General features: G+C 44.6%; 1 protein-coding gene, 1 long non-coding RNA gene and 2 pseudogenes across 51 annotated transcripts; 2 read left to right on the plus strand and 2 right to left on the minus strand.

Moving 5' to 3' along the window:
* Positions 1 to 3: 3 nt before the first annotated feature.
* On the minus strand, positions 4 to 16,905 carry LOC118377967 (gastrula zinc finger protein XlCGF57.1-like; annotated as a pseudogene).
* A 129-nt stretch (positions 16,906 to 17,034) lies between these two features.
* LOC127923805 (oocyte zinc finger protein XlCOF22-like) lies at positions 17,035 to 35,750 on the minus strand (annotated as a pseudogene).
* Positions 35,751 to 47,979: 12,229 nt separating this feature from the next.
* Positions 47,980 to 61,597, plus strand: LOC118376490 (zinc finger protein 329-like). Its single transcript, XM_035763205.2, has 3 exons — positions 47,980 to 48,268; positions 49,645 to 50,091; positions 59,782 to 61,597. Exons 1-3 carry the CDS (start codon positions 48,103 to 48,105, stop codon positions 61,089 to 61,091), a joined length of 1,923 nt encoding a protein of 640 aa, XP_035619098.1. The 5' UTR covers positions 47,980 to 48,102; the 3' UTR covers positions 61,092 to 61,597.
* A 1,361-nt stretch (positions 61,598 to 62,958) lies between these two features.
* Positions 62,959 to 67,268, plus strand: LOC127923806 (uncharacterized). 50 transcript variants are annotated; one of them, XR_008115436.1, is made up of 10 exons: positions 62,959 to 63,389; positions 63,466 to 63,730; positions 63,855 to 64,579; positions 64,730 to 64,929; positions 65,253 to 65,327; positions 65,603 to 65,802; positions 66,123 to 66,172; positions 66,223 to 66,307; positions 66,496 to 66,585; positions 66,636 to 67,268. It is a non-coding gene; the product is annotated as an uncharacterized LOC127923806 (long non-coding RNA). The 50 variants fall into 50 exon arrangements; XR_008115416.1 differs by lacking the exons at positions 64,730 to 64,929; positions 65,603 to 65,802 and adding an exon at positions 65,029 to 65,128 and having other exon boundaries at positions 63,855 to 64,604; positions 65,178 to 65,402; positions 66,048 to 66,307; XR_008115410.1 differs by lacking the exons at positions 64,730 to 64,929; positions 65,603 to 65,802 and adding an exon at positions 65,029 to 65,088 and having other exon boundaries at positions 63,855 to 64,604; positions 65,138 to 65,402; positions 66,048 to 66,307.
* Positions 67,269 to 72,089: the final 4,821 nt, after the last annotated feature.

Consider the following 72,089-nt stretch of genomic DNA (forward strand, 5'->3'; position numbering starts at 1 on the left):
CCACATGCCTCAGCAGATTCGTCTTCTGAGTGAATCTTTTACCACAGACTGAGCAGCCATGTTGTTTCTCTCCTGTGTGAATTAGTTTGTGCCTCCTTAGGTCCCCTTTCTGATTGAAGCTTTTCCCACAGTCACCACAGCTAAATGCTTTCTCTCCTGTGTGAGTCACTTTGTGCATGGTTAGGTGCCCCTTCCGATTGAAGCTTTTCCCACAGTCACCACAGGTAAATGGTTTCTCTCCTGTGTGAGTCAGATTGTGCATGGTTAAGTGCCCCTTCCGATTGAAGCTTTTCCCGCAGTCATCACAGGTAAAAGGTTTCTCTCCTGTGTGAATCAGTTTGTGCATGGTTAGGTGCCCCTTTCGATTGAAGCTTTTCCCGCAGTCAATACAGCTAAATGGTTTCTCTCCTGTGTGAGTCACTTTGTGCATGTTTAGGTGCCCCATCCGATTGAAGCTTTTCCCGCAGTCACCACAGCTAAATGGTTTCTCTCCTGTGTGAGTCAGTTTATGTTCAGTTAGGCTCATCTTCCGATTGAAGCTTTTCCCACAGTCAACGCAGCTAAATGGTTTCTCTCCTGTGTGAATCCTCATGTGATTGGAAAGGGCCTCCTTTTTTGTTTGAAGGTCATTCCACAAACAGGGCAGATACAGGGTTTACCACTGTGACAGAGTCGGACATGGGCCTTCAGTTTACAGGTGGAGTTGAAACTTTTCTTGCAGAACCGACATTCACTGGGTCTGTTCTTGGTGAGAGTCACATGTCTCTTCAGGTCAGCTTTTTTAGCAAATGTTTCACCACAGTCACGACAGCTGTGACTTTTTCTAGATGTGGTGCTGGGTTTAGAACAGTGTTCCCCCATTGGTGGGTTGGGATCCAATGGTGGGCTGCTGTCAAGTCTTACTGTGTAGCTGCTTACGGCTGAGCAGCGGCTGGAGGCATTGTTTTGATTATCTGGAGGGTCACAGGGAATGTTGAGACCCTTAATGTGGTTCACAGTGACAAAAGGTTTGAGATCCACTGGTTTAGAGTCACTCTCTCTGTTCTCCACAGTCTGGGTTTGGTCCTCCTGATCACATTCACTTTTCACACAGGAAGGAGTGAATATGAACTTCATGATATCAGGCTCTAGACCTTGAAGCTGCTCTTCCTCCTGACTGGTCCTGACTTCCTCCTGTTCCTCTTTAATCTGTTTGGTCTCTGGGTTCTTCTGCCCCAGACTGGGGCTCCACTCCTGCTCACAGTGCTGCTGCTCAGAGGGAACCTCCTCTTCAGAGACAGAGAGCTGCAGGGAGTCTGGAGGGAAGGAGAGGAGGAGCAGAGGTTACCTATACAGCCTGGATACAGAGGTCACCTATACAGCCTGGATACAGAGGTTACCCTGCTATACAGCCTGGTTAGCTATACAGTCTTGATACTAGGGCTGGGCTATATCGAGTTTTTCAAATATATTTTAGGGTGATATGTAACATGCCTGTATCGCAAGAATCGACGTTCTGTTGTAACGTTTTGCAAATGCAGCATCTCACGGTCTCTTTGTCAGCCCAATCATGTCCCAATTGCATGACAAGACGTGCACAGAGGTTATCCACCAATCACAACCCGATACAGCCTTTCACAAATTGTAACCACGCCGGAGCGATAAAATCATCCCTCAAAAGGGCAACAATGTTTTTTCAGTAATATGGAAGTGGTTCGGGTTTAAGAGGTCTGATGTTCAGCAAACGAATGTCCTGTGTAAAAATGTATCGAAAGACGACGAAAAGCAGCAGCACAACCAACCCCTTCAACTGAAACACTCGGTGGAATGGGAGGAATGACCTCCAGGCGCCCGATTCCCAAAACGTCTGATAAAAGACAAACTACCAGCCGCATCCTTTTGAAATGTTATCTCTTCTGAGAAGAAAGGTTTGAGTTGGAAGAAGATAACGGATGCCGTGACCTATTACTACGCAAAATATATCTTTACAGCAGAAAAGACAGGCTTTAAAAAGCTACTAGGTAACACAGTTGACCACAAATATCAGCTGCCAAGCCGCAAGTATTTCACTGAAGAAGCCCTGCTGTGATTATACACTGCTACCCGCGAAAGAGTGACAGAGAAGCTGGCTAGTGTTTCTTATTTTTCCACCTCAGCCGATCTACGGTCGAGCAGAACGTCAGAAACTCTGTACCTAAGTTTGACAGTCCACTACATAAATGACTACTGGAAATGTCAACATGTCTGCCTCCAGACGTCTTTCTTCCCCGATGATCATACGGGTGAAGTAATAGCCCCGGGTCTCAAAGACTCTCTGGCATCGTGGAAGATGAGCCTGACAGCGGGAGCAACGTGATAAAAGCAAATAGTGATACTAGGCCAGCTGTAGGCTAATGTGTTAGTAGCAACAAATAGTGATGTTCAAAAGCAAATGCCAATCCAATAACAAATAGTGATGTAACAAATAGTCAGTGCCAGCTAGTGATGTTCAGGCCAGGTAGGCTAATGTGTTAGTAGTTGTGTCGTTCTGCCAATCCAATAACAAATAGTGATGTTCAGGCCAGCTGTAGGCTAATGTGTTAGTAGTTGTCGTTCTGCCAATCCAATAGCAAATAGTGATGTTCAGGCCAGCTGTAGGCTAATGTGTTAGTAGTTGTGTCGTTCTGCCAATCCAATAACAAATAGTGATGTTCAGGCCAGCTGTAGGCTAATGTGTTAGTAGTTGTGTCGTTCTGCCAATCCAATAACAAATAGTGATGTTCAGGCCAACTGTAGGCTAATGTGTTAGTAGTTGTGTCGTTCTGCCAATCCAATAACAAATAGTGATGTTCAGGCCAGCTGTAGGCTGATGTTCAAGCTGTAGGCTAATGTGTTAGTAGTTGTGTCGTTCTGCCAATCCAATAACAAATAGTGATGTTCAGGCCAGCTGTAGGCTAATGTGTTAGTAGTTGTATAGCAAAGAACCACAGGCAATCCAATTAACAAATTAATGATTTTCAATCAAAATGATTATATATAAACTACACATTCAAACAGCTAGTGGTCAAACATTCATAAACAATAGAATAAACGTGATGGGTTTGTTCATTTGTTTTACACAAATAGGACTTGAGTTGTGTCATTTTAATTTTAATAAAGACAATTCCATGAAGAATGTCTTGACCTTTTTATTTGTTTGGAGAATAAAATGTATTTTTGCCAATGCCCAATAACGAATAGTGATGCCAGGCCAGCTGTTAGGACTGGAATGAGGATGTATTGTATGTTGAGGTCCCTGTTCTGTATCCAGGCTGTTAGGACTGAATGAGGATGTATTGTATGTTGAGGTCCCTGGTAAAAACCTCTGTTATCCAGGCTGTTAGGACTGAATGAGGATGTATTGTATGTTGAGGTCCCTGGTAAAAACCTGTATCCAGGCTGTTATAACTGAATTAATGTAAATTAATATTTTCAATCAAAATGATTATATATAAACCACTGTCAAACAGCTGTTCAAACTGAATAAACAATAGAATGTATGTTGAGGTCCCTTGTAAAAACATTTGTTATCCAGGCTGTTAGGACTGAATGAGGATTTTATTTTAATAAAGAGGTCCCTGGAAAAATGTCTGTATCCTTTTTTTATTTGTTTGGAGAATAAAATGTATTTTTTGAGGTCCCAGGTAAAACCCTGATGCCCAGCAGCTGTTAGACTGAATGAGGATGTATTGTATGTTGAGGTCCCTGGTAAAAACCTCTGTATCCAGGCTGTTAGGACTGAATGAGGATGTATTGTATGTTGAGGTCCCTGGTAAAAACCTCTGTATCCAGGCTGTTAGGACTGAATGAGGATGTATTGTATGTTGAGGTCCCTGGTAAAAACCTCTGTATCCAGGCTGTTAGGACTGAATGAGGATGTATTGTATGTTGAGGTCCCTGGTAAAAACCTCTGTATCCAGGCTGTTAGGACTGAATGAGGATGTATTGTATGTTGAGGTCCCTGGTAAAAACCTCTGTATCCAGGCTGTTAGGACTGAATGAGGATGTATTGTATGTTGAGGTCCCTGGTAAAAACCTCTGTATCCAGGCTGTTAGGACTGAATGAGGATGTATTGTATGTTGAGGTCCCTGGTAAAAACCTCTGTATCCAGGCTGTTAGGACTGAATGAGGATGTATTGTATGTTGAGGTCCCTGGTAAAAACCTCTGTATCCAGGCTGTTAGGACTGAATGAGGATGTATTGTATGTTGAGGTCCCTGGTAAAAACCTCTGTATCCAGGCTGTTAGGACTGAATGAGGATGTATTGTATGTTGAGGTCCCTGGTAAAAACCTCTGTATCCAGGCTGTTAGGACTGAATGAGGATGTATTGTATGTTGAGGTCCCTGGTAAAAACCTATGTATCCAGGCTGTTAGGACTGAATGAGGATGTATTGTATGGTGAAGTCCCTGGTAAAAACCTCTGTATCCAGGCTGTTAGGACTGAATGAGGATGTATTGTATGTTGAGGTCCCTGGTAAAAACCTCTGTATCCAGGCTGTTAGGACTGAATGAGGATGTATTGTATGTTGAGGTCCCTGGTAAAAACCTCTGTATCCAGGCTGTTAGGACTGAATGAGGATGTATTGTATGGTGAGGTCCCTGGTAAAAACCTCTGTATCCAGGCTGTTAGGACTGAATGAGGATGTATTGTATGTTGAGGTCCCTGGTAAAAACCTCTGTATCCAGGCTGTTAGGACTGAATGAGGATGTATTGTATGTTGAGGTCCCTGGTAAAACCTCTGTATCCAGGCTGTTAGGACTGAATGAGGATGTATTGTATGTTGAGGTCCCTGGTAAACACCTCTGTATCCAGGCTGTTAGGACTGAATGAGGATGTATTGTATGTTGAGGTCCCTGGTAAAAACCTCTGTATCCAGGCTGTTAGGACTGAATGAGGATGTATTGTATGTTGAGGTCCCTGGTAAAAACCTCGGTATCCAGGCTGTTAGGACTGAATGAGGATGTATTGTATGTTGAGGTCCCTGGTAAAAACCTCTGTATCCAGGCTGTTAGGACTGAATGAGGATGTATTGTATGTTGAGGTCCCTGGTCTGGAACAGAGGTTGTGTTAAGGACGTGGTCACATGACATGTGATTTCCATCCTACACTGTGTTTGTGACAACATGTACATGGGCCAGACATCCAGATGCTTGAAACCGAGCTGAAGCAAGGATGAAAATAACCTTGTTGCTCGTCTCTTTGTCCGGTGCTCTAACAGCGTGTCTTCTCTTCAATTCCAGGTGGAAGTGTCACCAAGACGACAACCCTTCTGGATATATACTTTACGCCTCCAACTCAATCATCAAGTCTGCAGACGACACAGCGGCCTGATTACCAACAACGACGAGACAGACTACAGGGAGGAGGTGAGGCCCCTGGTGGAGGAGGTGAGGCCCCTGGTGGAGGAGGTGAGGCCCCTGGTGGAGGAGGTGAGGCCCCTGGTGGAGGAGGTGAGGCCCCTGGTGGAGGAGGTGAGGCCCCTGGTGGAGGAGGTGAGGGCCCTGGTGGAGGAGGTGAGGCCCCTGGTGGAGAGGTGTCAGGAAAATAACCTTCCCTCAACATCAACAAAACGAAGCTGATCGTGGACTTCAGGAAACAGCAGAGGGAGCCCCAATCCACATCGACGGGACAGTAGTGGAGAAGGTGGAAAGCTTCAAGTTCCTCGGCGTACACACCACTGACAATCTGAAATGGTCCACCCACACAGACAGTGTGGTGAAGAAGGCGCAATGGGGGACTTGGCCCCTAAGACCCTCTGCACCGCCCACAACCGCAGGGCTCTCCAGAGGGTGAACGGTCCCGGGGCACAATGCCTGCCCTCCAGGACACCTACAGCACCCGATGTCACAGGAAGATGATCAGGACAACAGCCACCCGAGCCACTGCCTGTTCTCCCGCTATCATCCAGAAGGCGAGGTCAGTACAGGTGCATCAAAGCTGGGACCGAGAGACTGAAAAACAGCTTCTATCTCAAGGCCTTCAGACTGTTAAATAGCCACCACTAGCACATAGAGAGGCTGTTGCCAACATACAGAATCAATCTCTAGCCTGTTTAATAATTAATAATATCAATTTAATAAATATCACTACCCAGCTACAACCCAATTATTTAAAAACTATATATAAATAATGTTCCTTTATCAGGACTCTGTCTTTCAAAGGTAATTGATAAAAATCCAAATAACAGATCTTGATTGTAAAGGGTTTAAATACGGTTTCTCAATGAACCATGAACAATTAATGAACATGAACCTGTGGAACGGTCATTAAGACACTAACAGCTTACAGACGGTAGGTAATTAAGGTAACAGTTATGAAAACTTAGGACACTAAAGAGGCATTCCTACTGACTCTGGAAAACACCAAAATAAAGATGCTCTGGGTCCCTGCTCATCTGCGTGAACGTGCCTTAGGCATGCTGCAAGGAGGCATGAGGACTGCAGATGTGGCCAGGGCAATAAATTGCAATGTCTGTACTGTGAGACGCCTAAGACAGCTTACAGGGAGACAGGACGGACAGCTGATTGTCCTCGCAGTGGCAGACCACGTGTAACAACAACTGCACAGGATCGGTACAATCCAAACATCACACCTGTGGGACAGGTACAGGATGGCAACAACAACAGTCAGAGTTACACCAGGAACGCACAATCCCTCCATCAGTGTTCAGACTGTCCGCAACAGGCTGAGAGAGACTGGACTGAGGGCTTGTAGGCCTGTTGTAAGGCAGGTCCTCACCAGACATCACCGTCGCCTATGGGCACAAACCCACCGTCGCTGGACCAGACAGGACTGGCAAAAAGTGCTCAACACTGACAAGTCGCGGTTTTGTCTCACCAGGGTGATGCTCGGATTCACGTTTATCGTCACTCGGGAGTTACTCAACAAAACATCTTCTATCTCAAAGCCAGCAGACTGTTAAACAGCCATCACTAGCCGGCTACCACCCAGTTACTCAACAAATCATCTTCTATCTCAAAGCCAGCAGACTGTTAACTAGCCATCACTAGCCGGCTACCACCCAGTTACTCAACAAAACATCTTCTATCTCAAAGCCATCAGACTGTTAAACAGCCATCACTAGCCAGCTACCACCCAGTTACTCAACCCTGCACCTTAGAGGATGCTGCCCTATGTACATAGACATGGAATCATACTGCCTTACTGGTCACTTTAATAGTGTGTATATATGTGTATATACTGTATTTTAGTCAATGCCACTAACATCGCTCGTCATAATATTTATATATTTCTTCATTCCATTCTTTTACTTTTAGATTTGTGTACTGCTGTGAATTTTTAGACACTACTGCACAGTTGGAGCTCAGAACACAAGCATTTCAATACACTCGCAATAACATCTGCTAAATGTGTATGTGACCAATGTGATTTGAAGTACAGTGAGATCCTTGATGAAAACCTGCTCCAGAGCGCTCAGAACCTCAGAAAGGGGGCGAAGGTTTTAACAGGACTACAACCCTAAGCACACAGCCAAGACAACGCAGGAGTGGCTTCGGGACAAGTCTCTGAATGTCCTTGAGTGGCCCAGCCAGAGCCCGGACTTGAACCCGATCTAACATCTCTGGAGAGACCTGAAAATACCTGTGCAGCAACGCTCCCATCTAACCAGACAGGGCTTGAGAGGATCTGCAGAGAAGAATGGGAGAAACTCCCCAAATACCAGTGTGACAAGCTCATTATGGGGTATTGTGATGTCATTATGGGGTATTGTGATGTCATTATGGGGTATTGTGATGTCATTATGGGGTATTGTGATGTCATTATGGGGTATTGTGATGTCATTATGGGGTATTGTGTGTAGATTGATGAGGAAAAAACGATTTAAATGCATTTTAGAAAAAAGGCTGTAACGTAACAAAATGTGGAAAAAGTCAAGCGGTCTGAATATTTCCTGAAACCACTGAGGTGTTGTGTGTTTACCTCGTCTTTCATTTTGTTGCAGATTGTCGTCTGTATTGTTCTGTCTGAGATTATGGGTTCCTGATACAAACACCTCATTTTGTATTTGTGGAACTACATCTCTATGTTCTGTTCTATCTGACATAACATCAAGTGGCCCTTTGGGTTGGGGGCATAAACACAGCCTTAGTGGCCTCATCTGTCCCACTGTTTGGGGAGATTTGAACGACCGAAAGATAAATTGTAAGATGTACATACGAACCTATTCTACATAGTTTTATCTCCGGTGTGATCCGCAGCAGTCTCCGTAGCAGATCATTCTCTTCCTGGTACTCTCCTACTGCTTTCGCAAATGCCCGGAAATCTCCACAGCAGCAAACGCCGTTAAACGCTCATTTAAAAACTCTTGAAACGACTGTAGTTTAGACATTTTCAGGAGAGTTGGGTGTTCAGCAAGTATGGGATCTTGACGTGGGTCCTCCTGATCACATTCACTTTTCACACAAGGAGGAGTAAATATGAACTCTATGATATCAGGCTCCACCCCTTGAAGCTGCTCTTCCTCCTGACTGGTCCTGACTTCCTCCTGTTCCTCTTTAATCTGTTTGGTCTCTGGGTCCTTCTGCCCCAGACTGGGACTCCACTCCTGCTCACAGTGCTGCTGCTCAGGGGGAACCCCCTCTTCAGAGACAGAGAGCTGCACGGGTTCTGGAGGGACAGAGAAGAGGAGCAGAGGTTACCACAGTCCCCAAATCCAGAACAAATTCAAGAAAGCGATCAGTATTATGAAGAGCCATTGTTGCATCGGACTCCGTTCCATCTGAAATTTCTCAAGTGAACAGAAAACCTGTTTAAAAAACAGATAAAGCAACACCTCTCAACGCGTCTCCCCTATTTGACCTAGATAGTTTTGTGTGTATGTATTGATATATTTATGTAGGCTACGTGTGCCTTTTTAAAATGTTTTCTGTAGTTCTGTCCTTGAGCTGTCCTTGTCTATTAATGTTCTGGATGATGTTATGTTTCGTGTGGACCCCAGGAAGAGTAGCTGCTGCTTTTCCAACAGATAATGGGAATCCTAATAAAATACCAAATTACCACAGTATAAGTCATAACCATAAAACGGTCAAACAGGGAAATGGGTCTAATCTTTTTTCAACCATTTCCCATAGGGGATTTTACAATGACTTTAAATAAGGAGTCTTACCCTGGAATGACGTTTTGATAAACGTGTAAATCTCTCTAGGACAAGATGACTTTTATCAATATATTTGCCTATATTTACCCCCCCCCCCCAAAAATGAAATCCTAATTAGCTGCTAATGTGGCTATCAAAAAGAACTACAAATGCCATGATGATCTACATGAGACTGCAGAATCAAGTAAGAATGTCTGGATTAACTATCGAATGTTATCTAAAATGTAGTAATGAAATAAATAATGAATAAATTGGCTACATTTCCTTAAATTGAACATTCTGTGAACGGTCTTGTGCAAATGTTTAATTGACAAAATACCTGTTAGCAAAGGTGTCTGATAGAGATGATGAGCAGGCGCTGCAGGGATTTGTAGTTTCCAATGATGTCTTATTTTGATGCTAATTAGCATTTTCGAATCAGAGTAAATAAAGACAAAAATCAGTGGAAGGGGAGGCCCATCCTCCACAGTGATTTAAAAAAAAAAAAGTTATCCTTAGATAAAACTATACTAAATATATTCACGTCACCAAATAATTGATTAAAACACACTGTTTTGCAATGAAGGTCTCCAGTAGCCTCAGCAGCACTCTGTAGGATAGCACCATGGTGTAGCTGGAGGACAGCTAGCTTCCATCCTCCTCCGAGTACATTGACTTCAATACAAAACATAGGAGGCTCATGGTTCTCCCCCTCCCCCCCTTCTATAGACTTACACAGTAATTATGAAAACTTCGAGACGACATCATCCAACCTATCAGAGCTCTTGCAGCATGAACTGACATGTTGTCCACCCAATCATAGGATCAGAGAATTTAAACTAGTACTAAAAGCATAAGCTACAGCTAGCTAGCACTGCATAACATGCATGTGGTGAGTAGTTGACTTAAAGAGAGAAAGACAATAGTTGATCACTTTTGAACAAATTAATTTCTTAAATGAAGAGCGAGCCATATTTCACTTCCACTTTGGTGTACAATATCATTCATAGGCTGTTGTAGCGGCCACATGATGGGTATAGGGAAAATGTGAGTATCATGTAGTAACCTAAACCTATCGATATGTTGTAGCGGCCACATGATGGGTATAGGGAAAATGTGAGTATCATGTAGTAACCTAAACCTATCGATATGTTGTAGCGGCCACATGATGGGTATAGGAAAATGTGAGTATCATGTAGTAACCTAAACCTATCGATATGTTGTAGCGACCTCATGATGGGTATAGGGAAAATGTGAGTATCATGTAGTAACCTAAACCTATCGATATGTTGTAGCGACCTCATGATGGGTATAGGGAAAATGTGAGTATCATGTAGTAACCTAAACCTATCGATATGTTGTAGCGACCTCATGATGGGTATAGGGAAAATGTGAGTATCATGTAGTAACCTAAACCTATCGATATGTTGTAGCGACCTCATGATGGGTATAGGGAAAATGTGAGTATCATGTAGTAACCTAAACCTATCGATATGTTGTAGCGACCTCATGATGGGTATAGGGAAAATGTGGTATCATGTAGTAACCTAAACCTATCGATATGTTGTAGCGACCTCATGATGGGTATAGGGAAAATGTGAGTATCATGTAGTAACCTAAACCTATCGATATGTTGTAGCGACCTCATGATGGGTATAGGGAAAATGTGAGTATCATGTAGTAACCTAAACCTATCGATATGTTGTAGCGGCCACATGATGGGTATAGGGAAAATGTGAGTATCATGTAGTAACCTAAACCTATCGATATGTTGTAGCGACCTCATGATGGGTATAGGGAAAATGTGAGTATCATGTAGTAACCTAAACCTATCGATATGTTGTAGCGGCCACATGATGGGTATAGGGAAAATGTGAGTATCATGTAGTAACCTAAACCTATCGATATGTTGTAGCGGCCACATGATGGGTATAGGGAAAATGTGAGTATCATGTAGTAACCTAAACCTATCGATGTTACATTGAGCTGGGCGAATGGAATATGAATGACAGTCATCCAATATGCTAATAGAAATAAGGCCAGTGCTCATAAAAAACCAGCCCCGACCGCCACTGAAGAAAACATTGCTAAAAGTCACCTTGTCTGAGAGAGATATACATGGTTATCAAACCGTCACACCGGGGTAAGCCAACATGAAACGCAGTACAAATGTTAAGTGTTCTAAAATCCCCTATGGGAAAAATGAATGGTGGGAAAACGATTGGAACCCTGTTTGAGCGCAAGGTTTTATGGGTATTATTACACCCCCACTGTGGGACTCTATACAGGCTTTAGACATCAGGGTTGTGGTCTATTATTTCAATTTAAGACAGTAAATTCAAGACTAGGTTAACTATAATGCCAATTCAATCATTAAAAACTAGAATCCATTTTCAATTACTTCTCAGTAATTGGAGCGAAGCTATAATTTTTTTATTTATAAATTAAAACCCACTTCCTGTTTTTATGACAATGTTTTTATTCATGCACGGTAGGTTTAAAAACAACTTCTTAAACGTGTATGAAGTGGTGATCAGTTAACAGTTTATCAATAAAGTATAACTATAGCTAGCTATCAGTATCTACATACGAACCTATTCTACATAGTTGTATCTCTGGTGTCCTCCGCAGCAGTCTCCGTAGCCGATCATTCTCCTCCTGGTACTCCACTACCGTTTTCTCAACTGCACCAAAAATATCCACAGCAGCCTCCGATAAACGCTCATTTAAAAACACACACAAACTCTGTAGTTTAGACATTTTAATAAAATTAGAGATGGGTAGCCTGTTTAGTTTAGTAAGTATGTCTTTCTTTACTGCAGACAAGGAACAATAACAACTCGTTTCCAATCCTACTTCCCGGTTCTAGTCAAGGAATCTTGGGACGTTCTTTGTTCTAGTTGGTGACGAACCCAGAAACACAACAGCGCCACCAGCTGGATGGGAGTTTACTGTGCAAGGCAGCCTGCAGACCAGTAATAAAGGAAAACGACGACTACATGCAGACAAATAGTGGTTATCATAAGTATTGGAAGATTTGGGAGAATCAATTCTTCCTCAGGAGTCAACAGTTTATCATTACTCCATACAAGATTAAATCAACATGATGAATGAGCAGCATTAGGTCAGAATTTATGAGAAATACTCTTGGAAATACTCTTGGATAAATGCAAGGATACCTTTTCTGGAATTGTTTTCCATTTCATGTATCAATTACATCAGCCTGACCTAAATCAAATGACCAGATATTGCTGTTTCTAATTAAGGGAAAAATTAAACAGACGTTGAACAGCAGAACTGTGAATTTCCTAAAATACTCTGTACTGTTTGATCATTTCCTCGTCATTCAAATCAAATCAAACTTTATTTACATACGTTGTTTTACAACATTAAGTCCATGGTACAGTATATGTATTTATCTGAGACCCACAGTATGAATGGTCTGGAGTTTACTCTCCTTTCCTAAGAGTGTTGTTCACATTGTCTTTTTATTCTTCTGACTGAAGGTGATATTTCTGTGGTCTGTTTTTCTCTCTTTGTGGATATTATCTATACTGTATGCTCAGGGTTGGGTGGGTTCCTTTCTAAATGTAATCTGTTACAGTTACTAGTTACCTGTACAAAATTGTAATCAGTAGTGTAACTTTTGGATTACCCCAAACTCAGTAACGTAATCTGATTACATTTAGTTACTTTTAGATTACTTCCCCCTTAAGAGGCATTAGAATAATACAAAAACATGTATGTTACCAATTGAATGACATTTATTGCAGAATAAATCAATGTTAAAGTTTACATAGCAGGTGGATTGTATTTATCATCATTAGTCATTTAGGTCAACATTGGATCATTCAGAGATCCTCACTGAACTTCTGGAGAGAGTTTGCTGCACTGAAAGTAAAGGGGCTAAATCATTTTGCACGCCCAATTTTTCAGTTTTTGACTTGTTAAAAAAGTTTGAAATATCCAATAAATGTCGTTCCACTTCATGATTGTGTCCCACTTGTTGTTGATTCTTCACAAAAAAAATACAGTTTTATATCTTTATGTTTGAAGCCTGAAATGTGGCAAAAGGTCGCAAAGTTCAAGGAGGCCGAATACTTTCGCAAGGCACTGTATATATATATATATATGGATGTTAAATTTTACTGTATGGGTTGGTTATATAGGCTTCCTCTAGCCCATTACTTTCTACTAGATATAATAATATGATTCAATTATATATTTATATTAAAAACCAAAGTCTATCAGAATTCCAGTCATTCCTATAAATGTTATACCCCTTGATCTTCAAGAACAGGACTTGGAAATATGGAAGAATATATTATCCAAATGGTTTTAACCTGAGCATAACCCCCACAACTAAGGACTTATTAGCCAGCCTTACTCTGTTGTTTATGATTTTGTTGTCACGGAGGACTGATTGGGCTCGTTGATTCGAGTTGAAGAAGAAAATGCTGCCCTCATGGAATGGCAGGCTTTGAGCACCACTGAAAAGTGCTATTTACATGTGAAAAATGAATGCCATGTGCTGCATTTGTTATAGGCCTATTGTTTACCTTTTTGTAGTGGACACTTTAATATCTTGATAATATGCAGCTGTTTAAAGCCCCCCCCCCCCCACAGACGATCCCACAGGAAGGTCCGGGGCTGGCATGGTCACACGTTGTTCTGAGGCCGGTTGCACTCATTGCCATAATCTTCAAAAACAACGCTGGAGGCAGCTCAACTTTTAATTATCTGGCAAAAATTGAGATATCTGTGGCATTGTTCTTTGTGTGACAAAACTTCATATTTTAAAGTGGCGTTTTTGTCCCCGGCACAAGGTGCACCTGTGTAATGATCGTGCTGTTTTATTCAGCTTCTTGATAGGCCACACCTATCAGGTGGATGGATTATATTGACAAAGGAGAAATGCTCACTAACAGGGATGTAAACAAATTTGTGCACAACATTTGAGAGAAATAAGCTTTTTGTGCATATGGAACATTTCTGGGATATTTTATTTCAGTGCATGAAACAACACTGAATTTATATTTTTGTTCAGTATATATGGCTGTGGTCCAGTGCTTTATTTTCTACAATACTGTCCATCAACAGGCGGGAGGTAGCTTAGGTAGCTTAGCGTTTTAGAGGCAAACGGAGGGTTCCAATCCCAAGAAGTGAGAGGTTGCTGCTATCAAATCCGAGATGCCATACCTGCTGTCCTGCCCTTAACCCCCCCACAACAACTGCTTCACAGGAGTCATAGTATGGCAGCCCCCTGCTCCAACCTCCTATATACAACGCATTCAGAAATTATTCAGAACCCTCGTCTTTTCCACATTGTGACGTTACAGCATTATTCTAAAGTGAATTAAATATGTTTTCCCCTTCATCAATCTACACACAATACCCCATGGTGACATCACAATACTCCATGATGACATCACAATACCCCATGATGACATCGCAATACCCCAGATGACATCACAATACCCCATAATAAAAAAGCAAAAACAGGTTTTTAGACATTTTAGCAAATTGATTACAAGTAAATGGAAATATCACATTTACATAAGTATTCAGACCCTTTACTCAGTACTTTGTTGAAGCACCTTTGGCAGCGATTACAGCCTTGAGTCTTCTTGGATATATAGGTACAAGCTTTGCACACCTGTATTTTGGGAGTTTATCCCATTCTTCTCTGAAGATCCTCTCAAGCTCTGTCAGGTTGGATGGGACCGTCGCTGCACAGCTATTTTCAGGTCTCTCCAGAGATGTTAGATCGGGTTCAAGTCTAGGCTTTGGCTGGGCCACTCAAGGACATTTGGAGACTTGTCCCGAAGCCACTCCTGCGTTATCTTGGCTGAGTGCTTAGGGTCGTTGTCCTGTTGGAAGGTGAACCTTCGCCCCAGTCTGAGATTGTGAGCGTTCTGGATTAAGTTTTCATTAAGGATCTCTGTATTTTGCTCCGTTCATCTTTCCCTTGATCCTTGATCCCAGTCACTGCCTCTGCAAAACATCCCCACAGCATGATGCTGCCACCACCATGCTTCACCGTAGCGATGGTTCCAGATTTCCTCCAGACGTGACGCTTGACATTCATGCCGAAGATATCAATATCTGTTTCATCAGACCAGAGAATCTTGTTTCTCATGGTTTGAGAGTCCTTTAGGTGCCTTTTGGCAAACTCCAAACGGGCCGTCATGTGCCTTTTACTGAGGAGTGGCTTCCATCTGGCCACTCTACCATAAAGGCCTGATTGGTGGAGTGCTGCAGAGATGGTTGTCCTTCTGAAAGGTTCTCTCATCTCCACAAAGGAACTCTGGAACTCTGTCAGACACAAAGGAACTCTGGAACTCTGTCAGAGTGACCATCGGGTTCTTGGTCACCTCGCTGACCAAGGTCCTTCTCCCCCGATTGGTCAGTCTGGCCAGGGGTCCAGCTCTAGGAAGAGTCTTGGTGGTTCCAAACTTATTCCATTTAAGAATGATGGAGGCCACTGTGTTCTTGGGGAGCTTCAATGCTGCTACTTGTTTTTGTACCCTTCCCCAGATCTGTGCCTCGACACAATCCTTTCTCGGAGCTCTACGGACAATTCCTTCGACCTCATGGCTTGGTTTTTGCTCTGACATGCACTGTCATCTGTGGGACCTTAAATAGACAGGTGTGTGCCTTTCCAAATCATGTCCAATCAATTGAATTTACCACAGGTGGACTCCAGTCAAAGTTGTAGTAACATCTCAAGGATGATCAATTGAAACAGGATGCACCTGAGCTCAATTTCGAGTCTCCTCATAGCAAAGGGTCTGAATACTTACGTAAATACGGTATCTGTTTTTTATTTTTAATGAATTTAAAAAAATAATAATAATATTTAAGTTAAAAAAAATATATATATATATTGTTTTGCTTTGTCATTATGGGGTATCGTGTGTAGGGGAGATTGATAAGTAAAAGGTTAAGGGGTCTGAATACTTTCTGAATGCGTCTCTTTAGGAGGGGTTGAAGCAGGAGTTGAATTTGGAACTGCACAATTGGACAATAAAGGAATCTTAATCTGTAGGGTTTGATCATCATTCAAACCAAAGAAATGTGTTTTACAAAAGTAAATCCAAGGCCGGCTCCTGCCTTTTGGGGCCCTGAGAGATTTGGTTGGGGTGCCCCCCACCTCGCGGTAAAACATGACTACCCCTCTGATGGTGAAGAGAAATGTATGTTTTAAAAATAATTTCCTGCTATTCTACACATTTTGTCATTTTTTATTTAACCTTTATTTAAGGTTAGTCGGTTAAGAACAAATTCTTATTTGCAATTACGGCCTAGGAACAGTGGGTTAACTGCCTTGTCAGCTCAGGGATTCGATCTAGCAACCTTTCGGTTACTGGCCCAAGGCTACCTGCCACCCCCCTGCCGTAATGACTTATTCCATGTTAATATGGGCCCCTGGGCACATTCCCTGCCTGGTCGGTATTCAGCAGTGATTACTAGATAGTCTAGCCAGCTAACTTCCAATCTAAAATTGCTAATTGAGTGACTGTCAGTGACAAACAACCTGCTGATCCAAATGTCTAAATTGGACCTGGTGTATTCTACTATTCTGAGTCTTAATAGTAAGTTGAGACCCAAACTGAGCTCCTAAGATATTGTCAAACCACGTCAAGAGGCAGTTAATGAACTGGGAGTATCTGGAGATGGACTTGACCTCCAGGCAAGCAACCAGAGCCATGTCATCTGCATATTTGATGAGGGCCATATCGCTGTTGCTTCCTAACAAACAATCTCTTTGTCCTAATGTTCTTTCCTCTTTCAGTTTCTGTCCTATTTTCTTCCTTTGTGGATTTTATCCACATGCCTCAGCAGATGAGACTTCTGAGTGAATCCTTTACCACAGACGGAGCAGCCATGTGGTTTCTCTCCTGTGTGAGTCAGTATATGCCTCCTTAGGTCGGCCTTCTGAATGAAGCTTTTCCCACAGTCACCACACCTGTACGGTTTCTCTCCTGTGTGAGTCCGTATATGTTCAGTTAGGTGCCCCTTCTCATTGAAGCTTTGCCCACAGTCACCACATCGAAATGAATTATCTCTGGTGTGAGTTTGTATATGTGTGGTTAAGTTCCCTCTCTGATTGAAGGTTTTCCCATTCTCCACAGCAAAATGAATTATCTCTGGTGTGAGTCCGTATATGCATGTTAAGGTTACCCCTTTGATTGAAGCTTTTCCCACAGTCACCACAGCTAAATGGTTTCTCTCCTGTGTGAGACAATATATGTATCTTAAGGGACCCTTTATGCCTGAAGCTCCTCCCACAGTCACCACAGATAAATGGTTTCTCTCCTGTGTGAGTCCGTATATGCATGGTTAAGACCTCCTTGCGATTAAAGCTTTTCCCACAGTCTCCACAGCTAAATGGTTTCTCTCCTGTGTGAGTCAGTTTATGCATGGTTAGGTGTCGCTTGAGCCCAAAGCTTTTCCCGCATTCTCCACAGGTAAAAGGTTTCTCTCCTATGTGAGTCAGTTTATGAATGCTTAGATTCCCCTTCTGACTGAAGCTTTTCCCACAGTCACCACAGCTAAAGGTTTCTCTCCTGTGTGAGTCAGTTGATGCACGGAAAGGTGTCCCTTCTTATTGAAGCTTTTCCCACAGTCACCACAGCTGAAAGGTTTCTCTCCTGTGTGAGTTCGTATATGATCCGTTAGTGTCTTCTTGAGACTGAAGCTTTTCCCACAGTCACCACAGCTAAATGGTTTCTCTCCTGTGTGAGTCAGTACATGTTCGGTTAGGTTCCCCTTCTGAGTGAAGCTTTTCCCACAGTCACCACAGTTGAATGGTTTCTCTCCTGTGTGAATCCTTAAGTGCTTGGAAAGATAGCCTTTGTATTTGAAGGTCTTGCCACAAACTGGGCATGTGCAGTGTTTCCCACTGTGACAGAGTCGGACATGGGCCTTCAGTTTACAGGTGGAGTTGTAGCATTTTCTGCAGAATCTACATTCACTGAGTCTCTTCTTGGTGAGAGTCACATGCCTCTGCAGGTCAGCTTTCAGAGCAAATGTTTCTCCACAGTCACGGCAGTGGTGAGTTCTTCTAGACGTGGTGCTGAGTTTGGAACAGTGTTTCTCCAATGGGCTGGGATCCAGTGGTGGGCTGCTGTCAAGTCCCACTGTGTCGTTGCTTACGGCTGTACTGTGGCTTGAGGTATTGCTGTCATTATCTGGAAGGTCAAGACCATTTAAGTGGGTCACATGGACAAAAGATTTGAGATCCACTGGTTTAGAGTCACTCTCTCTGTTCTCCACAGTCTGTGTTTGGGGAAGAGTCAAGGACCAAAGTGGGTTCTCCTGATCACATTCACTTTTCACACAGGAAGGAGTGAAATTGAACTCTATGATATCAGGCCCCAGCTCTTGAAGCTGCTCTTCCTCCTGACTGGTCCTGACTTCCTCTTGTTCCTCTTTAATCTGTTTGGTCTCTGGGTCCTCCTGTCCCAGACTGGGGCTCCACTCCTGCTCACAGTGCTGCTGCTCAGGGGGAACCTCCTCTTCAGAGACAGAGAGCTGCAGGGAGTCTGGGGGGAAGGAGAGGAGGAACAGATGTTATTTATAACAGAATTTGGAATCAATCATGAATTATAGATCTCTATGACTTTTAATTTCATGTCTGATCAGAACAGGGATGAGGTGGATGTCCTGGTTGAGGGGTGTTTAATGGGAAGAGATGTCCAGGTTACGGGGGTTTAATTAAAGGAAACGGCTAACATTGCTAACCAGCGTGCTAACTGCCAATTCATTCTTAATACAAATGTTAACGCTAACGGGAGTGTGTGAGCTAGCTAACGCTTTAGATCCACTATAAGCATCGCGTTCTACCAGCGACACAGAGCGTGTTGTTTTGAGAACAAGGGACGAAAACGTTGCTATTCTAATTCCCTCTACTGTACCATAATCATCCGTTATGTGTCAGTACAATAGCTTTGGTCCAGTTTTTAGCAAGTACTCTTATATTGTTGCTAGTGGTTGTACTAAATCAGGGTTCACGAACTGGCAGCCCACTGTGTCGAATTTGGTGGTTTTATTCCCCCCTCCCCAAGTTTTTGTGTAAATTATTTGTTGGACATTGAAGACTGTAAAAAAAACAGGAAATCAGCTCCAAGTGATTCAAATCTGTTCCCAAGTCTGTCCAACTCATAACGGAAAGACAGGTGATCATATACAAATGTAAGCTAAGTCTGAAATGATTTATGTTTTAAGTCAAATATTATATCTGTTTGGGGTTATTATTTGCAATTACGTTCCGGCTCCCATCTGCTCAAAAAAAATATCAGCCCGCGGATTAATCTAGTTGATGATCCCTGTACTAAATAATCCTCGAATTACACGTTTCTTTTGTTTACATTGTGAAAATTGTCAACGTAACCTAGAGTTTCTACTAGTTAGTATCTTCTTGACTTCCATCAAGTTTAGTCAAATAGCCAGTGGTGTCTAGTGGAGACCATAATGCAACCAAACTTATTTCTTTATTCTTTATTTCTCATTATTTCAATTTACAAGATAGAATGAAGGTGCCTGTCAGCCTTCCAAAATGGGAACCTCGTCGATTCTTCCGTTTGGACGCTGACTCAACATTATCTTTCATCATCATCTTTCATTGAGGGGTTTGATTAATCCTGCCCGGGCGCCCGTGTAGGCGTGTTTTTCTTCGGCAGAAAGTTGAACGCATTCGATTTGGATCCGGGTTTCCTCCTTGGGTTGAGCCAGGTTCCCTGTTCAAATTCCATGGCTAAATTGGCTCAAAACAAAAATGATATAATTAAGCACGTGTAGTAATTAGCAGGATTCTGTGTTTTCCCATGCAGAAGGGATTGGTTTTTGATTAAAAACGCTTTAACTTTCTTCAAAAATGGGAAAATACTAAAACAATTCAAAACATTTATTTTATGGTAAAAAAAAATGTTGTATGTTTCTGGACGATACACCATGCTACCTTGTTGACATCATGACCAAGCAGCACAAATGACTGTTCCGTTTGAGAAGGGCTCTCCTCCCTCCCCGCTTTCGAACCAAGACATGTGGGCCTTTGACCGATACCCCACGGCTCAGCATAATCCTCAAGCATTCCCTCAATGTCTGTAGTGTAGCAGGGCCACAACGAGCGCAACACAGTATAATTATTTACAACAGACGCTCCTTGGCTCCAAACCCACAAGACGACGAAATATCTATTGGAACTGAAGTTAAGCTGCTTAAAAAAACAACAGCAGAGGTATGTGACATCAGAAGGACAAGTAGTAGCAGGAGAGGGAACATGTAGTCGCCGACAGGAGAGAAATAGAAAGGGGAAACCACAGTTCAGTTGAATGCATTTAGTTGTACATCTGACGAGGTCTCCCTCCCTTTCCAGAAAGCACATTTCTCATATCTGCACTGCTCAAAGATAATTCTAACTAACTAACTAACTAACCCTAAAATAGTTCACCTGTGTCGTTTACAGTGGGAGCTAGTGATGTTACGGTTGATGCCGGAGTCAAACGCCCTCGATCACACCGACAGCTTTATTGCCGTTTTGGTACACCAGATGTACATTAATTTCCACTGAAACGCTGCGTTTGCCTTGCAGCATTGCGTTGAAGAGGCAGTTGCAGTGCGCTCTGAACACGTTGGATTTATCGAACACATCCATCAAATAGTGTGCCGTAGATGGCTTGACAGAAATGGCAGCAGAAGGTGAATGTTGAACTTTTTTGCTGCATACATATCCAGATGATGCTGCGTAACATTTCGCGCGATGACGCTGTCGGTGTGATTGAGACATAAGCCGCGTACAAGTGCTTGTATCACTTTATCAGAAGCACGTGATCAATGACGTCTGAAGCTTCGTTTCATCGAACAACTACCTGATTGGTTTGGTAGAAGAAAAAAAAGGCTACGCAGCGAACACCTTACGGGGACCTCATAGATAATTGGCTGCTCAGGCCTCCCGAGTGGCACAGTGGCCCAGCATCACCCGGGTTTGACGCTGCATCGCAGTGCTAGCTGTGTCACCAGAGATCCTGGTTCAAGTCCGGGCTCTGTCGCAGCAGACCGCGACCGGGAGATCCATGGGGCAGTGCACAATTGGCCCAGCATCACCCGGGTTTGGCCAGCAGGGATGTCCTTGTCCCATCGCGCACTCCTGTGGCGGGCCGGGCGCAGTGCACACTGACACAGTAGTGAGACTTGATTGGGTTGTGTTTCGGAGGACGCACGGCTTTCGACGGCTTTCGACCTTCGCCTCTACCAAGTTGCAGCGATGGCGATGGGACAAGACCAATTGGATACCGTGAAAAAGGGGTAACATTTTTTTTAAATATAATTTGGCTGCTCTAAAAAAAATCGTCAGCAGGTGCCACTAGGTTGATCAAAGCCTCGAGTAATTTACCTATTTTCGGCACAATTAGCTGGAAAACCTTAAGGTTAGTTTCCTCATCACTAGTGGGAGCAAATTAAGCATAGGGTCAGAACAAGCAAGCAGGGGGGGGCAGAGCCAAGCACGAGCGAGCGAGATCCTATTGACGCGTTGTAGAATGTATTTGCATATTTCCGTTAGGGAACGCCTCCTCTGTGAAGTCAATCAATCAAATGTATTGTTAAAGCCCTTTTTACATCAGCAGATATCACAAAGTGCTGTACAGAAAACAGCCTAAAACCACAAACAGCATGCAGCTGTAGTAGCACAGTGGCTAGGAAAAATTCCCTAAAAAAGGCAGGAACCTAGGAAGAAATCTAGAGAGGAACCAGGCTCTGAGGGGAGGCCAGTCCTCTTCTGACTGTGCCGGGTAGAGAGGAACCAGGCTCTGAGGGGAGGCCAGTCCTCTTCTGACTGTGCCGGGTAGAGAGGAACCAGGTTCTGAGGGGAGGCCAGTCCTCTTCTGGCTGTGCCGGGTAGAGAGGAACCAGCCTCTGAGGGGAGGCCAGTCCTCTTCTGGCTGTGCCGGGTAGAGAGGAACCAGGCTCTGAGGGGAGGCCAGTCCTCTTCTGGCTGTGCCGGGTAGAGAGGAACCAGGCTCTGAGGGGAGGCCAGTCCTCTTCTGGCTGTGCCGGGTAGAGAGGAACCAGGCTCTGAGGGGAGGCCAGTCCTCTTCTGGCTGTGCCGGGTAGAGAGGAACCAGCCTCTGAGGGAGGCCAGTCCTCTTCTGGCTGTGCCGGGTAGAGGAACCAGCCTCTGAGGGGAGGCCAGTCCTCTTCTGGCTGTGCCGGGTAGAGAGGAACCAGCCTCTGAGGGAGGCCAGTCCTCTTCTGGCTGTGCCGGGTAGAGAGGAACCAGGCTCTGAGGAGGCCAGTCCTCTTCTGGCTGTGCCGGGTAGAGAGGAACCAGGCTCTGAGGGAGGCCAGTCCTCTTCTGGCTGTGCCGGGTAGAGAGGAACCAGGCTCTGAGGGGAGGCCAGTCCTCTTCTGGCTGTGCCGGGTAGAGAGGAACCAGGCTCTGAGGGAGGCCAGTCCTCTTCTGGCTGTGCCGGGTAGAGAGGAACCAGGCTCTGAGGGGAGGCCAGTCCTCTACTGGCTGTGCCGGGTGGAGAGGAACCAGGCTCTGAGGGGAGGCCAGTCCTCTACTGGCTGTGCCGGGTGGAGAGGAACCAGGCTCTGAGGGGAGGCCAGTCCTCTACTGGCTGTGCCGGGTGGAGAGGAACCAGGCTCTGAGGGGAGGCCAGTCCTCTACTGGCTGTGCCGGGTGGAGAGGAACCAGGCTCTGAGGGGAGGCCAGTCCTCTTCTGGCTGTGCCGGGTAGAGAGGAACCAGCCTCTGAGGGGAGGCCAGTCCTCTTCTGACTGTGCCGGGTGGAGATTATAAGAATACAGTGACAGTCGAAAACAGCACGTCTGGGACAAGGTAGCACATCCGGTGAACAGGTCAGGGTTCCCTAGCCACAGGCAGAAAAATTGAAACTGGAGCAGCAGCACGACCAGGTGAACTGGGACATCCAGGAGTCATCAGGTCAGGTAGTCCTGAGGCAAGACCCAAGGGCTCAGGTCCTCCGGGAGGGAAAGGGAGAGAGAATTAGAGGGAGCATATTTAAATTCACACAGGATACCAGATAAGACAGGAGAATTACACCAGATATAACAGTCTGACCCTAGCCCCCTAGGCACATAGACTATTTTAGCATAGATACTGGAGAATGAGACAGGGCTGGGTCGGGGGACACTGTGGCCCCGTCCAACGATACCCCCGGACAGGCCCAACGACTAGTCTGGGTTTCTCTTTCTGTCTGTGATATGCTCACAGAGTTTCTAAACCCAGAGACGCAACATCACAAGACTTCTGGGAACGCTTGCAAAACAAACCAAGCAGGGGTTTGAGAAGTCAATGAGAGAAGTGAAAAATTCTTCCTTAGCTGTTAATTTTCTTGAAATCTAAAGGCACAACCTAGATTTGAGCCAATGTCTTAAGTAGCTGAACATGTTATTACTCCAACCTCATGAAAGTGACGAACTGACACGTTTTAATTTTCGTCAAAAACAACTTTATATCGAAGGAGTGCCTTTTGATTTGCCGGCCTACACAGTTCGTCACGAGATGACTGTTTAAAACACGCCATTGAGTCTACGCATGAGCTTAGCTAGCCAACGTCCCCTACGCATGAGCTTAGCTAGCCAACGTCCCCTACGCATGGGCTTAGCTAGCCAACGTCCCCTACGCATGAGCTTAGCTAGCCAACGTCCCCTATGCATGAGCTTAGCTAGCCAACGTCCCCTACGCATGAGCTTAGCTAGCCAACGTCCCCTACGCATGAGCTTAGCTAGCCAACGTCCCCTACGCATGAGCTTAGCTAGCCAACGTCCCCTACGCATGAGCTTAGCTAGCCAACGTCCCCTACGCATGAGCTTAGCTAGCCAACGTCCCCTACGCATGAGCTTAGCTAGCCAACGTCCCCTACGCATGAGCTTAGCTAGCCAACGTCCCCTACGCATGAGCTTAGCTAGCCAACGTCCCCTATGCATGAGCTTAGCTAGCCAACGTCCCCTACGCATGAGCTTGGCTAGCCAACGTCCCCTACGCATGAGCTTAGCTAGCCAACGTCCCTATGCATGAGCTTAGCTAGCCAACGTCCCCTATGCATGAGCTTAGCTAGCCAACGTCCCCTACGCATGAGCTTAGCTAGCCAACGTCCCCTACGCATGAGCTTAGCTAGCCAACGTCCCCTACGCATGAGCTTAGCTAGCCAACGTCCCCTACGCATGAGCTTAGCTAGCCAACGTCCCCTACGCATGAGCTTAGCTAGCCAACGTCCCCTATGCATGAGCTTAGCTAGCCAACGTCCCCTACGCATGAGCTTAGCTAGCCAACGTCCCCTACGCATGAGCTTAGCTAGCCAACGTCCCCTACGCATGAGCTTAGCTAGCCAACGTCCCCTACGCATGAGCTTAGCTAGCCAACGTCCCCTACGCATGAGCTTAGCTAGCCAACGTCCCCTACGCATGAGCTTAGCTAGCCAACGTCCCCTACGCATGAGCTTAGCTAGCCAACGTCCCCTACGCATGAGCTTCCTTCTGTAGCTCAGTTGGTAGAGCATGGCGCTTGTAACGCCAGGGTAGTGGGTTCGATTCCCGGGACCACCCATACGTAGAATGTATGCACACATGACTGTAAGTCGCTTTGGATAAAAGCGTCTGCTAAATGGCATATATTATATTATTATTATATTATTACGCATGAGCTTAGCTAGCCAACGTCCCCTACGCATGAGCTTAGCTAGCCAACGTCCCCTACGCATGAGCTTAGCTAGCCAACGTCCCCTACGCATGAGTTTAGCTAGCCAACGTCCCCTACGCATGAGCTTAGCTAGCCAACGTCCCCTACGCATGAGCTTAGCTAGCCAACGTCCCCTACGCATGAGCTTAGCTAGCCAACGTCCCCTACGCATGAGCTTAGCTAGCCAACGTCCCCTACGCATGAGCTTAGCTAGCCAACGTCCCCTACGCATGAGCTTAGCTAGCCAACGTCCCCTACATATGAGCTTAGCTAGCCAACGTCCCCTTCATATGAGCTTAGCTAGCCAACGTCCCCTACGCATGAGCTTAGCTAGCCAACGTCCCCTACGCATGAGCTTAGCTAGCCAACGTCCCCTTCATATGAGCTCAGCTAGCCAACGTCCCCTACGCATGAGCTTAGCTAGCCAACGTCCCCTTCATATGAGCTTAGCTAGCCAACGTCCCCTATGCATGAGCTTAGCTAGCCAACGTCCCTTACGCATGAGCTTAGCTAGCCAACGTCCCCTATGCATGAGCTTAGCTAGCCAACGTCCCCTACGCATGAGCTTAGCTAGCCAACGTCCCCTATGCATGAGCTCAGCTAGCCAACGTCCCCTACGCATGAGCTTAGCTAGCCAACGTCCTCTATGCATGAGCTTAGCTAGCCAACGTCCCCTACGCATGAGCTCAGCTAGCCAACGTCCCCTATGCATGAGCTCAGCTAGCCAACGTCCCCTACGCATGAGCTCAGCTAGCCAACGTCCCCTACGCATGAGCTTAGCTAGCCAACGTCCCCTATGCATGAGCTTAGCTAGCCAACGTCCCCTATGCATGAGCTTAGCTAGCCAACGTCCCCTACGCATGAGCTTAGCTAGCCAACGTCCCCTACGCATGAGCTTAGCTAGCCAACGTCCCCTATGCATGAGCTTAGCTAGCCAACGTCCCCTATGCATGAGCTTAGCTAGCCAACGTCCCCTACGCATGAGCTTAGCTAGCCAACGTCCCCTTCGCATGAGCTTAGCTAGCCAACGTCCCCTACGCATGATCGTAGCTAGCCAACATCACCTACAAGTGTGATCGGGGATTTCTATTGGAGAAGCAGTTTCTGCCTATCTTCATACTGTACTGTTTTTGGTATGCTCTTGCTGGGGTTCTACAATGAACATCCTGGGAATATTGACTGCTGATAGGCTTACATAATACTGACTGGTGTGACCTTGACCAATAAGACTTAATGAAATTGGTGGTCTTCTTAAGGGAGACTAACATGCTGACCACACTGCCCACGTTCTGTGCACATACATGTTATTCAATCATTTCATCCAAACTGCTCTTGCGCATTTGCGTAGCCAGGCGCTACAATATAACTTGGTTCTATTTTTACGCTTCACGCACTCCAAGTCCCGCCTCTCCCATCTCCTCGTTGGTTTTTAAGAGCATATACCCACGTCGGAGATTGAAAGATGAATTGAGGTCCACATTCCAGTCCAGTTGGTGATGGTTGCCAACCGCCAAAAGTACACAGACGAAGAAGAGATTTGCCTGAAGGAGGAGAGTACTAGAAGCCTGAAGGAGGAGAGATTACTAGAAGCCTGAAGGAGGAGAGATTACTAGAAGCCTGAAGGAGGAGAGATTTGTTTTTATTTTATTTTACCTTTATTTAACCAGGCAAGTCAGTTAAGAACAAATTCTTATTTTCAATGACGGCCTGGGAACAGTGGGTTTAACTGCCTGTTCAGGGGCAGAACGACAGATTTGTACCTTGTCAGCTCGGGGTTTTGAACTCGCAACCGTCCGGTTACTAGTCCAACGCTCTAACCACTAGGCTACCCTGACGCCCCAGATTACTAGAAGCCTGAAGGAGGAGAGATTACTAGAAGCCTGAAGGAGGAGAGAAACTAGAAACTAATTAGCTTTCCCCTTTTATCTGTGGATTCATTGTCGGAGTCGAGAAACACACGATTTTGTGTGACTCAAAATGGGTCAAAATTCTACAAAGATCCAGAAAAAAAGGACCTTGTGCATTTCAGGTAAAATAACAACCCGATGTTAGCTAGAAACAGTAAGCTAGCTAAATAGGACAAATTAGCTAGAAACAGTAAGCTAGCTAAATAGGACAAATTAGCTAGAAACAGTAAGCTAGCTAAATAGGACAAATTAGCTAGAAACAGTAAGCTAGCTAAATAGGACAAATTAGCTAGAAACAGTAAGCTAGCTAAATAGGACAAATTAGCTAGAAACAGTAAGCTAGCTAAATAGGACAAATTAGCTAGAAACAGTAAGCTAGCTAAATAGGACAAATTAGCTAGAAACAGTAAGCTAGCTAAATAGGACAAATTAGCTAGAAACAGTAAGCTAGCTAAATAGGACAAATTAGCTAGAAACCGTAAGCTAGCTAAATAGGACAAATTAGCTAGAAACCGTAAGCTAGCTAGCTAGCTAAATGTCCATGAATGTTTCATGTGTTTCGACCTGTTCCCAAATTAATACAGTTGGTTCAGAGTTAATTTTTATATTTCAACCTGCAAGTCCTGATCGTGTCTGATGTGGATAGACAAAAATCAACATGGTGCACTAGGACACACGTGCGCGCCCGGGCTCGTCAGCTGCTTGACTAGAACTAACCAGAAGGAATAACTAGAATCAGCTGACTGAAACTGGCTGTTTTTAACAACAACTATTTTGAAAACCTTAGAAACTTTACTTTCATATCACCGTACCACAGGAGGCTGCTGAGGGAGGACGGCTCATAATAATGTCCGGAACAGAGCAAATGGAACGGCATCAAACACCTGGAAACCATGGAAACCATGGAAACCATGATTTATTTGATATTGCACTAATTCCCCTTCAGCCATTACCATCCTCCCCAATTAAGGTGCCACCATCCTCCTGTGCACCGCAAAATAATTGGACAAATATAACACATTACCAGAGAGGTGTTTTGAGTTGCACGTTACCCTGAATTATGACACTTCCTGCGCTAATGGAAACTCGGGAGAGAATACAAAGAAGAAACTCTGTGGATTTTTTTTTTTATTTATTTTTAAACAGTGAACAGTAAGTGTATATTTTGCAATTTGTAAAGTTATTTTTGGATGATAATTAAGTTGAGTGTTCAAGGTTTACAAAACTGAAAAAATCAAGGATCAACTTGTTTGTCGATTAAAATAGTTTAACACTTAACCAAATCATCCTCCTCAGATATCAAAAGGGATGTTGAATATCTCCCATGGAGCACTGCAGTTAGAAATGAAATAATACAAATATTTAATTAAAATAAGCAAAATAAAGACCAACTTTCAGGGAAAGTTCAAATATAATTTTACTCAACATTCGTGACACTCAGGGGGAGGGGACATATAGGTTTTGTAATTGGAAAAATTGGAAGCTGCTGTCTAAGTTGGAGGAAAACTCGCCTCCCTGCGGACCTGGCAACCTTTCACTCCCTCCTCTCTACATTTTCCTCCTCTGTCTCTGCTGCTAAAGCCACTTTCTACCATTCTAAATTCCAAGCATCTGCCTCTAACCCTAGGAAGCTCTTTGCCACCTTCTCCTCCCTCCTGAATCCCCCCTCCTCCTCTCTGCAGATGACTTCGTCAACCATTTTGAAAAGAAGGTCAATGACATCCGATCCTCGTTTGCTAAGTCAAACGACACCGCTGGTTCTGCTCACACTGCCCTACCCTATGCTCTGACCTCTTTCTCCCCTCTCTCTCCAGATGAAATCTCGCGTCTTGTGACGGCCGGCCGCCCAACAACCTGCCCGCTTGACCCTATCCCTCCTCTCTTCTCCAGACCATTTCCGGAGACCTTCTCCCTTACCTCACCTCGCTCATCAACTCATCCCTGACCGCTGGCTACGTCCCTCCCGTCTTCAAGAGAGCGAGAGTTGCACCCCTTCTGAAAAAACCTACACTCGATCCCTCCGATGTCAACAACTACAGACCAGTATCCCTTCTCTCTTTTCTCTCCAAAACTCTTGAGCGTGCCGTCCTTGGCCAGCTCTACCGCTATCTCTCTCAGAATGACCTTCTTGATCCAAATCAGTCAGGTTTCAAGACTAGTCATTCAACTGAGACTGCTCTTCTCTGTATCACGGAGGCGCTCCGCACTGCTAAAGCTAACTCTCTCTCCTCTGCTCTCATCCTTCTAGACCTATCGGCTGCCTTCGATACTGTGAACCATCAGATCCTCCTCTCCACCCTCTCCGAGTTGGGCATCTCCGGCGCGGCCCACGCTTGGATTGCGTCCTACCTGACAGGTCGCTCCTACCAGGTGGCGTGGCGAGAATCTGTCTCCTCACCACGCGCTCTCACCACTGGTGTCCCCCAGGGCTCTGTTCTAGGCCCTCTCCTATTCTCGCTATACACCAAGTCACTTGGCTCTGTCATAACCTCACATGGTCTCTCCTATCATTGCTATGCAGACGACACACAATTAATCTTCTCCTTTCCCCCTTCTGATGACCAGGTGGCGAATCGCATCTCTGCATGTCTGGCAGACATATCAGTGTGGATGACGGATCACCACCTCAAGCTGAACCTCAGCAAGACGGAGCTCCTCTTCCTCCCGGGGAAGGACTGCCTGTTCCATGATCTCGCCATCACGGTTGACAACTCCATTGTGTCCTCCTCCCAGAGCGCTAAGAACCTTGGCGTGATCCTGGACAACACCCTGACGTTCTCAACTAACATCAAGGCGGTGTCCCGTTCCTGTAGGTTCATGCTCTACAACATCCGCAGAGTACGACCCTGCCTCACACAGGAAGCGGCGCAGGTCCTAATCCAGGCACTTGTCATCTCCGTCTTGACTACTGCAACTCGCTATTGGCTGGGCTCCCTGCCTGTGCCATTAAACCCCTACAACTCATCCAGAACGCCGCAGCCCGTCTGGTGTTCAACCTTCCCAAGTTCTCTCACGTCACCCCGCTCCTCCGCTCTCTCCACTGGCTTCCAGTTGAAGCTCGCATCCGCTACAAGACCATGGTGCTCGCCTACGGAGCTGTGAGGGGAACGGCACCTCAGTACCTCCAGGCCCTGATCAGGCCCTACACCCAAACAAGGGCACTGCGTTCATCCACCTCTGGCCGGCTCGCCTCCCTACCACTGAGGAAGTACAGTTCCCGCTCAGCCCAGTCAAAACTGTTCGCTGCTCTGGCCCCCCAATGGTGGAACAAACTCCCTCACGACGCCAGGACAGCGGAGTCAATCACCACCTTCCGGAGACACCTGAAACCCCACCTCTTCAAGGAATACCTAGGATAGGGTAAGTAAGGGTAAGTAATCCTTCTCACCCCCCTTCTCTCCCCCCCAACAAGATTTAGATGCAAGTGGCTGTTCCACTGGTTGTCATAGGTGTTTGCACCAATTTGTAAGTCGCTCTGGATAAGAGCGTCTGCTAAATGACTTAAATGTAAATGTAAATGTAAGTTCCCCTAAACCTGGACATATCTTTCCATTAAACCCCCTCTAAACCTGGACATATCTTTCCATTAAACCCCCTAAACCTGGACATATCTTTCCATTAAACCCCCCTTAACCTGGATATATCTTTCCATTAAACCCCCTAAACCTGGACATATCTTTCCATTAAACCCCCCTAAACCTGGACATATCTTTCCATTAAACCCCCTAAACCTGGACATATCTTTCCATTAAACCCCACCTAAACCTGGACATATCTTTCCATTAAACCCCCTAAACCTGGACATATCTTTCCATTAAACCCCCTAAACCTGGACATATCTTTCCATTAAACCCCCTAAACCTGGACATATCTTTCCATTAAGCCCCCCTAAACCTGAACATATCTTTCCATTAAACCCCCCTTAACCTGGACATATCTTTCCATTAAACCCCCTCTAAACCTGGACATATCTTTCCATTAAACCCCCTAAACCTGGACATATCTTTCCATTAAACCCCCTAAACCTGGACATATCTTTCCATTAAACCCCCTAAACCTGGACATATCTTTCCATTAAACCCCCTTAACCTGGACATATCTTTCCATTAAACCCCCCCTAAACCTGGACATATCTTTCCATTAAACCCTAGGTTGTCCAAGCATTGACATGTCGTGGCTATTATCATCCATTCAACGTAAAAAATAAAAAATAAATTAAAATGCTTACATTTTTATAAAATGGTGATCAAAGCCCAAACAGTTTATTAATTGACTATAACTATTGCTAACTATCAGTAGATCTATGTACAAACCTGTTTTACATAGTTGTATCTCTGGTGTCCTCCGCAGCAGTCTCCGTAGCCGATCATTCTCCTCCTGGTACTCTGCTACTGTTTCCTCAATCGCACGAAAAATCTCCACAGCAGCAGATGCCGTTAAACATTCATTTAAAAACACACTCAACAACTGTAGTTTAGACGTTTTCAGTGGACTGAGAGTTGGGTGTTCAGCGAGTACGGCTTCTTGACATGGGTTCTCCAGATCACATTCACTTTTCACACAAGAAGTAGTGAATATGGAGTCTTTGGTATCAAAGAGCCCTTGAAGCTGCTCTTCCTCCTGACTGGTCCTGACTTCCTCCTGTTCCTCTTTAATCTGTTTGGTCTCTGGGTTCTTCTGTCCCAGACTGGGGCTCCACTCCTGCTCACAGTGCTGCTGCTCAGGGGGAACCTCCTCTTCAGAGACAGAGAGCTGCAGGGAGTCTGGAGGGAAGGAGAGGAGGAGCAGAGTTTACCTATATACAGCCTTTAGACATGCTTGAGTGCACAACGCCATTTCAAAATGCTTTTGTTGACTCAGACATTTTTTATATACAGTGGGGCAAAAAAGTATTTAGTCAGCCACCAATTGTGCAAGTTCTGCCACTTAAAAAGATGAGAGAGGCCTGTAATTTTCATTATAGGTACACTTCAACTATGGCAGACAAAATGAGAAAAAAAATCCAGAAAATCACATTGTAGGATTTTTTATGAATTTATTTGCAAATTATGGTGGAAAATAAGTATTTGGTCACCTACAAACAAGCAAGATTTCTGGCTCTCACATATACACAGGGTACCAGTATAGCTATATACACAGGGTACCAGTATGGCTATATACACAGGGTACCAGTATGGCTGTATACACAGGGTACCAGTATAGCTATATACACAGGGTACCAGTATAGCTATATACACAGGGTACCAGTATGGCTGTATACACAGGGTACCAGTATAGCTATATACACAGGGTACCAGTATAGCTATATACACAGGGTACCAGTATAGCTATATACACAGGGTACCAGTATGGCTGTATACACAGGGTACCAGTATAGCTATATACACAGGGTACCAGTATAGCTATATACACAGTGTACCAGTATGGCTGTATACACAGGGTACCAGTATAGCTCTATACACAGGGTACCAGTATAGCTCTATACACAGGGTACCAGTATAGCTCTATACACAGGGTACCAGTATAGCTATATACACAGGGTACCAGTATGGCTATATACACAGGGTACCAGTATAGCTATATACACAGGGTACCAGTATAGCTATATACACAGGGTACCAGTATAGCTATATACACAGGGTACCAGTATGGCTCTATACACAGGGTACCAGTATAGCTATATACACAGGGTACCAGTATAGCTATATACACAGGGTACCAGTATGGCTGTATACACAGGGTACCAGTATAGCTATATACACAGGGTACCAGTATAGCTCTATACACAGGGTACCAGTATAGCTCTATACACAGGGTACCAGTATAGCTCTATACACAGGGTACCAGTATGGCTATATACACAGGGTACCAGTATAGCTATATACACAGGGTACCAGTATAGCTATATACACAGGGTACCAGTATGGCTCTATACACAGGGTACCAGTATGGCTATATACACAGGGTACCAGTATAGCTATATACACAGGGTACCAGTATAGCTATATACACAGGGTACCAGTATAGCTATATACACAGGGTACCAGTATAGCTATATACACAGGGTACCAGTATGGCTCTATACACAGGGTACCAGTATGGCTCTATACACAGGGTACCAGTATAGCTATATACACAGGGTACCAGTATAGCTCTATACACAGGGTACCAGTATAGCTATATACACAGGGTACCAGTATGGCTCTATACACAGGGTACCAGTATAGCTATATACACAGGGTACCAGTATGGCTCTATACACAGGGTACCAGTATAGCTATATACACAGGGTACCAGTATAGCTATATACACAGGGTACCAGTATGGCTCTATACACAGGGTACCAGTATAGCTATATACACGGGGTACCAGTATAGCTAAATACACAGGGTACCAGTATAGCTATATACACGGGGTACCAGTATAGCTAAATACACAGGGTACCAGTATAGCTATATACACAGGGTACCAGTATGGCTCTATACACAGGGTACCAGTATGGCTCTATACACAGGGTACCAGTATGGCTCTATACACAGGGTACCAGTATAGCTATATACACAGGGTACCAGTATAGCTATATACACAGGGTACCAGTATGGCTCTATACACAGGGTACCAGTATAGCTATATACACAGGGTACCAGTATGGCTCTATACACAGGGTACCAGTATAGCTATATACACAGGGTACCAGTATAGCTATATACACAGGGTACCAGTATGGCTCTATACACAGGGTACCAGTATAGCTATATACACGGGGTACCAGTATAGCTAAATACACAGGGTACCAGTATAGCTATATACACAGGGTACCAGTATGGCTCTATACACAGGGTACCAGTATAGCTATATACACGGGGTACCAGTATAGCTATATACACAGGGTACCAGTATAGCTATATACACAGGGTACCAGTATAGCTATATACACATGCCCCCCCCAGGACCCACATAATGTTATCAGGTATATGCTGAATGCCCCCCAGGACCCACATAATGTTATCAGGTATATGCTGAATGCCCCCCCCAGGACCCACATAATGTTATCAGGTATATGCTGAATGCCCCCCAGGACCCACATAATGTTATCAGGTATATGCTGAATGCCCCCCAGGACCCACATAATGTTATCAGGTACATGCTGAATGCCCCCAGGACCCACATAATGTTATCAGGTATATGCTGAATGTCCCCCCTAGGACCAACATAGGGGTACAGGGGATCCGGGAGGTGGGCTTGTTGCCCAGGACCCACATAGGGGTACAGGGGATCCGGGAGGTGGGCTTGTTGCCCAGGACCAACATAGGGGTACAGGGGATCCGGGAGGTGGGCTTGTTGCCCAGGACCAACATAATGTTATCATATGTTTGACATCTTAAATGATCGCGCCCCAGGTTACATGAAAAACCACATTGATATGGTTTATAACCAACACAGTCACAATACCAGAGCTATTGTGTCATGTCTTGTAAAATCCCAAGAGTAAACAGTCCTGCGAGGAGCGTGTTTTCCTATACAGGCATTTGTCTATGGAATAGCCTCAAGCAAAGCAAAGACAAAGTACAAATATCTTTCAAATGTAGGAAAAGGTTTTCATTTGGACAAGGTTGTCGAGGAGAAAACATTCCACTGCCCCTTGTGACCCCTACTGCTGGTCAGGTGGATTTATTTGAATCAAATCACATTTTATCGGTCACATAAATGTTATTACGGGTGTAGCGCAACAGAGAGATGCCCACAATGCCTGTATAACACATTTTTTTAAATGAATTACTGCAAAGTTGCCTAAGGGCTAGATGCACGGCTGCCCTATCTATCAGAGCCATTTTCTATATAGGTACGATAGGTATGTGCAATTAATAGATGGTTTTAATGTGAAATGAATATGGTTGATTTTTAAGGTTTAGTGAGAAGGTGCCCCTTTTTTAGGATGCCAATATAAATGAATGTATATATGGTTGTTTGTCATTTTGCCTTTTAATCATTGTGTGTGTTATTGTTTTTACCATTGAGGAGCACTTCGGGAAACAAGCGTTTTAATTTAATACTTTTAAAGTGATATCCTATGGGTCCACATTGTACATCTCAGTTACCCCTAAATAAATTCAAAGCAATGTAGTTAAGCATATAGAATGGAGTACAGCACAGAGTAGCAGCAGATCGTCAACCCAGTTATGAAGCGGGACTAGACCATTTATCCAGCTGACTTATTTTGTAAAACACTGGAACTTCTATTGGAGGTATTGTATCGTATCTTCTCCATATGTATTACATTCCCTAAATCCCATTTCAAAAGGAAGGTAGTTTCCTATTTCCAAAATTGCAATATGAGCCGTTTGGCTAATAAGAGTAGAGAGAGAGACAGCCTTCCCTTCCTGGTTATTCCCATCAATTGAATCAATCAGACCGATCTGTGGGTCTGTGCCTGGTTATATCTCTATCTTTAGATAAGTAATCAAATATGCAGACAACTATTGAATCATACATAACAATTGTTAATTGTTTTAATGGTTTATTAAATCTTGTAGGCTACACATTCGCAGCTAAAAGCGTAATTGATGTATAGACCAATAGAAAAACATGGAGAGAACAATTATTAGCTACAGTAGCTAGCCAGCCATCCAGATAGGTAGGTAAATAATCAAAAGTAAAACATTTAAATACGTTTTAAAAATGGTTAAAATTGTGATTTTGTCTAACCAGTTTCTTAATTCAGTATAACTATAGTTAGCTACCAGCATATCTAAATACGAACCTATTCTACATAGAGGTATCACCGGTGTCCTCCGCAGCAGTCTCCGTAGCCGATCATTCTCCTCCTGGTACTCCACTACCGTTTTCTCAACTGCACCGAAAATCTCCACAGCAGCCGCCGTTAAACGCTCATTTAAAAACACACGAAACGACTGTAGTTTAGACATATTTTAGACGACAGAGTTGGTTAGCCTATTTAGGTCAGTCAGTACGTCTTCGTTTACTCCACAAAAAAAGGGTGTTTGAAATCAAAACATTCACCTCCAATCCGGAAGCTAGCCACAATAAGGATGAACCACAATAGTGGAATTTCCGGTTCGCATTCAAAATAAAAGTCCCCAATTGAAACTGATCCAAACGGATACAAATAGTGAAATAATGCCATATTTGCACTAGATAATTGTCAAGAAGGTTAGAATGTTGTTATATAACTTGAATACAACTTGAATACAACAAATGAATACAGTAATTATAATTTGACAAACAGTAAATAAAAATGCAACATGTAAAGTGTTGGTCCCATGTTTCTTGAGCTGAAACAAAATATCCCATGCAGTGTACCTTTAAAAAAGGTAGGGGCGTGGATCAGAAAACCAGTCAGTATCTGGTGTGACCATGTACCTCATGGAGCGCTACACATCTCCTTCACATCTCCTTCACATGGAGTTAATCAGGCTGTTGATTGTGGACTGTGGAATGTTGTCCCACTCCTCTTCAATGGCTGTGCGAAGTTGTTGGATATTGGCGGGAACTGGAACACGCTGTCGTACACGTCGATCCAGAGCATCCCAAACATGCTTAATGGGTGACACGTCTGGTGAGTATACAGGCCATGGAAGAACTGGGACATTTTCAGTTTCCAGTAATTGGGTACAGATCCTTGCGACATGGGGCTGTGCATGATCATGCTGAAACATGAGGTGATGGCGGCAGATGAATGGCACGACAATGGGCATCAGGTCCTTGTCACGGTACCCCAGTGCATTCAAATTGCCATTGATAAAACACAATTGTGTTTTTTTTGTCCGTAGCTTATGCCTACCCATACCATAACCACACCGCCACCATGGCGCACTCGGTTCACAACGTTGACATCAGAAAACCGCTTGCCCACACAACACCATACACATGGTTTTGCTGTTGAGGCCGGTTGGACGTACTGCCAAATTCTCTAAAACAATGTTGGAGACTGCTTTATGGTAGAGAAATTAACATTAAATTCTCTGGAAACAGTTCTGCTGGATGTTCCTGCAGTCAGCATGCCAATTGCACGCTCCCTCAAAACTTGAGACATCTGTGGCATTGTGTAACAAAACTGCACATTTTAGAGTGGCCTTTTATTGTCCCCCGCACAAGGTGCACCTGTGTAACAATCATGCTGTTTAGTCAGCTTCTTGATATGCCACAGCTGTTATTTTGGCAAAGCAGAAATGCTCACAAACAGGGATGTAAACAAATTTGTGCACAAAATTAGAGAGAAATAAGCTTTTTGTGCCGTAAGGAACATTTCTGGGATCTTCTATTTAAGCTCATGAATCACAGGACCAACACTTTAGTCATTTCACATCCGTTACATGAGCAGCGTTAAGACAAAATGGATGAGAAATACTCTGAATAATGGAAGGACATTTTCAGGAAAGTATATATATATATTTAATGTATCAATAACCACTACCTTGTGGCAACTTTTCAGTGCTTTTATCACAATATGTGATAAGAAATGTAATTGCACTTCTTAAAACAGAGGGAGTTACTACAGAGGAAAGGTTAAGAAATATCTTTAGGTCATTAAAGGCATTAATGACGGCCGGGACTATAAATAAATGGTGTGAAGAGGCTGCCTGAGGCCGGGACTATAAATACATTGTGTGAAGAGGCTGCCTGAGGCCGGGACTATAAATACACTGTGTGAAGAGGCTGCCTGAGGCCGGGACTATAAATACACTGTGTGAAGAGGCTGCCTGAGGCCGGGACTATAAATACACTGTGTGAAGAGGCTGCCTGAGGCCGGGACTATAAATAAATTGTGTGAAGAGGCCACCTGAGGCCGGGACTATAAATACACTGTGTGAAGAGGCTGCCTGAGGCCGGGACTATAAATAAATTGTGTGAAGAGGCTGCCTGAGGCCGGGACTATAAAACACTGTGTGAAGAGGCTGCCTGAGGCCGGGACTATAAATAAATTGTGTGAAGAGGCCACCTGAGGCCGGGACTATAAATACACTGTGTGAAGAGGCTGCCTGAGGCCGGGACTATAAATACATTGTGTGAAGAGGCTGCCTGAGGCCGGGACTATAAATACACTAGGCTGCCTGAGGCCGGGACTATAAATAAATTGTGTGAAGAGGCTGCCTGAGGCCGGGACTATAAATACACTGTGTGAAGAGGCTGCCTGAGGCCGGGACTATAAATACACTGTGTGAAGAGGCTGCCTGAGGCCGGGACTATAAATACACTGTGTGAAGAGGCTGCCTGAGGCCGGGACTATAAATACACTGTGTGAAGAGGCTGCCTGAGGCCGGGACTATAAATACACTGTGTGAAGAGGCTGCCTGAGGCCGGGACTATAAATACACTGTGTGAAGAGGCTGCCTGAGGCCGGGACTATAAATACATTGTGTGAAGAGGCTGCCTGAGGCCGGGACTATAAATACACTGTGTGAAGAGGCTGCCTGAGGCCGGGACTATAAATACACTGTGTGAAGAGGCCGCCTGAGGCCGGGACTATAAATACACTGTGTGAAGAGGCTGCCTGAGGCCGGGACTATAAATACAAGGCTGCCTGAGGCCGGGACTATAAATAAATGGTGTTAAAGGAGTCAAAGTTTTGACGAGACAAACTCTTGGCTGGTGTAAATTAGAGCATTTGGAACATGCTAAAGTCTAATTATAAACGGAATAGCTAAATTGGGGGAAAGGAGCAATCTAACTAGCTATACACTTTACTGCATCCCCATAATCCTAGTGTGACAATGACTCAGAGTAAGCCCCTCCTGCTTCCTCTTCTCTGAGACTTTGAAGTAGTAGTTCCCCTTGCTCTGCAAGGGCCGTGGCTTTTGTGGAGCGATGGGTAACGATGCTTCGTGGGTGACTGTTGTTGATGTGTGCAGAGGGTCCCTGGTTCGCGCCCCGGGTATGGGCGAGGGGACGGTCTAAAGTTACACTGTTACATAAGCCCCCCTGGCAGAGAATGGTGTAGCGTCTACCTGGCTTCTCTGTCAAATTGGAATCTAGGTACAGTTTCAGATATCCGTTTCTAATTTAGTCAGAAAGTGGTTTTCATTGCAAGGTAAGGCTTGTAGTTAGCTAGCCAGCTGGAGGTCGATCGCTGGCTAGCTAGCTAACGTTAACATTGAACCTAACTTATTCGGTTAACTTAGCTATGACAATCTGTTTGTTTTGCTAGTAACGTTACTATATGGATCGGGATTATAGTTCATTTTTTAGCTAGTTTACATTAACGTTACCTGTCTAAACAAAACACCCCAAGTTAAAGTTTGCTGTTAGCTAGCTAACGTTAATTTCTGTGCATGAAGTGTGTGTGTGTAACGTTAGGGATGTTTTCTCAGAATGCCATTTCGCATGGCTAGTTATAGCCTAATGTTAGCTAGCTAACATTGAACCTATTTGGTTAACTTTAGGGAGCTATCACAAATCGGGTTGTATTGCTAGTTAAAGCTTGTTGTTAGCTAGCCAGCTGACATTACGTGTATAAACTGTGTGTAGTGATGTTCTCAGAAGGCCATTTCGCATCTATTGTATAATAATGCTAAAATATTTGTACCTGGAATTTGTCTTTCAGCATCAGTAGAAACACGCCTGACTCTCCTCCACCAGTCATACAAGGAGAATGGTTTAATGCCTCCCATTAAAAAATAGAACTGGCCCAAGCAAGCAAAGGCAGCAGTGCAGTCATCAACTACATGCCCCATTTCTTCACCAACTACAGAGTTAGGGAAACACATGTGGACCTGAATTGTGAAAACTGCAGTGGCCAAAACAAGAACAAGTTTGTGCTCTGGTATTGTGCCTGGTGGACCATGCACAAACTCCACCACAGTCTGGAACTTTCACTTCCTGATCACAGGCCACACCAAGTTTGCCCCCGGCTGGTGCGTCGGGCCTTATCAAGCAGCGCTTCAGAAAGACCAGAGTGAACACTTTGTCTGAGATTGCTGGTGTTGTGAAGAATAACACTGTGACAAGGGGTCAACATCCCACAGCTGGTTGAACTGGAGGATATTACGGTGCTGTTGGAAAGCTGTGGCTGGCAACACCACCTGACTCCGTACTTCAGGCCGCTGCCACAAATCAAGCAGTACCAGCACCTCAGGTGAAAATAATTTTCAACGCATTGTATGAGGTTATTCTTCTTTATCTAAGGTGAATTGATGTTGTGCAACGTTGTCTTCTGATTTTGTTGTTATTATTTCCTGTTTTACAGCTTCATTGCTCTGGAGCCTGGTGTTGTTGTCACCAAGGAGCGCTTGGACTGTCGGGATCAGATTTTAGCTGCTGTGCATCACTGACATCCTTCCTCCCATAGATGGTCTGCCTGTACAAGCACCGCCTGGACTGGACACAGCTAGACAAATATATGTTTTTGAGAAGATCAGGGAGTTTTGCGATGAAGAGGCTATGGATATCACGTGCCCTGCTCCAAATTCGAGGGCAGGACAGAAACAGGCTCTCCGAATATAAACTCAAAATAAACGTCCTCTCACTGTCAGCTGCGTTTATCTTCAGCACACTTAATATGTGTAAATATTTGTGTGAAGATAACAATTTTCAACAACTGAGACATAAACTGAACAAGTTCCACAGACATGTGACTAACAGAAATTGAATAATGTGTCCCTGAACAAAGGGAGGGGGGTCAAAAGCAAAAGTAACAGTCAGCATCTGGTGTGGCCACAAGCTGCATTAAGTACTGCAGTGCATCTCCTCTTCATGGACTGCACCAGATTCGTCAGTTCTTGCTGCTCTCCCACCAAGACACCTGCAAGTTCCTGGACATTTCGGAGGGGGGAATGGCCCTAGCCCTCACCCTCCGATCCAACAGGTCCCAGACGTGCTCAATTGGATTGAGATCCGGGCTCTTCGCTGGCCATGGCAGAACACTGACATTTCTGTCTTGCAGGAAATCACGCACATAACGAGCAGTATGGCTGTTGGCATTGTCATGCTGGAGGATCATGTCAGGATGAGCCTGCAGGAAGGGCACCACATGAGGGAGGAGGATGTCTTCCCCGTAACGCACAGCATTGCGATTGCCTGCAATGATAACAATCTCAGTCTGATGATACTGTAAATCACCGCCCCAAACCATGACGGACCCTCCACCTCCAAATCGATCCCGCTCCAGAGTACAGGCCTCGGTGTAACACTCATTCCTTTGACGATAAACGTGAATCCGACCATCACTCCTGGTGAGACAAAACCGCAACTTGTCAGTGAAGAGCACTTTTTGCCAGTCCTGTTTGGTCCAGCGACGGTGGGTTTGTGCCCATAGGAGACGTTGTTGCCGGTGATGTCTGGTGAGGATCTGCATTACAACAGACCTACAAGCCCTCAGTCCTGCCTCTCTCAGCCTATTGCAGACAGTCTGAGCACTGATGGAGGGGTTGTGGGTTCCTGGTGTAACTCGGGCTGTTGTTGTTACCATTCTGTACCTGTCCCGCAGGTATGATGTTCGGATCGCATGTACCGATCCTGTGCAGGTGTTGTGACACGTGGTCTGCCACTGCGAAGACAATCAGCTGTCTCCCTGTAGCTCTGTCTTTGGTGTCTCACAGTACTGACATTGCAATTTATTGCCCTGGCCACATCTGCAGTCCTCATGCCTCCTTGCAACATGCCTATGGCACGTTGATGCAGATGAGCAGGGACCTTGGGCATATTTCTTTTGGTGTTTTTCCAGAGTCAGCAGAAAGGCCACTTTAGTGTCCTAAGTTTTCATAACTGTGACCTTAATTGCCTACTGTCTATAAGATGTTAGTGTCTTAACGATCGTTCCACAGGTGCTTGTTCATTAATTGTTTATGGTTCATTGAACAAGCCTGGGAAACAGTGTTTAAACCCTTTATAATGAAGATCTGTGAAGTTGTTTTGATTTTTACAAATTATCTTTGAAAGACAGGTCCTGAAAAAGGGACGTTTATATGGCTACTAAACAGCAAGCTACAACGTTACAACCAGCCATCTAAAGCTAGGTTTACCAGCAAGCGTTAGCACAGGGCCTCCCGAGTGGCGCTGCAGTCTAAGGCACCACTACAGACCTGAGTTTAATCCCGGGCTGTGTCACAGCCAGATGCGCTGTTCCCACATAACCAATAGGTCTCATTAGAGGCTGATTTCCTTGTTTCCAAGGTTACATTATGCACTGGGAGGACAGCACTTGCATGTAAGTCTCTGCCCATCTGCAAATCATGAACTGTCAATGAGCAATTTGATTCTCCATGAGAGTCCATTGTACAATTGCACACATTTTCACCTAGGTAGACAGACCCATTACCCTGTATACACCAGGCTATATTATCCTTAACTAGCATCAAAAAAGTGAATAATTTATTCTCTAATGAAAATCCTTCCCTAACTTCTTAATCACTCTTGTAAAGTCAGTATGACAGGTGCAGTAACCTATGCTCTGGAGGGGGAGGGGCAGGTAATCTACACATACACACGCCCCACTGAGACACACACTGGCAAAGATTTTCAGCTGGCAGGCAGACACTGGAATATGATTTTGAGTGACAGAGTGAGAGCTTTGCATAGGCACTTTGTTGCATTTTTTGTGGGACTGGAAAAAAATGCCTGGAACGTAAAATAATATTAACCGGTTCCCTGGCTTTTAAAATAATGGTTCTGTTCCGGAACATTATAGATCACTTTTATTTGCGGTTCTGATTCTGTTCCTCAAGATATTGATGATTGCTATTAATTTTTTCTGGTTTAGTGCAAGATGTCACATCAGTCCCAAGTGGTTGCAGTTGTCAGGAGTCCCCTGTGTTTCAATGTGTTGTCTTTTAATTCGGTTCATAGAATGAACGATCATCCTAGATCCCCCTATTACTTAATATAACATTACTCAATATAACGGTTTCCCCACATTGTAGTTATTTCTTTCCACTCTCACTGGTCTGGATCTTGTAGTAAAACCCCATCAACACATTTACTCCACTCACAGAGAAGAGTCCTCGCCCTCCATTTGGCAAATCTGATCATAATTCTATCCTCCTGCTTACAAGCAAAAACTAAAGTTTATATAAACTAGGAAGCACCAGTGACTCGGTCAATAAAAAGTGGTCAGATGAAGCAGATGCTAAGCTACAGGACTGTTTTCTAGATTGGAATATGTTCCCAGGACTCTTCCGACGGCATTGAGGAGTACACCACATCAGTCACTGGCTTCATCAATAATTGCATCGATGACGTCGTCCACACATTGACTGTACGTACATACCCAACCAGAAGCCATGGATTACAGGCAACATCCGCACTGAACTTTCAAGGAGCGGGACTGTAACCCGGAAGCTTATAAGAAATCCCGCTATGCCCTCCAACGAACCATCAAACAGGCAAACTCTTACAATGCCCAGTGTCACGAGCCTGCCAGATGAGCTAAATTACTTCTATGCTCGCTTTGAGGCAAGCAACACTGAAACATGCATGAGCTCATCAGCTGTTCTGGACGACTGTGTGATCACGCTCTCCGCAGCCGATGTCAGTAAGACCTATAAACAGGTCACCATTCATAAGGTCGCAGGGCCATACGAATTACCAGGATGTGTACTCCGAGCATGCGCTGACCAACTGGCAAGTGTCTTCACTTACATTTTCAACCTCTCCCTGTCTGAGTCTGTAATACCAACATGTTTCAAGCAGACCACCATAGTCCCTGTGCCCAATAACACTGAGGTAACCTGCCTAAGCGACTACCAACCCGTAGCACTCACGTCTGTAGCCATGAAGTGCTTTGAAAGGCTGGTCATGGCTCACATCAACACCTTTATCCCAGAAACCCTAGACCCACTCGAATTTGCATACCGCCCCAACAGATCCACAGATGATGGAATCTCTCTTGCACTCCACACTGCCCTTTCACACCTGGACAAAAGGAACACATATGAGAATGCTATTAATTGACTACAGCTCAGTGTTCAACACCATAGTGCCCTCAGAGCTCATCACTCAGCTAAAGACACTGGGACTAAACACCTCCCTCTGCAACTGGATCCTGGACTTCCTGACGGGCCGCCCCCAGGTGATAATAAACTAGACTGATTTAATATAGCACTTGTCTTATCCTTAGTGATATGGTCCATGACATGTACTATTCTCCTTATGTTGTCCTGTGTCTGTTCTATTACGTTTGAAACCGGTTTGATCCCTGTCAATCAATTCTGGGATTATGTCCTTCATTCTTTTGGTTATGTGGTCCTTCTGTAGCTCAGTTGGTAGAGCATGGCGCTTGTAACGCCAGGGTAGTGGGTTCGATCCCCGGGACCACCCATACGTAGAATGTATGCACACATGACTGTAAGTTGCTTTGGATAAAAGCGTCTGCTAAATGGCATATATTATTATTATTGATGTATATAATCCATGTTAAGAATTGCGAGTTAAATTTGAGGTTGTAGTTATTATAGGAATTATGACACGTTGACTATTTCTCTATACCATTTGTATTTCATATACCTTTTACAATTGGATGTTCTTATAGGCACGTTAGTATTGCCAGCCTAATCTCGGGAGTTGATAGGCTTGAAGTCATAAACGGAGCTGTGTTTCAAGCATTGCTAAGAGCTGCTGGCAAACGCAGTCAAGTGCTTACGAGCCTACTGCTGCCTACCATCGCTCAGTCAGACTGCTCTATCAAATATCATATCATGGATTTAATTATAATATAATAAACACAGAAATACGAGCCTTAGGTCATTAATATGGTCAAATCCAGAAACTATAATTTCGTAAACAAAACTTTTATTCTTTCAGTGAAATACAGAACCGTTCTGTATTTTATAGAACGGGTGGCATCGATAACTCTAAATATTGCTGTTACATTTTACAACCTTCAATGTTATGTCATAATTATGTAAAATTCTGGTGAATTAATTACGGTCTTTGTTAGGAAGAAATAGTCTTCACACAGTTCGCAACGAGCCAGACTGCCCAAACTGCTGCATATACCCCGACTCTGCTTGCACTGAATGCAAGAGAAGTGACACAATTTCCCTAGTTAATATTAATATTGCCTGCTAACATGAATTTATTGCAGGTTTAAAAATATATACTTCTGTGTATTGATTTTAAGAAAGGCGTTGATGTTTATGGTTAGGTACATTTGTGCAGCAATTGTGCTTTTTTTCGTGAATGCACTTTTGTTAAATCATCACCCATTTGGCGAAGTTGAAGTAGGTTGTGATTAGATGATAAATGAACAGACACCGCATTGATTATATGCAACGCAGGACAAGCTAGTTAATCTAGTAATATCATCAACCATGTGTAGTTAACTAGTGATTATATGAAGAGTGATTGTTTTTTATAAGATACGTTTAATGCTAGCAACTTAGCTTGGCTCCTTGCAGCCACAAGGTCCTTTTGACGCTGCGCTCGCGTAACAGCTGGTCACCCGCCACGCCGTTTCCTCGTGGATTGCGATGTAATCGGCCATAATCGGAGTACATAAAAAAATGCCATGCCAATTTAATCGGTCAACCGCTACATCAGGGTCTTGAGATTTGTCAGCGTTAGATTAGATTAGCTTTATTCATTTCTTCAGTGGTTATTTCTGAAGTTAGCCTATCATGTTGCTCCGTTCCAATTGAGGGGAGATCTGGTGAGTTAAAAAAAAGAAGCTCTATTGTTGGTGTGTCTGCCTTCTCTGGTTGCTTGTACAGATTTGTAGAGTATGATTCAAATGCATTCTGTATTTCATGTAATTTGTTTTGGGGTCTTGTTCAGAACATTTTATTCTGTGTTTTTCTGTGTCTCCGCTAGTGGTTGTTGTTTGTTGTTGACTTTTTGAGCGTCATAATATTGGCGTTTTCAGGAAGCTTCTTCTTCTTCTTCACTGTACATCTTGTCAATTTCCTGTTTAAAACCTTTTTGATTCTCACGTAATATAAGGAGGGTCTTTGAGATGACTATTTATTTAACCTTTAACCTTTAACAAGTCAGTTCAGAACAAATTATTATTTATGATGACGGCCTACTGGGAAACAGACAGCAACAAACTTTCTTGTTCAGGGGCAGAAAGACAGATTTTTAACATGTCAGCTCAGGGATTCGATCAAGCCACCTTTCGGTTACTGGCCCAACGCTCAAACCACTAGGCTACCAGCCGTCCTTGACTATGAGATCGTTCTAAGCTTCCTAATGTTTCTTTAAATTTAAGCAGTTTCTGTGCTTTAATATTTTTGTTGTGAGATGATGTGGCTATGATCTTCTTCCCTCTAATAACGGCCTTTGTTGCATCCCACAATGTAGCAGGGGATACTACTCCAGACGTTCATTTCTGTCTTTATTGATTCCTTGAATGCTGGATCATTCAGCATGAACCTCTCTGGGACATAAGACTGCTTGTGATGATGTGTGTCTCGGTGAGACGTGTAGGCGTCAGGCGCAGGAGAGCAGGTATGTCTGAGAAGCGTATTTAATAATATAGTCCAATACAAAACAGTACAGACAACAACATAAAACTACTCACATACCCCAGATCAATATAAATGAAGGAAATTAAATATTGAGATGAAGTGGTTTTAGAGAATTGACATGATGCATAAGAAGTGCTGTGTACTGTTTTTTTAAAATTATATTTCTGTACATATGATTTACAAATCAGCCTTTAACTAGTTAAATAATGTTTCTAGTCTATTGCAGAGTAACAATGTGTAACCATTGTTGTCCCGGGTCGGTAAACCCTGTTAAAGTGTATAATTGTACTACATACATACACACAGCATCATTCAAAGACTGGAATGTGATACTCCTGGTATTGGATATGACTGAAGAAGAACGTTACAGACATTCAAACCTGAACAGCACCGTTATTTTCCAAGGTAGAGTACATGATCAGTGAATATATTAAATGTACAATATATCAAATCTACAATGCGGGGGACCTCATGGTAATAACTACATGTAAAGCTGTATCATATATTTTAACACTTATTGTATGAACTGAATTGAAAGACAACTCATTGTAACACAGGTGACTCCTGAAAGCTGCAACGGCTTGGGACTTCATTCTCAAATCAAATACATTTTTATTGGTCACATACATGTGGTTAACAGATGCGAAATGCTTGTGCTTCTAGTTCTGACAGCACAGTAATATCTACCACAAAATCTAACAATTCCCCAAAACAACTATCTAATACACACAAATCTAAAGGGGTGAATGAGAATATGTACATAAAAATATATGAATGAATGATGGCCCAGCAGCAATGGATGGTATAGAATACAGTACAGTGCCGTGCGAAAGTATTCGGCCCCCTTGAACTTTACGACCTTTTGCCACATTTCAGGCTTCAAACATAAAGATATAAAACTGTATTTTTTTGTGAAGAATCAACAACAAGTGGGACACAATCATGAAGTGGAACGACATTTATTGGATATTTCAAACTTTTTTAACAAATCAAAAACTGAAAAATTGGGCGTGCAAAATGATTCAGCCCCTTTACTTTCAGTGCAGCAAACTCTCTCCAGAAGTTCAGTGAGGATCTCTGAATGATCCAATGGGAATAGCTTCAATCCCAAGAAGCACCTAAATGAACATGACAGACTCATACAGGAGTGAAATAACATGGCTGCTCCGTCTGTGATAAAATAATGACTCAGAAGACTTAGACTGCTGAGGAATATCAATAATATCCACAAAGAGAGAAAAACTGACAATAGAAATAAGGCCTTCAGTCACTCTTAGGAAAGGAAAGCAACTCCAGACCATTCATACTGTGGGTCTCAGATAAATACATATACTGTACCATGGACTTAATGTTGTAAAACAACGTATGTAAATAAAGTTTCATTTGATTTGAATGACAAGGAAATTATCAAACAGTACAGAGTATTTTAGGAAATTCACAGTTCTGCTGTTCAAAGTCTGTTTAATTTTTCCCTTCATTAGAAACAGCAATATCTGGTCATTTGATTTAGGTCAGGCTGATATAATTGATAAATGAAATGAAATGAAAAACAATTCCAGAAAAGGTATCCTTGCATTTATCCAAGAGTATTTCTCATAAATTCTGACCTAATGCTGCTCATTCATCATGTTGATTTAATCTTGTATGGAGTAATGATAAACTGTTGACTCCTGGGGAAGAATAGATTATCCCAGATCATCCTATACTTATGATAACCACTATTTGTCTACATGTAGTCGTCGTTTTCCTTTATTACTGGTCTGTAGGCTGCCTTGCACAGTAAACTCCCATCCAGCTGGCGGCGCTGTTGTGTTTCTGGGTTCGTCACCAACTAGAACAAAGAACGTCCCAAGATTCCTTGACTAGAACCGGGAAGTAGGATTGGTAACGAGGTTTTATTGTTCCTTGTGTGGAGTAAAGAAATACATACTTACTAAACTAAATAGGCTACCCATCTCTAATTTGACAGAAAATGTCTAAACTACAGAGTTTGTGTGTGTTTTTAAATGAGCGTTTATCGGCGGCTGCTGTGGATATTTTTGGTGCAGTTGAGAAAACGGTAGTGGAGTACCAGGAGGAGAATGATCGGCTACGGGGACTGCTGCGGAGGACACCAGAGATACAACTATGTAGAATAGGTTCGTATGTAGAGCTACTGATAGCTAGCTATAGTTATACTTTATTGATAAACTGTTAACTGATCACCACTTCATACACGTTTAAGAAGTTATTTTTAAACCTACCGTGCATGGATAAAAACATTGTCATAAAAACAGGAAGTGATTTTAATTTATAATTCAAAATTGATACACTTTAGAAATACAGAGAAGTAATTGAAAATGGATTCTAGTTTTTAATTATTGAATTGACATTATAGTTAACCTAGTCTTGAATTTACTGGTTTAAAAGCCTGTATAGAGTCACACAGTGGGGGTGTAATAATACCCATAAAACCTTGCGCTCAAACAGGGTTCCAATCGTTTTCCCACCATTCATTTTTCCCATAGGGGATTTTAGAACACTTAACATTTGTACTGCGTTTCATGTTGGCTTACCCCGGTGTGACGGTTTGATAACCATGTATATCTCTCTCAGACAAGGTGACTTTTAGCAATGTTTTCTTCAGTGGCAGTCGGGGCTGTTTTTTTATGAGCACGGCCTTATTTCTATTAGCATATTGGATGACTGTCATTCATATTCCATTCGCCCAGCTCAATGTAACATCGATAGGTTTAGGTTACTACATGATACTCACATTTTCCCTATACCCATCATGAGGTCGCTACAACAGCCTATGAATGATAGTGTACTACACAGGTGCGGTGAGAAGAATTTGTGTAATCAAGGTGACAGACAGCGAGACATTTTAATTCCGCCTTGCACACTCTTGCCTGCATCCAGCTGATCTAGGGTGTTATCATTAGTCCAACAGTTGCAAACAAGAGTTTCTATTGGACAAATTCAGGTATGCTTATCCCTGTTCTGTTTGCTTCTGTTTAATAACATTTTTTTGAACGGAATCTGTGGAATGAATACACCCCTGATTACACGCAAATGCAGTTCACTTTCGTAACAGAAACATGCAAACAGATCACTTTGAACGTTGGAGCTATAATTCCTTCTTGCGTCTCACCTTTTCCCTTCAGTGCACAACACATCAGCTGTCTGTGACCAGGCAAAAAAATATTTCCAAGCCAAACCTTCATATCATAACCACTACACACAGCCTTCATCTTTGTCACCATTATTAGCTCAAATGGGGCGACAGGTAGCTTAGTGGTTAGAGCGTTGGGCCAGTAACGTAACGTAATAAGGTTGCTGGATCGAATCCCCGAGCTGACAAGGTACAAACCTGTCGTTCTGCCCCTGAACAAGGCAGTTAACCCTTTATTAGTTAGTTCGCTCTTTATAATCCTGATCGCTTACTTGAATTTGTTCTGGATTTGGGGACTGTGGTAACCTCTGTATCCAGGCTGTATAGGTAACCTCTGCTCCTCCTCCTCCTTCCCTCCAGAATCCCTGCAGCCCTCTGTCTCTGAAGAGGAGGTTCCCCCTGAACAGCAGCACTGTGAGCAGGAGTGGAGCCCCAGTCTGGGGCAGAAGGACCCAGAGACCAAACAGATTAAAGAGGAACAGGAGGAAGTCAGGACCAGTCAGGAGGAAGAGCAGCTTCAAGGGGTGGAGCCTGATATCATAGAGTTCATATTTACTCCTCCTTGTGTGAAAAGTGAATGTGATCAGGAGAACCCACATCAAGATCCCATACTTGCTGAACACCCAACTCTCCTGAAAATGTCTAAACTACAGTCGTTTCAAGAGTTTTTAAATGAGCGTTTAACGGCGTTTGCTGCTGTGGAGATTTCCGGGGAATTTGCGAAAGCAGTAGGAGAGTATCAGGAAGAGAATGATCTGCTACGGAGACTGCTGCGGATCACACCGGAGATAAAACTATGTAGAATAGGTTAGTATGGACATCTACTAGGTTCGTATGTACATCTACTAGGTTAGTATGGACATCTACTAGGTTCGTATGTACATCTACTAGGTTCGTATGTAGATCTACTAGGTTCGTATGTAGATCTACTAGGTTCGTATGTAGATCTACTAGGTTAGTATGGACATCTACTAGGTTCGTATGTACATCTACTAGGTTCGTATGTAGATCTACTAGGTTATGTAGATCGTATGTAGATCTACTAGGTTCGTATGTAGATCTACTAGGTTAATGTAGATGTAGATCTACTAGGTTAGGTTCGTATGTAGATCTACTAGGATCTACTAGGTTTGTATGTAGATCTACTACTATGTAGATCTACTGGGTTTGTATGTAGATCTACTAGGTTTTATGTAGATCTACTGGGTTTGTATGTAGATCTACTAGGTTTGATCTATGTAGATCTACTAGGTTCGTATGTAGATCTACTAGGTTCGTATGTAGATCTACTAGGTTCGTATGTAGATCTACTAGGTTGTATGTAGATCTACTAGGTTTGTATGTAGATCTACTAGGTTCTAGGTTCGTATGTATGTAGATCTACTAGGTTCGTATGTAGATCTACTAGGTTCGTATGTAGATCTACTGGATCTTTGTATGTAGATCTACTGTAGGTTTGTATGTAGATCTACTAGGGTATTGATCTACTATGTAGATCTACTGGTAGTTACTAGGTATGTAGATCTACTAGGTTCGTATGTAGATCTACTAGGTTCGTATGTAGATCTACTAGGTTTGTATGTAGATCTACTAGGTTTGTATGTAGATCTACTAGGTTTGTATGTAGATCTACTAGGTTTGTATGTAGATCTACTAGGTTTGTATGTAGATCTACTAGGTTTGTATGTAGATCTACTAGGTTTGTATGTAGATCTACTAGGTTCGTATGTAGATCTACTAGGTTCGTATGTAGATCTACTAGGTTCGTATGTAGATCTACTAGGTTCGTATGTAGATCTACTAGGTTCGTATGTAGACGTATTGACAGCTAGCTGTACATGGATAAAAACATGTCTGAAAACCAGGAAGTTATTTGAAAGTATGAAAATAGGTTCTAGAATTTACTGACTTTAGAAACAGAAAAAAAAATAAACAGATGCACATTTCTTACATTTTATCTTTCGGTCGTTCAACCTTCATCAGAGCAAATCTCCCCAAACAGTGGGACAGATGAGGCCACTAAGTCTGCGTTTATACTGGCAGACCAATTCTGTCTCCCCCCCACCAATCATATATCTTTTCACTCCAGATAATTTTCAGTGCTGATCTGATTGGTCAATTAATGGGAAAGAGATTTGACTTGGGCAGCCAGAGATAATTACAGACACCTGTGGTAATCTAAACTAACCCAAAAGGCCACTCGATGTCATGTCAGATAGAACAGAACATAGAGATGTAGTTCCACAAATACAAAATGAGGTGTTTGTATCGGGAACCCATAATCTCAGACAGAACAATACAGACGACAATCTGCAACAACATGAAAGACGAGGTAAACACACAACACCTCAGTGGTTTCAGGAAATATTCAGACCGCTTGACTTTTTCCACATTTTGTTACAGCCTTATTCTAAAATGGATTAAATCGTTTTTTCTCATCAATCGACACACAATACCCCATAATGACATCACAATACCCCATAATGACATCACAATACCCCATAATGACATCACAATACCCCATAATGACATCACAATACCCCATAATGACAACACAATACCCCATAATGACATCACAATACCCCATAATGACAACACAATACCCCATAATGACATCACAATACCCCATAATGACATCACAATACCCCATAATGACATCACAATACCCCATAATGACATCACAATACCCCATAATGACATCACAATACCCCATAATGACATCACAATACCCCATAATGACATCACAATACCCCATAATGACATCACAATACCCCATAATGACATCACAATACCCCATAATGACATCACAATACCCCATAATGACATCACAATACCCCATAATGACATCACAATACCCCATAATGACATCACAATACCCCATAATGACATCACAATAGCCCATAATGACATCACAATAGCCCATAATGACAAAGCAAAAACAGTTTTTTTTAGATGTTTTTTTGCATATTCCATTTACATAAGTATTCAGACCCTTTATTCAGTACTTCGTTGAAGCACCTTTGGCAGCGATTACAGCCCCGAGTCTTCTTAGGTATGACATTACAAGCTTGTCACGCTTGTATTTGGGGAGTTTATCCCATTCTTCTCTGCAGATCCTCTCAAGCCCTGTCTGGTTGGATGGGGAGCGTTGCTGCACAGCTATTTTCAGGTCTCTCCAGAGATGTTCGGGCTCTGGTTGGGCCACTCAAGGACATTCAAAGACTTGTCCCGAAGCCACTCCTGCGTTGTCTTGGCTGTGTGCTTAGGGTCGTAGTCCTGTTAAAACCTTCGCCCCCTTTCTGAGGTGCTGAGCGCTCTGGAGCAGGTTTTCATCAAGGATCTCACTGTACTTCAAATCACATTGTATTGGTCACATACACATTTAGCAGATGTTATTGCGAGTGTATTGAAATGCCTGTGTTCTGAGCTCCAACAGTACAGTTGTGTCAAAAAATTCACAAATCTAAAAAGAAAAATAATGGAATTAAGAAATATATAAATATTATGACGAGCGATGTTAGTGGCATTGACTAAAATACAGAAGAATATAATACAGTATATACACATGAGATGAGTAAGGCAGTATGTGAACACTATTAAAGTGACCAGTGATTCCATGTCTATGTACATAGGGCAGCATCCTCTAAGGTGCAGGGTTGAGTAACTGGGTGGTAGCCGGCTAGTGATGGCTGTTTAACAGTCTGATGGCCTTGAGATAGAAGTTGATTTGTTGAGTAACTGGGTGGTAGCCGGCTAGTGATGGCTGTTTAACAGTCTGCTGGCTTTGAGATAGAAGATGTTTTGTTGAGTAACTCTCGAGTGACGATAAACGCAAATCCGAGCATCACCCCTGGTGAGACAAAACCGCGACTTGTCAGTGTTGAGCACTTTTTGCCAGTCCTGTCTGGTCCAGCGACGGTGGGTTTGTGCCCATAGGCGACGTTGTTGCTGGTGATGTCTGGTGAGGATCTGCATTACAACAGACCTATAAGCCCTCAGTCCAGCCTCTCTCAGCCTATTGCGGACAGTCTGAGCACTGATGGAGGGATTGTGCGTTCCTGGTGTAACTCGGACAGTTGTTGTTGCCATCCTGTACCTGTCCCGTAGGTGTTCGGATGTACCGATCCTGTGCATGTGGTCTGCCACTGCTAGGACGATCAGCTGTCCGTCCTGTCTCCCTGTAGTGCTGTCTTAGGCGTCTCACAGTACAGACATTGCAATTTATTGCCCTGGCCACATCTGCAGTCCTCATGCCTCCTTGTAGCATGCCTAAGGCACGTTCACGCAGATGAGCAGGGAACCAATGCCTCTTTAGTGTCCTAAGCTTTCATAACTGTTACCTTAATTACCTACCGTCTGTAAGCTGTTAAGTGTCTTAATGACCGTTCCACAGGTGCATGTTCATTAATGGTTCATTGGGAAACAGTGTTTAAACCCTTTACAATGGATTGGATTTTTACGAATTACCTTTGAAAGACAGAGTCCTGATAAAGGAACTTTATTTATATAGTTTTTAAGGGTTGTAGCTGGGTAGTGATATTTATTAAATTGATATTATTAATTATTAAACAGGCTAGAGATTGATTCTGTATGTTGGCAACAGCCTCTCTATGTGCTAGTGGTGGCTATTTAACAGTCTGAATGCCTTGAGATAGAAGCTGTTTTTCAGTCTCTCAGTCCCAGCTTTGATGCACCTGTACTGACCTCGCCTTCTGGATGATAGCGGGGAGAACAGGCAGTGGCTCGGGTGGTTGTTGTCCTTGATCACCTTCCTGGGACATCGGGTGCTGTAGGTGTCCTGGAGGGCAGGCATTGTGCCCCCGGGGATGTGTTTGGCATACCTCTTCACCCTCTGGAGAGCCCTGAGGTTGCGGGCGGTGCAGTTGCCGTACCAGGCGGTAATACAGCCTGACAGGATGCTCTCGATTGTACATCTGTCAAAGTTTCTGAGGTTCTTAGGGGCCAAGCCCCCCGTTGCGCCTTCTTCACCACACTGTCTGTGTGGGTGGACCATTTCAGATTGTCAGTGGTGTGTACGCAGAGCAACTTGAAGCTTTCCACCTTCTCCACTACTGTCGATGTGGATTGGGGCTCCCTCTGCTGTTTCCTGAAGTCCACGATCAGCTTCCTTTTGTTGATGTTGAGGGAAGGTTATTTTCCTGACACCTCCTCCACCAGGGCCCTCACCTCCTCCACCAGGGCCCTCACCTCCTCCACCAGGCCCTCACCTCCTCCACCAGGCCCTCACCTCCTCCACCAGGCCCTCACCTCCTCCACCAGGCCCTCACCTCCTCCACCAGGGCCCTCACCTCCTCCACCAGGCCCTCACCTCCTCCACCAGGGGCTTCACCTCCTCCACCAGGGCCTCACCTGTAGTCTGCCTCATCCTCCTGTCGTCTGCAGACTTGATGATTGAGTTGGAGGCGTAAAGTATATATCCAGAAGGGTTGTCGTCTTGGTGACACTTCCACCTGGAATTGAAGAAGACACGCTGTTAGAGCACCGGACCAGCAACAAGGGGCTCGGTTTCAAGCATCTGGATGTCTGGCCCATGTACATGTTGTCACAAACACAGTGTAGGATGGAAATCACATGTCATGTGACCACGTCCTTAACACAACCTCTGTTCCAGACCAGGGACCTCAACATACAATACATCCTCATTCAGTCCTAACAGCCTGGATACAGAGGTTTTTACCAGGGACCTCAACATACAATACATCCTCATTCAGTCCTAACAGCCTGGATACAGAGGTTTTTACCAGGGACCTCAACATACAATACATCCTCATTCAGTCCTAACAGCCTGGATACAGAGGTTTTTACCAGGGACCTCAACATACAATACATCCTCATTCAGTCCTAACAGCCTGGATACAGAGGTTTTTACCAGGGACCTTACAATACATCCTCATTCAGTCCTAACAGCCTTACAGAGGTTTTTACCAGGGACCTCAACATACAATACATCCTCATTGTCCTAACAGCCTGGATACAGAGGTTTTACCAGGGACCTCAACATACAATGTTCATTCAGCACAGCCTGGACAGAGGTTTTTAAGGGACCTCAACATACAATACATCCTCATTCAGTCCTAACAGCCTGGATACAGAGGTTTTTACCAGGGACCTCAACATACAATACATCCTCATTCAGTCCTAACAGCCTGGATACAGAGGTTTTTACCAGGGACCTCAACATACAATACATCCTCATTCAGTCCTAACAGCCTGTTTTTACCAGGGACCTCAACATACAATACATCCTCATTCAGTCCTAACAGCCTGGATACAGAGGTTTTACCAGGGACCTCAACATACAATACATCCTCATTCAGTCCTAACAGCCTGGATACAGAGGTTTTTACCAGGGACCTCAACATACAATACATCCTCATTCAGTCCTAACAGCCTGGATACAGAGGTTTTTACCAGGGACCTCAACATACAATACATCCTCATTCGGTCCTAACAGCCTGGATACAGAGGTTTTTACCAGGGACCTCAACATACAATACATCCTCATTCGGTCCTAACAGCCTGGATACAGAGGTTTTTACCAGGGACCTCAACATACAATACATCCTCATTCGGTCCTAACAGCCTGGATACCAGAGGTTTTTACAGAGGTTTTTACCAGGGACCTCAACATACAATACATCCTCATTCAGCCCTAACAGCCTGGATACAGAGGTTTTTACCAGGGACCTCAACATACAATACATCCTCATTCAGTCCTAACAGCCTGGATACAGAGGTTTTTACCAGGGACCTCAACATACAATACATCCTCATTCAGTCCTAACAGCCTGGATACAGAGGTTTTTACCAGGGACCTCAACATACAATACATCCTCATTCAGTCCTAACAGCCTGGATACAGAGGTTTTTACCAGGGACCTCAACATACAATACATCCTCATTCAGTCCTAACAGCCTGGATACAGAGGTTTTTACCAGGGACCTCACCATACAATACATCCTCATTCAGTCCTAACAGCCTGGATACAGAGGTTTTTACCAGGGACCTCAACATACAATACATCCTCATTCAGTCCTAACAGCCTGGATACAGAGGTTTTTACCAGGGACCTCAACATACAATACATCCTCATTCAGTCCTAACAGCCTGGATACAGAGGTTTTTACCAGGGACCTCAACATACAATACATCCTCATTCAGTCCTAACAGCCTGGATACAGAGGTTTTTACCAGGGACCTCAACATACAATACATCCTCATTCAGTCCTAACAGCCTGGATACAGAGGTTTTTACCAGGGACCTCAACATACAATACATCCTCATTCAGTCCTAACAGCCTGGATACAGAGGTTTTTACCAGGGACCTCAACATACAATACATCCTCATTCAGTCCTAACAGCCTGGATACAGAGGTTTTACCAGGGACCTCAACATACAATACATCCTCATTCAGTCCTAACAGCCTGGATACAGAGGTTTTTACCAGGGACCTCAACATACAATACATCCTCATTCAGTCCTAACAGCCTGGATACAGAGGTTTTTACCAGGGACCTCAACATACAATACATCCTCATTCAGTCCTAACAGCCTGGATACAGAGGTTTTTACCAGGGACCTCAACATACAATACATCCTCATTCAGTCCTAACAGCCTGGATACAGAGGTTTTTACCAGGGACCTCAACATACAATACATCCTCATTCGGTCCTAACAGCCTGGATACAGAGGTTTTTACCAGGGACCTCAACATACAATACATCCTCATTCGGTCCTAACAGCCTGGATACAGAGGTTTTTACCAGGGACCTCAACATACAATACATCCTCATTCAGCCCTAACAGCCTGGATACAGAGGTTTTTACCAGGGACCTCAACATACAATACATCCTCATTCAGTCCTAACAGCCTGGATACAGAGGTTTTTACCAGGGACCTCAACATACAATACATCCTCATTCAGTCCTAACAGCCTGGATACAGAGGTTTTACCAGGGACCTCAACATACAATACATCCTCATTCAGTCCTAACAGCCTGGATACAGAGGTTTTTACCAGGGACCTCAACATACAATACATCCTCATTCAGTCCTAACAGCCTGGATACAGAGGTTTTTACCAGGGACCTCAACATACAATACATCCTCATTCAGTCCTAACAGCCTGGATACAGAGGTTTTTACCAGGGACCTCAACATACAATACATCCTCATTCAGTCCTAACAGCCTGGATACAGAGGTTTTTACCAGGGACCTCAACATACAATACATCCTCATTCAGTCCTAACAGCCTGGATACAGAGGTTTTTACCAGGGACCTCAACATACAATACATCCTCATTCAGTCCTAACAGCCTGGATACAGAGGTTTTTACCAGGGACCTCAACATACAATACATCCTCATTCAGTCCTAACAGCCTGGATACAGAGGTTTTTACCAGGGACCTCAACATACAATACATCCTCATTCAGTCCTAACAGCCTGGATACAGAGGTTTTTACCAGGGACCTCAACATACAATACATCCTCATTCAGTCCTAACAGCCTGCATACAGAGGTTTTTACCAGGGACCTCAACATACAATACATCCTCATTCAGTCCTAACAGCCTGGATACAGAGGTTTTTACCAGGGACCTCAACATACAATACATCCTCATTCAGTCCTAACAGCCTGGATACAGAGGTTTTTACCAGGGACCTCAACATACAATACATCCTCATTCAGGCCTAACAGCTGCAGGGCATCAAGTCGAGCTGGGCGATATGGCCTAAAAATACATTTTATTCTCCAAACAAATAAAAAAGGTCAAGACATTCTTCATGGAATTGTCTTTATTAAAATAAAAATGAGCGCTCAAGTCCTATTTGTGTAAAACAAATGAACAAACCCACACGTTTATTCTATTGTTTATGAATGTTTGGCCACTAGCTGTTTGAATGTGTAGTTTATATATAATCATTTTGATTGAAAATGTATTAATTTAGTTAATTTGTTGTTATAATTAAAACAGCCTGTGGTTCTTTGCTATTGGATTGGCAGAACGACACAACTACTAACACATTAGCCTACAGCTGGCCTGAACATCACAACTACTAACACATTAGCCTACAGCTGGCCTGAACATCACTATTTGTTATTGGATTGGCAGAACGACACAACTACTAACACATTAGCCTACAGTTGGCCTGAACATCACTATTTGTTATTGGATTGGCAGAACGACACAACTACTAACACATTAGCCTACAGCTGGCCTGAACATCACTATTTGCTATTGGATTGGCAGAACGACAACTACTAACACATTAGCCTACAGCTGGCCTGAACATCACTATTTGCTATTGGATTGGCAGAACGACAACTACTAACACATTAGCCTACAGCTGGCCTGAACATCACTATTTGCTTTTATCATGTTGCTCCCGCTGTCAGGCTCATCTTCCACGATGCCAGAAAGTTTTTGAGACCCGGGTCGATTACTTCACCCGTATGATCATCGGGGAAGAAAGACGTCTGGAGGCAGACATGTTGCAATTTCCAGTAGTCATTTATGTAGTGGACTGTCAAACTTAGGTACAGAGTTTCTGACGTTCTGCTCGACCGTAGATCGGCTGAGGTGGAAAAATAAGAAACACTAGCAAGCTTCTCTGTCACTCTTTCGCGGGCAGCAGAGTATAATCACGGCAGGGCTTCTTCAGTGAAATACTTGCGGCTTGGCAGCTGATATTTGTGGTCAACTGTGTTACCTAGCAGCTTTTTAAAGCCTGTCTTTTCTGCTGTAAAGATATATTTTGCGTAGTAATAGGTCACGGCATCCGTTATCTTCTTCCAACTCAAACCTTTCTTCTCAGAAGAGATAACATTTCAAAAGGATGCGGCTGTAGTCTTTTATCAGACGTTTTGGGAATCGGGCGCCTGGAGGTCATTCCTCCCATTCCACCGAGTGTTTCAGTTGAAGGGGTTGGTTGTGCTGCTGCTTTTCGTCGTCTTTCGACACATTTTTACACAGGACATTCGTTTGCTGAACATCAGACCTCTTAAACCCGAACCACTTCCATATGACTGAAAAAACATTGTTGCCCTTTTGGGGGATGAACCTCGATTCTTGCGATAAAGGCATGTTACATATCACGCTAAAATATATTTGAACAACTCGATATAGCCCAGCCCTAGTATCAAGACTGTATAGCTAACCAGGCTGTATAGCTGAGTAACCTCTGTATCTAGGCTGTATAGCTGGGTAACCTCTGTATCCAGGCTGTATAGCAGGGTAACCTCTGTATCCAGGCTGTATAGCAGGGTAACCTCTGTATCCAGGCTGTATAGCTGGGTAACCTCTGTATCCAGGCTGTATAGCTGGGTAAGCTCTGTATCCAGGCTGTATAGCTGGGTAAGCTCTGTATCCAGGCTGTATAGCTGGGTAAGCTCTGTATCCAGGCTGTATAGGTAACCTCTGTATCCAGGCTGTATAGGTAACCTCTGCTCCTCCTCTCCTTCCCTCCAGAATCCCTGCAGCCCTCTGTCTCTGAAGAGGAGGTTCCCCCTGAGCAGCAGCACTGTGAGCAGGAGTGGAGCCCCAGTCTGGGGCAGAAGGACCCAGAGACCAAACAGATTAAAGAGGAACAGGAGGAAGTCAGGACCAGTCAGGAGGAAGAGCAGCTTCAAGGGGTGGAGCCTGATATCATAGAGTTCATATTCTCTCCTTCCTGTGTGAAAAGTGAATGTGATCAGGAGGACCAAACCCAGACAATGGAGAACAGAGAGAGAGATTCTAAACCAGTGGATCTCAAACCTTTTGGCACTGTGACCCACATTAAGGGTCTCTACATTCCCTGTGACCCTCCAGGTAATCAAAACAATGCCTCCAGCCACAGCTCAGCCGTAAGCAGCGACGCAGTAGGACTTGACAACAGTCCACTATTGGATCCCAGTACACCAATAGGGGAACATTGTTCCAAACCCAACACCATGCCTAGAAGAACTCACCAATGCCGTGACTGTGGTGAAACATTTGCTCTGAAAGCTGACCTGCAGAGACACGTGACTCTCACCAAGAAGAGACCCAGTGAATGTAGCTTTTGCAAAAAAAGCTTCAACTCCACCTGTAAACTGAAGGCCCATGTCCGACTCTGTCACATTGGGAAACCCTGTGGCATGACCTTCAAACACAACCTGCCCAATCACATGAGGATTCACACAGGAGAGAAATCATTTAGCTGCGGTGACTGTGGAAAAAGCTTCAATCGGAAGATGAGCCTAACTGAACATAAACTGACTCACACAGGAGAGAAACCATTTAGTTGTGGTGACTGTGGGAAAAGCTTCAATCGGAAAGGTCACCTAACCATACACAAACTGACTCACACAGGAGAGAAACCATTTAGCTGTGTTGACTGTGGGAAAAGCTTCAATCGGAAAGGTCACCTAACCATACACAAACTGACTCACACAGGAGAGAAACCATTTAGCTGTGGTGACTGTGGGAAAAGCTTCAATCGGAAGGGGCACCTAACCATGCACAATCTGACTCACACAGGAGAGAAACCTTTTAGCTGTGTTGACTGTGGGAAAAGCTTCAATCGGAAGGAGCACCTAACCATGCACAAACTGACTCACACAGGCGAGAAACCTTTTAGCTGTGGTGACTGCGGGAAAAGCTTCAATCAGAAAGGGGACCTAAGGAGGCACAAACTGATTCACACAGGAGAGAAACACCATCGCTGCTCCGTCTGTGGTAAAGGATTCACTCAGAAGACGAATCTGCTGAGGCATGTGGATAAAGTCCACAAAGGAAAGAAACAGGACAGAAACTGAAAGGGAAGGGGGGATACCTAGGTAGTGTTCCAACTGAATGCATTCCACTGAAATGTGTCTCCCGCATTTAACCCAACCCCTGTGAATCAGAGAGGTGCTGGGGGGCTGCCATAGTCGACATCCACGTTGTCGGCACCCGGGGATCAGTGGGTTAACTGCCTTGTTCAGGGGCAGAACGACAGATTTTTACCTTGTCAGCTCGGAGATTCTATCCAGCAACTTTTCGGTTACTGGAAAGAACATTAGGACAAAGAGATTGTCTGGGGGAAAATAATGAATGGCAATATCAATATGAAATACTTAGGATCCTTAATGAGTGACAACAAACAACAAATATATAAAGATAACTTTATTCCATTACTCAACTATATGAAAGCAGATCTAATTCAAGGGAATAATCTTCCTGTAAATTTTAACAGATAAAAGAAACCTCTTCAGAATAGCATATGGCTCCTAAAGGTTTTTGTATTTATTTTCGGTAATACCAATTACCCATCCAAATGTTTTTTTGTTGAAAAAGTATACTGGGTCATAAGTCTGTTTATGATCACGATACAGCCACATGATTGGTCAGTGGGGAAGTGGGGTTAGAGCCACATGATTGGTCAGTGGGGGAGAGGGGTTAAAGCCACATGATTGGTCAGTTGGGGAGTGGGGTTAGAGCCACATGTGATTGGTCATAAGTCTGTATATGAGCAAATAGAATAAAAAAGGTTTCCATCTCCCTGAGTCTGGGGGTGGTTTTACCTTCCTGAGTCTGGGGGTGGTTTTACCTTCCTGAGTCTGAGGGGTGGTTTTACCTTCCTGAGTCTGAGGGGTGGTTTTACCTTCCTGAGTCTGAGGGGTGGTTTTACCTTCCTGAGTCTGAGGGGTGGTTTTACCTTCCTGAGTCTGAGGGGTGGTTTTACCTTCCTGAGTCTGAGGGGTGGTTTTACCTTCCTGAGTCTGAGGGGTGGTTTTACCTTCCTGAGTCTGAGGGGTGGTTTTACCTTCCTGAGTCTGAGGGGTGGTTTTACCTTCCTGAGTCTGAGGGGTGGTTTTACCTTCCTGAGTCTGAGGGGTGGTTTTACCTTCCTGAGTCTGGGGGTGGTTTTACCTTCCTGAGTCTGAGGGGTGGTTTTACCTTCCTGAGTCTGGGGGTGGTTTTACCTTCCTGAGTCTGGGGGTGGTTTTACCTTCCTGAGTCTGGGGTGGTTTTACCTTCCTGAGTCTGGGGGTGGTTTTACCTTCCTGAGTCTGGGGGTGGTTTTACCTTCCTGAGTCTGAGGGGTGGTTTTACCTTCCTGAGTCTGAGGGGTGGTTTTACCTTCCTGAGTCTGAGGGGTGGTTTTACCTCCCTAACTTGGAATTATATCAACTCCCTACCCAAGGCTTTTGCTTGCGACCATATAGTTACATATTTTGGACATCAGAGCAACCTTGAGGGAATCTTATTTGAGTCAGAAAATGACATTCATATGATAGGTAAGATATACAAAACCTTCCAGAAAGACTATCCAAATGACTATCTCTTTAAAATATATATGTATGAACTATTGGAACCAAAACTTAAAAAGAACTGATGTTGTCACAAGATGGAGGGAAAGTTGGAGCATAATTAATTAAATTACAGTTAACAAAAATGTTAATCCAGTATAAACTAATGTATAGAACATATTATACAAGAGACAACATTAACACATTTTACAGCACAACAGCAGAGTCATGTCTCAAGTGTAGAACTAACAATGACTCAATAATCCAGGACTTCTGGGAATGCTTAGAGTTAGAAAGTTGGATATCAGAGGTACTACAATGTAAATGTACTTTTTAATCTTTCTGTCTGCATATTTCAAGACATGGCATATTTGGGGGGGCATAGAGGTGTGGTCAGGCATTAGGGATGGAGGTGTGGTCAGGCACTAGGGATGGAGGTGTGGTCAGGCACTAGGGATGGAGGTGTGGTCAGGCACTAGGGATGGAGGTGTGGTCAGGCATTAGGGATGGAGGTGTGGTCAGGCACTAGGGATGGAGGTGTGGTCAGGCACTAGGGATGGAGGTGTGGTCAGGCACTAGGGATGGAGGTGTGGTCAGGCATTAGGGATGGAGGTGTGGTCAGGCACTAGGGATGGAGGTGTGGTCAGGCACTAGGGATGGAGGTGTGGTCAGGCACTAGGGATGGAGGTGTGGTCAGGCACTAGGGATGGAGGTGTGGTCAGGCACTAGGGATGGAGGTGTGGTCAGGTATGATGGATGGAGGTGTGGTCAGGCACTAGGGATGGAGGTGTGGTCAGGCACTAGGGATGGAGGTGTGGTCGGGTATTATGGATGGAGGTGTGGTCAGGCATTATGGATGGAGGTGTGGTCAGGTATGATGGATGGAGGTGTGGTCTAGGTATTATGGATGGAGGTGTGGTCAGGTATTATGGATGGAGGTGTGGTCAGGCATTAGGGATGGAGGTGTGGTCAGGCATTAGGGATGGAGGTGTGGTCAGGCATTAGGGATGGAGGTGTGGTCAGGCACTAGGGATGGAGGTGTGGTCAGGCACTAGGGATGGAGGTGTGGTCAGGCACTAGGGATGGAGGTGTGGTCAGGCACTAGGGATAGAGGTGTGGTCAGGCACTAGGGATGGAGGTGTGGTCAGGCACTAGGGATGGAGGTGTGGTCAGGTATGATGGATGGGGTGTGGTCAGGCACTAGGGATGGAGGTGTGGTCAGGCACTAGGGATGGAGGTGTGGTCAGGTATTATGGATGGAGGTGTGGTCAGGTATTATGGATGGAGGTGTGGTCAGGTATGATGGATGGAGGTGTGGTCAGGTATTATGGATGGAGGTGTGGTCAGGTATTATGGATGGAGGTGTGGTCAGGCATTAGGGATGGAGGTGTGGTCAGGCACTAGGGATGGAGGTGTGGTCAGGCATTAGGGATGGAGGTGTGGTCAGGCACTAGGGATGGAGGTGTGGTCAGGCACTAGGGATGGAGGTGTGGTCAGGCACTAGGGATGGAGGTGTGGTCAGGCACTAGGGATGGAGGTGTGGTCAGGCACTAGGGATAGAGGTGTGGTCAGGCACTAGGGATAGAGGTGTGGTCAGGCACTAGGGATAGAGGTGTGGTCAGGCACTAGGGATGGAGGTGTGGTCAGGCACTAGGGATGGAGGTGTGGTCAGGCACTAGGGATGGAGGTGTGGTCAGGTATGATGGATGGGGGTGTGGTCAGGCACTAGGGATGGAGGTGTGGTCAGGCACTAGGGATGGAGGTGTGGTCGGGTATTATGGATGGAGGTGTGGTCAGGTATTATGGATGGAGGTGTGGTCAGGTATTATGGATGGAGGTGTGGTCAGGTATTATGGATGGAGGTGTGGTCAGGTATTATGGATGGAGGTGTGGTCAGGCATTATGGATGGAGGTGTGGTCAGGCATTAGGGATGGAGGTGTGGTCAGGCATTAGGGATGGAGGTGTGGTCAGGCATTAGGGATGGAGGTGTGGTCAGGCACTAGGGATGGAGGTGTGGTCAGGTATTATGGATGGAGGTGTGGTCAGGTATGATGGATGGAGGTGTGGTCAGGTATTATGGATGGAGGTGTGGTCAGGTATTATGGATGGAGGTGTGGTCAGGCATTAGGGATGGGGGTGTGGTCAGGCACTAGGGATGGAGGTGTGGTCAGGCACTAGGGATGGAGGTGTGGTCAGGCACTAGGGATGGAGGTGTGGTCAGGCACTAGGGATGGAGGTGTGGTCAGGCACTAGGGATGGAGGTGTGGTCAGGCACTAGGGATAGAGGTGTGGTCAGGCACTAGGGATAGAGGTGTGGTCAGGCACTAGGGATGGAGGTGTGGTCAGGCACTAGGGATGGAGGTGTGGTCAGGTATGATGGATGGGGTGTGGTCAGGCACTAGGGATGGAGGTGTGGTCAGGCACTAGGGATGGAGGTGTGGTCGGGTATTATGGATGGAGGTGTGGTCAGGTATTATGGATGGAGGTGTGGTCAGGTATTATGGATGGAGGTGTGGTCAGGTATTATGGATGGAGGTGTGGTCAGGTATTATGGATGGAGGTTGGTCAGGTATTATGGATGGAGGTGTGGTCAGGCATTAGGGATGGAGGTGTGGTCAGGCATTAGGGATGGAGGTGTGGTCAGGCACTAGGGATGGAGGTGTGGTCAGGCATTAGGGATGGAGGTGTGGTCAGGCACTAGGGATGGAGGTGTGGTCAGGCACTAGGGATGGAGGTGTGGTCAGGCACTAGGGATGGAGGTGTGGTCAGGCACTAGGGATAGAGGTGTGGTCAGGCACTAGGGATAGAGGTGTGGTCAGGCACTAGGGATAGAGGTGTGGTCAGGTATGAGGGATGGAGGTGTGGTCAGGCACTAGGGATGGAGGTGTGGTCAGGCACTAGGGATGGAGGTGTGGTCAGGCATTAGGGATGGAGGTGTGGTCAGGCACTAGGGATGGAGGTGTGGTCAGGCACTAGGGATGGAGGTGTGGTCGGGTATTATGGATGGAGGTGTGGTCAGGTATTATGGATGGAGGTGTGGTCAGGTATTATGGATGGAGGTGTGGTCAGGCACTAGGGATGGAGGTGTGGTCAGGCATTAGGGATGGAGGTGTGGTCAGGCATTAGGGATGGAGGTGTGGTCAGGCATTAGGGATGGAGGTGTGGTCAGGCATTAGGGATGGAGGTGTGGTCAGGCACTAGGGATGGAGGTGTGGTCAGGTATTATGGATGGAGGTGTGGTCATTATGGATGGAGGTGTGGTCAGGTATTATGGATGGAGGTGTGGTCAGGCATTAGGGATGGAGGTGTGGTCAGGCACTAGGGATGGAGGTGTGGTCAGGTACGATGGATGGGGTGTGGTCAGGCACTAGGGATGGGGGTGTGGTCAGGCACTAGGGATGGAGGTGTGGTCAGGTACTATGGATGGAGGTGTGGTCAGGTATTATGGGTGGAGGTGTGGTCAGGTATTATGGATGGAGGTGTGGTCAGGCACTAGGGATGGAGGTGTGGTCAGGCACTAGGGATGGAGGTGTGGTCAGGCACTAGGGATGGAGGTGTGGTCAGGCACTAGGGATGGAGGTGTGGTCAGGTATTATGGATGGAGGTGTGGTCAGGCACTAGGGATGGAGGTGTGGTCAGGCACTAGGGATGGAGGTGTGGTCAGGCACTAGGGATGGAGGTGTGGTCAGGTATTATGGATGGAGGTGTGGTCAGGCACTAGGGATGGAGGTGTGGTCAGGTATTATGGATGGAGATGTGGTCAGGCATTAGGGATGGAGGTGTGGTCAGGTATTATGGATGGAGGTGTGGTCAGGCACTAGGGATGGAGTGTTCTCAATTATGGATGGAGGTGTGGTCAGGTATTATGGATGGAGGTGTGGTCAGGTATTATGGATGGACAGGTATTATGGATGGAGTTGTGGTCAGGTATTATGGATGGAGGTGTGGTCAGGCACTAGGGATGGAGGTGTGGTCAGGCATTAGGGATGGAGGTGTGGTCAGGCACTAGGGATGGAGGTGTGGTCAGGCACTAGGGATGGAGGTGTGGTCAGGTATTAGGGATGGAGGTGTGGTCAGGCACTAGGGATGGAGGTGTGGTCAGGCACTAGGGATGGAGGTGTGGTCAGGCACTAGGGATGGAGGTGTGGTCAGGCACTAGGGATGGGTTCAGGTCAGAGGAGATGTTGTCATTGTTTGTGTGTGTAAGTAAGTGATTGTTTGTATCTGGAGTAAAACTTTATTTTGTATTTTTTTAAGTTGGTCAGGTAAGTGAATAAAAAGGCAGGATTTGGACAAATCTCTTAGGAAGCAACAGCGATATTGCCCTCATCAAATATGCAGACGACATTGGCTCTGGTTGCTTGCCTGGAGGTCAAGTCCATCTCCAGATACTCCCAGTTCATTGACTGCCTCTTGACGTGGTTTGACAGTAGCTTTCTTGACCTTAATGTCGCCAAGACTAAAAAACTGTACCTTGGAGGAAAGAACGCTGGGAAATGGAATTCCATGTCTGGAGCCTGTCACCATGGAAGGACGTGGAGCAAGTCACACACATTAAATACTTGGGGACAATTTTCGACCACAAACTTAGCTTCCAGTAAAACACTGACCTCCTCTACAAAAAGTCCAGGCAGCTTATTTCCCTACTTAAGAAACAATTAAGTTTTAATGCAAGCAAACACGCTGATCATGGTGTACAAATCCCTGATCGAGTGTTCTCAATTACAAATCAAATTTTATTTGTCACATACACATGGTTAGCAGATGTTAATGCGAGTGTAGCGAAATGCTTGTGCTTCTAGTTCCGACAATGCAGTGATAACCAACAAGTAATCTAACTAACAATTCCAAAACTACTGTCTTATACACAGTGTAAGGGGATAAAGAATATGTACATGAATGAGTGATGGTACAGAGCAGCATACAGTAGATGGTATCGAGTACAGTACAACATCCCTGGTCGAGTGTTCTCAATTACAACATCCCCGGTCGAGTGTTCTCAATTACAACTTCCCCGGTCGAGTGTTCTCAATTACAACTTCCCCGGTCGAGTGTTCTCAATTACAACATCCCCGGTCGAGTGTTCTCAATTACAACATCCCCGGTCGAGTGTTCTCAATTACAACATCCCCGGTCGAGTGTTCTCAATTACAACATCCCCGGTCGAGTGTTCTCAATTACAACATCCCTGGTCGAGTGTTCTCAATTACAACATCCCCGGTCGAGTGTTCTCAATTACAACATCCCTGATCGAGTGTTCTCAATTACAACATCCCCGGTCGAGTGTTCTCAATTACAACATCCCCGGTCGAGTGTTCTCAATTACAACATCCCTGGTCGAGTGTTCTCAATTACAACATCCCTTCTGGTATGGGAACCTCTCAGTGAGAAACTGGTTAACTGGCACAAGTTGTCCCAGGCCAGCAAAACTGTCCGCAGTAAACGGCCACAACTCCAAGAACTGTACACACAAAGCATCACAAGGAAAACTGCAAGCATCCTTCCAAATGCTGCCGTCAGGTCGGAGACGACAGGTGGAACTCACAAAGAAGAACGGTCCCCCAAAAAATGTATCCCCTTTGCAGTGACAATCCTTATTAAGACTGATGAACGGACATGTAAATGTTTAATGTGTTTCATTCTGACATTTTAGTCTGACTGGTAAATGTTTCATTTGTTTTATTCTGACATTTCAATATTTAATAGTTTCATTCTGACATTTCAGTCTGACATGTAAATATTTAACGTGTTTCATTCTGACATTTCAGTCTGACATGTAAATGTTTGTATGTTTTATCTCTGTTTTTATTATTTTATTGTAACTCAGAGCGCCAACGACACATTTTCATTCTGTTTAAACGTAATAGACAATAAAGTTTGTATTTTCTGATTATCTTAAAGCCCGGCTCTTTCATCCTTTAAGTTACAGAAAATCAAATTTGACACGGTAAGTAATTGTACAAAGAAGTCCAACTTCGGCGTTTATCCCTAACCCTCTGAAAAGAGACACATACATAGAGGTTGGAGCAGGGCGCTGCCATACTACAGCACCTGTGAAGCAGTTGTTGTGGGGCGGTTATGTGCCTTGCTCAAGGGCAGGACAGCAGGTATGGAGCATCTAGGATTTAACACCAGAATCCACTTCCTGTCACCCAGGTTGATGAGAATGGTTTACTGATGTTACCACTTACTTCCTGTCTCCCAGGGGGATGAGAGAATGGTCTTACTGATATTACCACTTCCTGTCTCCCAGGGTGATGAGAGAATGGTTTACTGATGTTACCACTTACTTCCTGTCTCCCAGGGTGATGAAAGAATGGTTCATACTGATGTTACCACTTACTTCCTGTCACCCAGGTTGATGAGAGAATGGTTTACTGATGTTACCACTTACTTCCTGTCTCCCAGGGGGATGAGAGAATGGTTTACTGATGTTACCACTTACTTCCTGTCTCCCAGGGGGATGAAAGAATGGTCTTACTGATGTTACCACTTACTTCCTGTCTCCCGGGGTGATGAAAGAATGGTTTACTGATGTTACCACTTCCTGTCACCCAGGTTGATGAGAATGGTTTACTGATGTTACCACTTACTTCCTGTCTCCCAGGGGGATGAGAGAATGGTCTTACTGATATTACCACTTACTTCCTGTCTCCCAGGTTGATGAGAGAATGGTTTACTGATGTTACCACTTACTTCCTGTCTCCCGGGGTGATGAGAGAATGGTTCATACTGATGTTACCACTTACTTCCTGTCTCCCAGGGGATGAGAGAATGGTCTTACTGATGTTACCACTTACTTCCTGTCTCCCAGGGTGATGAGAGAATGGTTTACTGATGTTACCACTTACTTCCTGTCTCCCAGGGTGATGAAAGAATGGTTCATACTGATGTTACCACTTACTTCCTGTCACCCAGGTTGATGAGAGAATGGTTTACTGATGTTACCACTTACTTCCTGTCTCCCAGGGGGATGAGAGAATGGTCTTACTGATGTTACCACTTCCTGTCTCCCAGGGGGATGAGAGAATGGTTTACTGATGTTACCACTTACTTCCTGTCTCCCAGGGGGATGAGAGAATGGTCTTACTGATATTACCACTTACTTCCTGTCTCCCAGGTTGATGAGAGAATGGTTTACTGATGTTACCACTTACTTCCTGTCTCCCGGGGTGATGAGAGAATGGTTCATACTGATGTTACCACTTACTTCCTGTCTCCCAGGGTGATGTTTCTGATGTTAATGATTTATTCAAATCTCTTTCCATCTGTCAGAGTATTCCTCATTCATTTTGACCTAATGCTGCTCACTCAGGATATTGTTTTAACATTTTGAGAGTAATAACATACAGTTGACTCCTGATGAGTGCATTTTGTACAAGTGTAAACTCTGTTTTAAGTGAACTACAGTGTTCTTCCAGCCCCAATTCAACAACATTCTCTATATAAGTGCATTCTCTGTTTTAGTGCACGCTGTCACATCAATCCCAAGCAGCTGCCAGGAGTCAACCGTGTTACAATTTCTTGTCCTTCTATTCAGTTAGAATCTATATCCATTATCGCTGGTCTGTATCTTGTAGTAAAACTCCAGGTTATTGATACTGATTTATACGAATATTGATTTCAAGTGTACTTTTCAGAAAACATCTTAATTTTGTCCACTACTTTTTTTTTCTCATTCATTTGAACCTAATGGTGCTTATTCATGATGTTGATTTAATCTTGTATAGATGAGAGTAATGATACACAGTCGACTCCACTGTTTGTCTACATGTAGTCATCGTTCTACTTTACTACTGGTCTTTAGGCTGCCTTGCACAGTAAAACCTCCATCCAGTTGATGACCCTGTTGTGCGTTTCTGGGCTCACTACCAGCTAGAAGGAAGGAGTTTCCCAAAATTTCTTGACTAAAACACGGAAGTAAAATTGGGAGACAAAAAAAATGGGACGATCGAAGGTTACGAATGTAACCATGGTTATGTGAGCTATTGAATCACTCACTACATGGTATCCTTCCGCACGGCAGGATACATTCCGAGTAAGGATTGTCAGATTAGTCCCGTGTACTGGATCCGCCCTTAAATAGCTTCTGCCGCGCTACTTCCAACTCGTGTGCCTTTTTCGAGGCGCTGTAGATCACTGACAAACGGTGGCGTTTTCCACCACTGTCGACAAAGAGGTCTGGAGTGATCCAATAGCTCACGTAACTGTGGTTACATTCGAGCTGACAAGGTACAAATCTGTCCTTCTGCCCAGTGTTGCCAACTCCTCCTCAGTAAAGGAAAGTAGCTATTGGCTGTCCTAAAAGTCACTAAATGACGCCATCGCCTAATTTGCATAATTGGCCACGTGCATGTAATTGTGATGATGCTGTAGGAGAGAGGAATGACGTCGTGGGACAGATAAAAAGTGAGTAAAAAAACACCCTAAATATGTTTAGAACTACAAATGAGCAAGCTGCAGAGAGTGGCACACACAGCGAATAAGAACCAGATATTTGAGGCCATACTCCTCCTTCAGCACTTTATGGACTCCATTGTTAATCCTCATCATAACAGAGGCATTGTCAGTCCCTATCTCCAGGAGTTTCTCTTTTTTAAGACAATATTTCTCGAGGAAAGCCACAACAGCACAGGGCTTTAGATTTGACATCTTCTCCAACTTGGGGCGGCAGGGTAGCCTAGTGGTTAGAGCGTTGGACAAGGTACAAATCTGTCGTTCTGCCCCTGAACAGGCAGTTAACCCACTGTTCCTAGGCCGTCATTGTAAATAAGAATTTGTTCTTAACTGACTTGCCTGGTTAAATGTAAGTTAAATGACACAATTATCTGCTTGTTGTCACAACCCCAGGCATAAACAACATCTGTGGAAAAGGCAAGGTCAAGCTCGAGGAGGAGGCCAGTCAAATGGACTCATTGAGGAGGCTGACGCTGGTCACAATTACTCATTGAGGAGGAGGCTGAAACACTGGTCACCCACATCCGTGGTCACTCAACATCTGTGGACTCTCGAGGAGGAGGCTATCACAACTCCCCAGGCACTCTTGAGGAGGAGGCTGAAACCCACATCTGTGGACTCATCGAGGAGGAGGCTGAAACGCAGGTCACCCACATCTGTGGACTCATTGAGGAGGAGGCTGAAACGCAGGTCACCCACATCTGTGGACTCATGAGGAGGCTGAGGAGGATTGAGGAGGGCTGAAACGCAGGTCACCCACATCTGTGGACTCATCGAGGAGGAGGCTGAAACGCAGGTCACCCTCATCTGTGGACTCATCGAGGAGGAGGCTGAAACTCATTGAGGAGGCTGGTCACCCACATCTGTGGACTCATTGAGGAGGAGGCTGAAACGTCACCCACATCTGTGGTCACGAGGCTGAAACGCAGGTCACCCAATCTGTGGACTCATTGAGGAGGAGGCTGAAATGCTGGGTGGACTCAGAAGGCACAGGTCACCCAATCTGTGGACTTTAGGCTGCAGGTCATCTGTGGACTGTCGAGGAGTAGGCTAGCAGCATCTGT

This window comes from Oncorhynchus keta, unplaced genomic scaffold (assembly GCF_023373465.1).
Source record: "Oncorhynchus keta strain PuntledgeMale-10-30-2019 unplaced genomic scaffold, Oket_V2 Un_contig_3269_pilon_pilon, whole genome shotgun sequence".
NCBI classification, from domain to species: domain Eukaryota; kingdom Metazoa; phylum Chordata; class Actinopteri; order Salmoniformes; family Salmonidae; genus Oncorhynchus; species Oncorhynchus keta.

Excerpts from the sequence above, each read along its gene's own strand:
- LOC118376490 (XM_035763205.2), top strand. The coding sequence starts at position 48,103 with ATGTCTAAACTACAGAGTTTGTGTGTGTTTTTAAATGAGCGTTTATCG. Across the intron at positions 48,269-49,644 it reads GATACAACTATGTAGAATAG|AATCCCTGCAGCCCTCTGTC; the intron begins GTTCGTATGTAG and ends CCTTCCCTCCAG. Across the intron at positions 50,092-59,781 it reads GATAAAACTATGTAGAATAG|AATCCCTGCAGCCCTCTGTC; the intron begins GTTAGTATGGAC and ends CCTTCCCTCCAG.